The sequence below is a fragment of the Lactuca saligna genome, chromosome 2, assembly GCF_052625555.1.
Source record: "Lactuca saligna cultivar CGN05327 chromosome 2, ASM5262555v1, whole genome shotgun sequence".
In the NCBI taxonomy this organism is placed as follows: domain Eukaryota; kingdom Viridiplantae; phylum Streptophyta; class Magnoliopsida; order Asterales; family Asteraceae; genus Lactuca; species Lactuca saligna.
In genome coordinates, this window is record NC_136418.1 from 131,970,147 (window position 1) to 132,042,235 (window position 72,089).

Sequence of the window (72,089 nt, forward strand, 5' to 3'; positions counted from 1 at the left end):
CCACATATCATGCTCTTAGACTGCTACATCTTCGGAATATCATATTTTTTGCATACGAACTTCGTTTTTGATGTTATTTATATCCATGCGTAGGTATTTCTGAGTACTACAACTTTCTTTTAGATTCTGGTATCTAGTTCTCACTATATTTTAATTTCTTGTTATTCTAGAGATTTATAGTGTTAGGGTTTATCATAACTTCTTCATGCAAAGTTAGATTCAGATTTGTTAAAATCTTTTGGAATTGTACGGACGTATACTTTGATTTATACTATAAAGTATGTATGAAAGTTCATACTTGAATTAGAATTTACTATAAACTACATAGTAATTTTATCACATAACTTGTTTGACATGATCACATGTGATTGTTGTTAACCTATTTTGACTGGTGTTACAGGGCGTGACGCGCCTCCACAATTTTCTCCTTATAGATGCATATCAGTTGCCATTTACTTCTCCACACATCTTCTAAACTCTCTCTCGAATTTCTCTCCTTGGATCCAAAATTTTCCTAGTATTTAGGATTATTTGGCTTAGCTTTGAGATCCTGGAAAGCCTGACAAGTAGAAGCTCTCGGATCGGAGTAATGTCCGCATAATTTTCCCGGTTTTCCTAGAAACTCTATAAGTTAAGCTACACTTATTTTATTTCAATTGTAACTTATATTTATAGTCATAGTCGTTATTATGAACCTATAAATAATATTTATCAGTACTTGAAAGTCATTATACCAATTGATCTACTTATGGGAATGATGTCTAGGCTGGATTTAGTGAGGTATTTAAAGTGAGATTTCCAAACATTATACTTTTAATACCAAACAAACCCTACCTTCGATATAATCTTACTTGGTTTGTAACACCCTTAAAAATACAACCCAAAAATTTCATTTTTAAGTTTAACAATCATAAAATAAACCATATCATTTTTCCCCAAGTCATATAAACATGTAATAGTTTAGTTGTGCAATCCAACGATACATATAAAATCATCATCAGAGTCATAATCCCAAAATCACTAATGCGGAAAATCATGGTGTGATGTGATGCGATGCGATCAAGCCAGCCCTTTCTGCTTCAAGCTGGAAGTACCTAAAACTAAAACTAAAAATTGTGAGCAGGAAGCTTAGCGAGTTTTCCCCACCATACCACATACAAAATCATAAACATATTGCCAGGCATATCTAGGTGCCCAACCTACCCTGCTGAGCATACCTGGGTGCTCAACCTACCCATGTCATACATACCAGGGTGTGCAACCTACCCTTTCCAGGCATATATGGGTGCCCGACCTACCCATCAGTTTTATTCCAACCAATTAAGGGGTCTATAAATCACGTATATCACACATAAGCATCAAACAATTCATACTACCTTAGTAATTATCACTAAGACAATTAGTAAGTCATATCAACACTAGTGGGCCGATATTGGTGCCTTCGACCCACGGTTCCTATGAAGGGAGACTCACCTCATTGTGTATGCGAAATCGTACTCCTCATATGGCTCAGAACTGCTCTCCCTAAAGCACAATAAATTCCCTAATCAGTAATTGGGTCCAAAAAGAGGACTCCCTTATGGCCCAAACTTCAACTTCATGTTCCAAAGCAAGGTTTCCAAATCCTTGGCCTATTGGACCTCTTTCTCCTAAGGTCTGACTCCTAATTAAATTAAGGCCCAAGTTTATTCATTTAAGTTTCAAGGACCAATAAGGCACATTAAGGCAGAATACGATATATCCTAGGTCTAGGCCCAGAAGCCTTACTCCACAGTGAATCATGATGCCCAACTATTTTTAGTCACAACATCCTAAGACCCAAATATCCATTTGACCACTCTGCATGCATACGTGCAGTGTACCTGGCACGTACGCCCAACGTACGCTGGTCTTGACCACTTCGGGGAGATTGACCCGGTACGTGCACTGTACTGGCCAATTTCCTTAGAGGTTCTTTTGTGACTTAATCCATCAAGTCCTAACATCCAAAACATAGATCTAGGTCCTTTAAGATGTCCTAGACCATAAAGTTACAAACTTTATGTCTTTGCATGCATGGATGGGGGTTAAGACAAGTTTAAAGTCCATAAACACACTTTGCGACCATCTAACACTTGCATGGTTGTGGCTTAACCATCAAGGCCCGATTTTTATTCCTCTAAATGCTTCTAAGAGCTCAAAAAGACAACTCTTATAGGTTGGAACTACTAGAACAGAAGAAATCTCAACTATGGAGTCAAAATGTCACATAAAACACCCCAAAACTACAACTAAGCATTCAATGGTCAAGTTTGAAGCTTGATACCTCAAATGAGTCAGAAAAGATGCTAATCTCCTGGATCTACAAGCCCTTCTCACGTTCTTGCTCCTTCTTCTAACTTCTACTTCTTCAAAACCACAAAAAATCACCCAAAAGTGCACCAAATGAGCTCACAAAGCATGCAAGAGGTTTAGGTTTTGATTTCTACTCTTTCATGATAATTAAGGCTAAGGTAATGAGGTTTAGGATGGAGTTAATGTCTTTATATACGGTGTAAACCCTAAAATATAGGGTTTGCTACTGGACAGGTTACGCCCAGCGTATGTGAGGCTCCCCCCCCCCCCCCTCACGCTTCACACCTCAATCATGCACGCTGTGCGTACACTATGTACGCCCAACGTACTACCTTTCACACAATTTCAATATTTAAACACTTAAATAAATTAAGGGAAATACCTAGTGACTCGAATTTACATGGTCGTTCCTTACTTGATAGATCTTGATGTAAACATTGGGATTAATGAGGAATCAAGACTATTGTTAGTCACCGAGAATATAACGTTAAGGCTTAGTGATATGAACCTAGGTCACATCAAAGGAAAAACTAAGTCTTAAAGTGAAGCGCTGCCCGACTTGTCAGTTATCCACTTTAACATGTGAGTGCATAGTTATTAGTTACTTTCTGCTTACAGATAAATACAAGTAACTTAAACGCTTTAATGTTATGTGTGTTGCTTAGCTGTGTTTAATATATATGTGCAACATGATAATATGATATATCTATTACTTGATTAAACTATATATATATATATATATATATATATATATATATATATATATATATATATATATATATATATATATATATATATATATTATCATACTTAAAATATGATTGGGTAGTGAAGGGTTGTGTGAAATATTAGATGATAGGATGTGATATTGTAACATCACAAAATCATAACAAATTTAAACTTTTCAAAACAACCCATTTATTAAAAGAAATTTTTACAAAACCATTGTTTCCAAAACATTATTTAAAATCAGAGTCTCTTAAGATCCAATCAACATAAACCAAGGATGTGTAAGATCACACCTTTGCCTTGCCACGGTCCTCGGAAGTACCTGAAACAAAACTAAAAATGCAAGCCAACGCTTAGTGAGTTCCCCCAAAGTACCACCATATAAACATAACAACCAACAACACACAGAGCCTTCAGCATGACTGGACCTCCTCACTGGTCCTTCAACCTATTTGGACCGCTCTCCGGGCCTTCGGCTTGACTGGACTGCCTCGTAGGCCTTCAATCTATCCGTACCTCCCTGCGTATCTTGGCCTTCAGCACAAAGTAGGACCGCCTCAACCCAACAAACCATAACATATCAACATATACCATAACAATCAATAGCTAGCATATATAGGTAGTCATACAGATCTAACAGATCACCACAACATAACAACATCTGATATACCAAGATACAAATCTAACAGATCACTACAGCATAACAACATTCTATATACCAGGATACAGATCTAACAAATCACTACAACATAACAACATACGGTAAACCAGGATATCAATCCAATAGGTCAGCCTTGGTGCCTTCGACCCGTAAGTACAGTGAGGAAAACTCACCTCATAGTCTGAATGTAGTTTAAAAAAACTCCCAACTCCGAAAATCAGCTACACCCAAATCCTAAATGTCAAGACATTTCCCATTCTAAATTAATAATATTTCCTTAAAATACCCTTGGTCAAAACTGGTCAAAATCAACAAGTCAACTGAGTCAACCCATCCGAGTCAACTCAGGGCTCATACGCGGGGCATACTCCTGAGGTATGCGAGACATACAACCTTTGATCGCAGTCAGGTGATTGACCACACACGCACTGCGTACTCCAAATTACACAAGACGTACTCTTATACTTTCCATTTTCTCAATAAGTGCTTAATGTATTAAGCTCTCACATCCAACTTTCAGATCCAAGGCCAAAATACCACTAAGAGTCATAAAGTTTTCAACTTTATGACTTTGCATGTCCATTAAGTTCTTAATACACAAAATCCTAACTTCTTAATTCCTTAAGACCTTTTAGAGCATGAATGGAGGAAAACTAATCACCAAGACCACATTTTTATGACTTAAGACCCCTCATAAGGTCTTAAAGTACGACTTATTTGGTCAAGAGCATGCCATACTCAAGAATCACCATATTTGGGACCAAAAGTTCCATAAATGAAGATATGGCTAGATCTACATTATGGATTGATCAAACAAGGAGCTTTTTACCTTTAGGGGTAACTAAAAAGTGGAGAATCCTAGATCTTATTTGCTTCCAAGCTTCAAGGTCCTTGCACCAACTTCTTCATCATCAAGAACACCAATAAAGCACACAAATGAGCTCAAAAGCACTCTTCTCACTTACGGTTTTCTAGAGGGTCGAATTCTCAGTTAGAGGCTGATTAGGGTGAAGGTTTTGGGCCATAAAGATGTTTAAACAGGGTGAAAACCCTTAATTTAATGGTTTGGAACCCTCACACGTACATCCAGCGTACTAGGTCCTCCGAATGTACGCCATGCGTACGAAGAGTACACCCAACGTACTAAGTTATGGCCAGAATTTACCAAAATGCCACTATAGGCCACTATGCACCCCTTTCTCATGCACAAGGACTAGATTGAAATTCTTATCTATTTATAGGGATAAAATAGAAAATACCTCGACATAGGGATGTTACAGATATGTTAATAAAGGGATGAGTAAAATAATAAATCTGAGGCTGAGATAAGTTAGGGTTATGCAAAATAACAAGTTGTGACCTATTATGCTATAACCGAAGTACTATTGTACTGTTGTGCCTATTCATATATGAAAATTTTAGTTAGTAAAATAATGTGCAAAATAAAGAGCGATGATCTGTTGTGTTATAAACAATGTACTATAATACTATTGTGTAATGCCTAAAGAACTATTATACTGATGTGCCTGGATTATTTAAAGAAGAATAAATAACAACTGCTACTGATAAAGATCCTTTAGGAAAGATATGTCGAGATTGTTATTTAAGGATTTGAAAATAAGGATAATGGCAATAGGTAACAGGGTTATTTGTTGAAAAATATATAACTAAAGATTATAATATTGTGGGTTGAAAACCCTATGTACTCAGCAAGTTACCCGACCTTACTCACTTAGTTTCTTTTTATCACATGTATCGATATGAAGGTATCTGATGTTGGGAAACGATGAGAGATTCGAGGAAATATAGGTCACTAGATGTTGTAAGGCCAATAATGATTAAATTTCTGCTTTTCTTTCTTGTATAAAATATGACATCCCAAGTTTTAATAATCAATGAAAAACATTTCTTCGTGAATTCCACTTATGAGACAAATTCTATTATTAAAAATAAACTTTGTTTTAAAATAAACATGAATAAAAAAGCCTTTTCAGACCATGAAAATTGGGGATGTCACAACATGTGTCAATCGGAGAGTGACAGATGGTGGAGAAATGACACGTGGAAAAACAACGAACTCTTGTTCACCATGGCGTGAAAACACCTCTTGCCACGACGTGGCTCATCTAGTGGTATAAATAGGAGCCATTTGTGTCATTTTAAGGGTTTGGGCACGTGCGATCGGGGAGCCGCTCGGGAGGTGTTCAAGGAGACTTATAACCGAAGAGGTGTACTCGTGTATAAGATACGAGGGTTAAATTACAGAATTTGAGGATGTATCTTTACTCCCGGTTTTATGTAAATACATTTATGTGATATTTTTGTTGGATTATGTATCTAAGCCCATAAGCATTTTGGTATGTACTTGACCCGATTATGAGCATGGTCCTTTTGGGTTGCCTTCACTCATGCAACTTGATAGGATGACATGAAGAGAGAGAGTAGAATTTATTATATGAATAATAAATTGACACTCAAAATGGTTTTATTAATATATTACAAGATTAATATATTATTTGGAAATCATATTATTTAATTAGTATTGATCAGAAATTAATTTGGTGATCAAAAGAGACTGATTAAATTAAGGGGATTGCTATTGCAAATCACTGATAGTTGAAGTTGGGCTGACGGATCACCTTGGAATTAAGGTTGGACGAATTCTATGGGAAGCCCATAAGGAATTCATCCAAAGCTATTATAGAAGGGGTCCATAGGCTGCCTAAGGCCTAACCAGTCACATTAGGGTTTCCACCTAAAACCCTGGCAACTACAAGTATAAATAGACCCCATTACAAGGGTTTTTCGTTGAAGGCTTTAAGAAACCCTACAGTGGTCAAAATCCTCCTCTCTCCAACATCATCCTTTGCATTGAGTGTTTGTGACTCCATTAGATGTGCAACACTTGGGGAACTAGGCTTTCAGAAGTCAAGATCAAGAAGGATTAAACTTGTTATTGCTACATAACAAGAAAGGTAAAGTGTCTAACCCTAATCATATGTGATTTTCGGATTTGGTATGCCAGAATTAGGGTTTATGCTTTGGTATTCATAGTTGTATGTTCATTATAGAAAAACCTAGATCAAAGTAATTATGGTTGCATGTACACCATAGGAATGATGTTATACTCATAACCCAACAGTGGTATCAGAGCCTAGATCGTTTTTCTAGTTGAATAGATGCAAAAGTAAACTGCCAAAGAATCAAAAAGTCGAAATTTGCTATCTAACTGGCTGACTCGCGGAGTTCATGTATGGACTCGACGAGTTGAATGAACTCAATGAGTTCCATAGTGAACTCGACGAGTCCAGGTCTCTGGTGCTGGAATTTTCGATTTTCTGGCCAGATTTTGATGAAGATAACTACCAAAAATCGTTTTTCTTGCCAAAATTTGATTTTTTTTAGTTTGGTATGGATATCCTTATCAGAATTGATAGATTTGGTTAAATATGGATTATATAGGATTATTATGATTCAAATATTTGAACTAGTAAGTTTGAAAATTTTCAAATTACACCCCTTAGGTTTTATTGTTTAAATTTGAACTTAAAAGTTTTAGTTTTTGAAATTTAAATAGTTAAACCCTAATATTTTGAAAGGTTTCAAAAATTTCCTCAAGTTTTGGAATTTAAAATTTAATTAAAATGTATTAATTTTGAAATATTAAATTCTAAAACCCTAGTGTTTTTGAAAAGTTCAAATTACACCCTTATGGATTTTATTAAATTAATTAAGAGTTTAATTAAAAGAGAGAATTAATAAAACCATAATAATATGGTTTAAGATTAATAAGATTAAAAGTCTAATTTATTAATAGATTAAACCACCTAGTATTTTAAAAGTATAAAATACACCCTTATACTATATAAAATTAAAAGTTTAATATTATATATGTATAAGTAAATGTCAGTCTTACCGTTAGTAGGCCTTATTCACGAAGCTGGTCTATATGGGGTGTTTAAGGAAGCGGCCTATAAAATGACCGCCATTAGGTATCCACTCTTACTCACCACACCCTTGACTAGTGGACGGTCGTTAGTCGAATGGGTAGGATATGACACAACCTTCCATTATAAGTATAATGAAGTACGAAGTAACTAAAAACTTTTATAAATTCCCAAATTTTAGTTACTTTAGGAAAAATGTGAACTTGGTGCTAATCCATGAAATTGCACATTATACCTTGTTCGTCATTAGTGGAGTGTGTGTGGTTAACCAACACACTAATATGGGACCAATGAAGGATGGCAATGGGTAGCTCGTAGATTATCATAGATCAATGGAGCGTGTATGGTTAACCGTCACATTGATTAGGTGATATACGTCTTTGATAGTACCAAGCCAATTTACATGTTTATTCACACGTTGTTTGTGATCCTCGGTATCCTAGTCACAAACTTGAAGGGCATAATCGAGATTAAACATGCTATTGAAAAGTTCAATGAATCTCAAAAGATCTAGGAGTTTTAATTCATTTAAAACCTAATTTTCATTTTCGTTTTTCATGGTGGAAATTGGTAAATCGTCGTTTACCTACCTTCAAATATTCTGCAGCTAGATTACGACATCCCTCTTCCAGGTTGTAGAATATTGTGTTGGGTCCTAGCCTTAATATTTCATTTGGGTGTTATATTAAGGATTGAATCAACTAACTTCAATTTCTCCTGTTTTGTAGATGTCAAAATCTAACGACTATGGTCTTCCCGAATCCTTTGGAAAAGGTTTTCCACATGAAGATGATGTTCCACGATTGAATCGTGGAAACGAAAATCATACTTCACTTCCTCCACCTCCTCCAATAATTCTCCCTGACCTACATATTCGAAGACTTGAAAAGTTCAAGGTCGCTCAAGCCCTTTTGGCAAGCAAACATGAATATCAAAAGTCTATATGTGCTCACGTCCTAGGGATGAAGTTACATATTGACAAGCTTGGAATGTTGGATTTCGTTGTCTCAAGGAAGTTGGTTGTTGACTTGGTTCTCTAGTCACTTCCTGAATCATATAGTGAGTTCATTAAATATTATTATATGATAGGCCATGATGTGACCCTCATTGATCTTACCTATTTACTAATTGCTGCCGAATCAACAATGATTTGGCGCACTCGTAAAGCAAATTTGACTGGTAAGTCAACTTCCCAAACTTCCATGGATATCGTCGATGGAAACATTAGAAGTCCAGAAAAAGTCTTCTCTTCCCAATGGAAAGGGATTGGCCAAGGTCAAATTGTTTTACCAGATGGTAAAGAGAAAGGCTGAATCTAAGATTGTCCTGTGTGCTATTCCGAAAGAGTCCATTTTTTTTCTACTGCCAAGAGAAGGGGCGTTATATGAAAAGTTTTCGTATCTACCTGGAGAATCGTGAAGATGGGAGAGTCAAGATGTATGACTTTGCTTCAGGTAAATCCACTATCTAACTCTATTAAGTTCCTATTTGTAGATTCTCAAAACATGATGTGATAAGATTGCATTTTTATGTTTTGTAGGATCGAAGAAAAGAAAGGAAACTTAAAGGAAGAGTGAGTTGAGTCTGATCACGAATAAATGGATTTCGATCACATGGTTCGAAGATCGGATTTTTGAGCTGCTAGTGAAGAGTTAGGATAGATTGCTTAGAAATTTTTAGTAACATAGTTTTCATTTATAATTGCATTGTAAGGACACGTTTTTCTACAATTTTATAAATAAAATAAATTTTGTTTTGTCTTCTTTATATATCCTTGCAATGGCATTTGTGAAGATTGATGTTTATATGTTTCTATTGATAGCATTATTGAAAAGGATGTGATTCTTTGTTATGTTATTTGTGGTAGTGTCAGAAATTTACAAATAAGGAAGATTCTCATCACCCAAGTTTCAATGGGACAGAAACTTGGAATCATGCGACTTATATTGTATGATGAATGAGAACTTTCGTATTTGGGAAATTAAGACTAATTCCTTGTTCGCATAAGTCTGTGAGTTAAGTGAAGGACTAGGAGATCTAGTACACATTGTTGTGCACTGGTTAGGTCCACCACAAAGAACGATAAGAATATTCGTCATGATTTGCTAAAAGTTTAGTAAATATGGTTATTATTACAAGATTAAGTGTAATTCTGAATCATTGAAAAGTTCCAATGTATGGCAGAACGAATAAGAAGAATCAATTAGGCAGAAAGATAAAAGTTTCTCCAATCTGAAAAGAAGGGAGAGTACTTGAGTATCATGTTTTATGATCATCTTAGTGATTATGAAACCATATCACAATTGATCCTTTAAGGAAACCTTAGTACATTAGCATGGCTAATAAGAGGAATCAGGAATTGTTGAAATGGTTAATCAAGAAGATGAGTCATAATTCGTTCCAATATCCAGTCTTAAAGTCGTAACTCCAAGATTGTGACTTGAGTGACACATCTTAAAGAAGGTTTATAACACACTCATCAAATGTGGAGTAGAAAATGTCTTCTTATTCCTGCACATTTGAAATTAGTAAGTTGTGATGTCTTGGATAAGACAAAGACCAACTAAGACCAATTGTGTGAAGTGTTTATCTTCATAAGAATCTGCACTAACTCTTAAATATTTGTTTGTCAAGAAATGTTTCTTGACAAGAGAATCTTATATGTAAAGAGTTTAGTGGGAGTCTAAATGATCTTGAAAAGTTTCAAGAACTAATCGAGAGTAAACCTATTGTTAAACACTAGCACACGACTTGAGGTTTATAACCTATCGTGTTGACATATTCTTGTTTTCTTGTGCCATTCCAGTTGAGCTGACTGTGCATGTGAGTTCTATGAGTTCTCATTTGAATGCATAAAGGCAAAGCACCTTAATCAATGAAAGTTTATTGATCTGTATGGGTGAGCTGCTTAAGTACTTGGAAGACATGGTAGACCTTTGTGCTGCCAGATGGCAAGAAATAAAGATTGAACAAATTCAGTCCATATGAGTTTGGATTTGTCACAAACATTGTCTTGTGATAATGGTTCTAACAAATTCACATGGATAGGAACGCATACACCATAAAATCTAAGTGGTAAGGTTTCTCTTCGCTTCATGAAAATGATTGTGAGGAAACGCTTTCACTAGGAAGATTTTAAAGAGATAGAGATTGTGTAAATTGCATTCTCAAATTCGATTATGATTACGACATCCCGCTTCATAATTCGAATTGTGAGATTTGGATATTAGTTTGACATTTAAGACTATTTTTGTAAGCTCTGAAATGTTAGACACACATATGAGCTTTCTAATAAAACGTGTATGAGCTTAGATAAAATCTTATCGAAGCATCACGTATCAGAAATATGAACTTTGGTAAGAAAGTCAATAAGTATTGATTTCTAGAAGTCCAATTATTTTTTAGTACATGTCAAAGGTAGTGGGAGCATAAGTGTTATGCTGGTAAGGATATAATTACCATGTTGGTGGGAGCATTATTATTATGTTAAGCGTTGCAAGTTAGCAATATTAATTATAGAAAACAAAAGTTTCAATTTGCAAAGTTGGAGAGGTTTAAAAGTTGTTTTGCTATAATTAAGGGAGATAAATTTATACTTCGTTTAAAATCTAAAAGCTTAGATCGAGAAATTTTAATCAAATTTAGTCAAAGGACATATATGAATGTTATGTTGAAAAGGTTCAACATAAGGAATTCTATATATGACAATATTATAGCAAGAGACTGGTAAAGTATCATGTCTTTATGTAAGACATTATGTAACATATCCCATACGCTTCGGGTATAGGATCAATTACATATGTTGTATTATTTGACCGTTTTGTCTTTTCCAAATACCTAGGGCATCAAGAGGGAAAAGGAATAGAACCATATATGACTAAATTAAGTTAAACAACTGTCAAGGACAATCTAAGGTTTGTTGATGATTTGTCGTTTGTGAGCAGTTGGAAGTATAGTAATGGATGGACCATATTGGAGTTATTATTAGTAGATAGGACTCTATTAAGAATGAGTTGTCATATGGGAAATATGGAAATGTTTCCATAATGGGAGTTGGATATTAAGAATCTATGTGTAGGTTAGAAACTTTTATGCAAGAAGGATGTTCAAAGGAATGTACTTTGAATTTGAGACTTCATATCTATGGAATTGTCTTGTAACAATCTCCAATAGAGCGCTTTGTAATCTCATTGGAAAAGTCTTTGTCACTTTGGTGCTATGTCATTACTAAAGGATCATTGCATAAAATGTTAGAATCTAACATATTCTAATATTGCTAAGAATTTGGTATTCGTACACTTGTGGTAAGGGTTGGGAATTGTGAAATGAGCATTAATTGGAAATGTGTTCAATTGATCTATTTCACAAAGTGAGGACCATAGGTAAACATAGTGCTTGGAGCATGGGATAACTAATGTTATAATTCAAGTATTAATTTGATTATCCGAAACATTATACAATGAATAATGTGTAATCAATATGGAGATTAAATAATAAGTGTTTTATTTATACTCAAAGTGTTGAGGCCATATTGGATTCGATTATTCTTGTGTTTCACTTTACATGTTTTGACTTCCAGAATAACTAGGTTATTCAAACATCCACAATCAATCATACTTTGGAAGTAGGTAATGAGGTAAGAGTGTCATGAATCCAACTGTAGATTGTCTTAAGCATTTAGACATAGCAAAAGTCTGCTATAATGTTCATGAGTACTCCTAAAATAAGATTTGAGTATTGGATCAAACCCACACTCACGTGAATCACTTCATGGATTTTATCACGGATGATTGTGAGACAATAATATCTTATATTCTTGAAACGGAGATACGTGAGTTGTAGTTTGCAATTCGGTTGCACATTAACATATGTAAAAGCACCAATAACTTGGTGTTATAAAACATATTATTGTGTGTGATTTGATGAGTAAGCACAAGCAAGCATTTGAGTTGAAGTTTATCTGTTCCTTTTACCCTAAGAGGGTTAAAAGCGATATTTGTGGGCCCCTCGATGATTTAGTGATGACACCCTAAGAGCTTGGCCAATCCTGGACTAAGTTGATGTGTTCAACTGAAGTCTATTGTCAGTCATCTTAAATCAGAAATCGGGAAACATCAAATGAATAGAGAGAATGATTATAATCCATGTCTCTGTTCATACGATATCTAGAATGGAGGAATATATGATCCCTTATCTAAAGGACGCGTTGCTAAAAAGATTAGAGTTCAACAACGGCTTTTGAAAGCTATGATTGCTAATCAGGATCTGAAGTCGTACTTGCAAAATAGTTATTTGACTTATCCAAGTGGAAGACTGTTGGATTAGGTGTCTAAGCCCATAACTATTTTGGTATGTACTTGAACTTATTATGAGCATGGTCCTTTTGGGTTGCCTTCACTCATGCAACTTGATAGGATGACAAGAGGAGAGAGAGTAGAATTTATTATACAAATAATAAATTCATACTCCAAATGGTTTTATTAATATATTACAAGATTAATATATTATTTGGAAATCATATTATTTAATTAGTATTGATCAGAAATTAATTTGGTGATCAAAAGAGATTGATTAAATTAAAGGGACTGATATTGCAAATCACTGATAGTTGCAGTTGGCTGATGTATCACCTTGGAATTAAGGTTGGACGAATTCTATGGGAAGCCCATAAGGAATTCGTCCAAGGGTAGTTCTAGAAGGGGCCCATGGGCTGCTGTAAGGCCTAAGCAGTCACATTAGGGTTTCCACCTAAAACCCTAGCAGCCACAAGTATAAACAGATCCCATTACAAGGGTTTTTCGTCGAAGGCTTTAAGAAACCCTAGAGTGGTCGAAATCCTCCTCTCTCCAACATCATCCTTTGCATTGAGTGTTTGCGACTCCATTAGAGGTGCAACACTTGGTGCACTAGGCTTTAAGAAGTCAAGATCAAGAAGGATTAAACTTGTTATTGCTACATAACTAGAGAGGTAAATTTTCTAACCCTAATCATATGTGATTCTTGGATTTGGTATGCTAGAATTAGGGTTTATGCTTTGGTATTCATAGTTGTATGTTAATTATAGAAAAACCTAGATCAAAGCAATTAGTGTTGCATGTACACCATAGGAATGATGTTATGCTCATAACCCAACAATTTTGTTATGGGTTATTAGACTCGAGTATATGTTACATGATTTCGTGATATGCTACTATTACAAATTTTGGGATCAGTTAAATGTTTAAGTTTAGCGGTAAAGGTTATACACCCTAATTTGTCGAGAATTTTTGACTGGGCTAAGGACTTACGAGGTTAAGTTGTTAAGTGATTGTAATTAGAAATTTGATTAGTTTAGTAACAAATGAGTGATCAGGTAATTGATCATTGTGGTTGATATAGTTGTGAGTTTAGACAAGTTCTAATGAACTTGATATGTATTCCAACTTGGCTTGGACAAGTAATGGATTGGAAAGCGGTAAAGAGCTTGATGTTGGAATTATAGTTAGCCTTTACTAACTAACCCAGTAAGTAACTCTACTCTAACACCGGATGTTTATTGATGTGTATTGTTACATGAATATTAGAATTTAATATATTGTGATATTGTTATATTATGTATCGTTAAAATGATAAAATGTTGTAGTCTGATGAAATGAATTCAGGTGATAGTTGGTTTATGGAACGAAAAATGAATGTTAGATACTTACTCTGGATAGAGAATCCCTAAAGGTGTGGTATTGAAAATGGTGAAATATTGGTTAGTTTGAAAATATTGTTATGTGATTGCTTTTATAGTAAGTGAAAACAATAGATAATTAGTACAAACTTAAATAACATATCAATTCTGATGTATATATTGGTTGATAAGTTCAATTACTAAATAGTGCTACATGTTATTATATTATTGTAGTTGTTATTGCGGAGATTTGGAAGTTTGATTGTGTCCAGTTGTAAGAGTTTGTAATATTTAGCATCTTTTCTTAGGTTTCGATTTAGTCGTTGTAATTCTAATTTCAGAATATTATTTAATCTTAGGTATGCAATTTTGAACTGTCGACTTAGGATTCCTTTCTAGTGCTTCTTCGATACCTATATATAGGAGTACTAGTAAGTAGAGAGGCAAGAGTTTTTGGGTCATAGAATAGTTATGCACAAGCTTTGTACAAACTGTTCTCTCAAACCTCTAATGAAATAAGATCTTATTTACAACTTTGTGTTCATCCAAATCTTTTACATTTTCATATGATATTTTCATCTTAGAATCTATCGTTCCTTTAAATTCTATAAAGTGGTATCAAAGCAGGAAATTTTGTAAGCAATTTTCAGATCTAAAATTTTTTCAAGTTCTTTGTGTTCTTATTTTTGTTATTTTGAATTTTTCGATTGTTCCGCATTTTGCAATATTTCATTGAATTTTAATCAAAAACTTTTAGTTCAAATAGTTTGATTTTTGGTTTGAAATTTGTTTTAGCTTACAAATCTGATTCTAATCTCCATTTCTGTTGAATTCTCTTGAAAATGTCAAAAGAAGATTCTCACCCAATTTCATTCGATCTTCATGGTGGAATTGTTCTAAAAATTGTATATCGGTTCTCTTTCTAGAAGACTATGAAGTCTGGGCTTTTCATTTTGAGGACTATGTTCTTGGTATTGAAAATCATGGCTTAAGAATCTAGCAGGTGATTGAAGATGAACCATACAAAGTAACAAAAACTCAAGAAGTTGTTACTTCTCAAAAGATATTTGATGAATTGGTTGGAGATAAGGTTATTGTTACTCAAGAAAAGAAATTGGTATTGTGTAATCTGAAGGCATTCAAAATTTTGAGGTTTTCTCTTCCTCCAGATACCTTTCGTTTGGTAAGTTCTTGTGAAACTGCTCATGAAATTCAGATTTGATTGAAAGAATTATACTCATGTGATGAGGATTTACTTCATCCAAATCAAACAACACTTTTATTTTAATTTGTCTCATTTGAACAAAAATTAGACGAATCTATTGAAAAAACTATTACTCATTTTAACCATTTATTAAGTAGAATGATGAATCATTAGTTGAAGAGAACATATATTGAACATAAGGTTACTTTCCTGAATGAATTGAGATCTGAGTGGAAACATATTGTTTTTACTATTAAAGCTCATGAACACTTTAAGAGCTACTCTCTTGCCAAACTGGTGGAATTCTCAAATCTCATGAAAAGGAAGTTTTGAAAGAAGCAAAAAGTATTCCTAATGCAGGTCCATTAGCTTTTGTTGCTAATTCTAAAGGATCTAAAGCCAAACCATCCAAGGTGAATCAAGAAGATTATGATTCTGAAAGTCTTGATGATGAACAAGGTTGTAAAACTCATTACTCGGTACCTGTCCGGCCGACTATCGAGTAACGAGTACGCAGGAGTACTCGAGGAGTACTCGGATTTGGTAATTCATGTAGAAATATTTTTAGAGAAATTATATATGTTAAAATCAAAAGTTTATTGAAATATAAAAAAAATAGATACATGTGAATACACAAAAACAAAAAAACATATAATGGTTTCACTTCGTGAATAATTGTTGAAATTTACGATATATATGTAGTAATAATCACATGTGTGTGTTAAATAATAAATCATTAAGTATATTGTTGAATGGGTTTTACAATACCACTCAGTTTAGTAAGGAGCCAATCTGAGAGTACTGAGGATTCTGCAACTCGCCTCGGCAAGGGGCCGAGTAGCGAGTACTCGGAGGAGTAATCGAACAACTCGACAAGTTTTACAACAATGATGATGAATTTATAAGTGAAATCAGAGCACTCATGGTCAACAATCCCAAAAAAAAATTCAAGAAAAAAATAATCAAAATACAAAGGCAACAAGTTTAATGGAACCTTTAAAACTTAGAACTATATATCTGAGAAAGAAAAAGGGGAAGGTTACAGGAAGTTTCAAAAAGATGAAGAGAATGTTGAGAAGAAGTTGCTTGGAGTCTCTGGTTACGACTGTAATTACTGTCATGGAAAAAATCATTTTTCTAAGGAGTGTATGCTGAGAAAGATGCATGAGAAGAATGAGGATATTAAAGATGAAGCTTACTATACTCATAAAATAGAAGAGCTTCAAAAGTCAAATGGTATTGGAAAGGCACTAATAGTTGAAGAAGATGCATATGATAGTGATGAAAGAGTTGAGGTATGGTCAACAAATTTCGAAGATGAAGAAGTCTAGAAGCCTACTCATGGAAAGGGATTTGTTGTGAAAGAAGATAAGAGTTGTGTTGGTCGAAAGTGTCTGATGGTCAGAAGTACTAATTCCGAAAGCCGAGAATACTTCACTGACGAGGGTGCTAAATCGAAAGCGTGTTACGCAACCAAAAGTGTCAAAGAGAATGCAAGTGAATGTGAAAAGGTGATAAACAAGGTACATTCTATTCATAAGTCTCTTAATACTCCTGTTACTCGTTATGATTCTGAACTAACTTAATTGTGTGCTACAGTTTCCAATTTAAGTGAATGTATAAAGCAATCTTGTATTAAGAATTCTGATCATGATGATAGCTTTAGCAGGGAAACTTTCAGAAGTGAAGAGAAAATGATGAAAATAGAATCCCTTAACATAGAAATCACTAGGCTTCAAGATAATGTTATAATTTTGAAAAGAGACAATAGGTTATTGACTCAGCAACTTAATATTTTTTATAGCAAAATGTTTATACAATAATGTTACTCAATTCTATCTTAATCGTGATATCGGTGAAAAATTGCATAAGATGATTCTTCCATTTCTTGAATTTAAAGAAGATGAAATTGATTCTGATTGTTGTAAATGTGAATATGTGATTTCATCAGATGAATTTTTGCATGATTCTTACAGGATTGGACTTGAAAAAGTTGAGGAATTTATCAAATCCAAAGAAGATAAATTGATGAACAATATTTAAACTAAAGAAGATAATAAAAAACCATTTCAAACAAAATTCAATTGAGAAATATAACTTGTTATGCCAAAAATTGAAATCGGAAGAAAATCTTTTTAATGAAAATACTTCTGATTTTGATGAAAGCGAAATGAGTGAAATTTCTGTTGAAGATGAAGTTGAATATTCTTCTTTTGTGAAAGATATTAATGAACTGAGTTTTTTTTTCTCAATTATGCCATTACATTTACAATTTTGTTGCAATATCAACCAATTGACCAATTTAGGAGATGTTATTATAGTTTAGAAGTCAACGAAAAGGGCAATAGTTCAAGCCCACTTACAACTCAACGAAAAGGGCATAGTCACCCTTTCAGGAGATATTATTGTGGTTTAGAAGATAGATTTATACAACAAATAAATAAAAAGACATACAAGGTCGATTTAGTGGTTCAAACTCACTAAACATCTCCCGCATCGACGTTGTATGGGTCTGCATTTACTTGTTGTACACATCGAGCTTCTAAATCACAATAATATCTCCTAAGTACGCCCTTTTCACTGACTTTTAAGTGAGTTTGAATCACTAGATTGACCTTCAGACACCATTTGTGAAGAAATAATCTTACGATAATTAAACATTAAACATTATAATAAAAAGTGTCACCTAAATGGGTGAGTACACATTTTTGCTGACTTTTAAGTGAGTTTGAACCATTTGATCGGCCTAAAAAGATATGTGGAATTGGGTTCAATGCAACACCTATATTTGAAACTCATTCCTACATCATAAGATTCTACATAGCTTCCACATCACAACATTGTCTTGTCATGTATTTGGTAATTTGTTGTATTGATGGTAATTAGCCAATTGGTTAACATTGCAACAATTTTTGGTTGATATTGCAACAAATTTTTAAATATTGCGACAATTTTGTTGATATTAAAACAATTTTTGTTGATATTGCAATGTCAACCAATTGACTAGTTACCATCAATCTAGCATGTTACGAAATAAATGATATGACAATATTGTGATGTAGAAGCCATGTCAAATCTTATGTGGTAGTATTGAGTTTTAAATATAGGTTTTGCATTGAGCCCAATTTTACATATATTTTTAGATCGATCCAGTGGTTCAAAATCACTTAAAAATCAGAGAAAATGGTGTACTTATCCTTTTAGGTGATACTTTTTATTCTAATGTTTAATGTTTAATTCTCATCGGATTATTTCTTCACAAATGACGTATAAAGGTCAATCTAGTGATTCAAACTTACTTAAAAGTCAGTGAAAATGTCGTACTTACCTTTCAGGAGATGCTATTGTGGTTTAGAAGCTCGATTTATATAACTATATGAAGACCTCTACAAGGTCAATACATGAGATGCTTATTGAGTTTGAACCACTACATCGACCTTGTTGGGGTCTTCATTTATTTGTTGTACAAACCAAGCTTCTAAACTACAATAACATTTCCTGAAAGGATGATTATGTCATTTTCGTTGACTTGTAAGTGAGTTTGAATCATTGATCTGAATTTCATTTACTTGTTGTACAAATCGAGCTTCTACTTCTAAACCATAATAATATCTCTTGAATCGGTGAGTTGGTTGATGTTGAACAAAATTGTAAATGTAACAACATAATTTAGAAAAAAAAAAACTGGTGTTACAATCGAAATTTTATAGTAATATAGTGACTTTTTACAATTTGAAACTTAGTGTCAAAATCAAAATTTTAGTAAACTTAGCGATTTTATTGTAATTCGGGAAACCTGGTTACCGAGAGAACAGAGAATACCGGTCATTTGGTTGATATTGCAACAAAATTATATATATAGCGACATAATTGAGAAAAAAATAACTCGTAAAAATCAAAATTTTACGGTAATATAGTGACTTTTTTACAATTTATCTAAACTGAGTATTATTGTATTTATTAATATTTACATAAACTAAGTAACAAAAAAACAAATAAAGTGGTTGAAGATTTGGGTGTATTCATTAAAGTGAAGGCATTCTACATTTCTACTCTATAAAATGCAACTCCCCTTCCAAATCCCCCAATCCAGAAAACATAGAAGATGTCGAGGGTAACAGATTTCATCAATCTCAACCTCAACCCCTCCACCATCATTGCAGAGTACATTTGGTCAGTTATTTTTATTTTTTTTTATTGCAAATTGTTAGCTTTCAAATCGCAGTATTAATTTATTTTCTGTTTATTTCTTGTAAATTATAGTAGTAAAGTTATGATTTTGTTTGACAAGGAAACGAATGTGTTTGACATGTTTTATGTCAGCGAGCATCAATATAATACTACTATTATAATCTTTTAATGAGTGTTTTGCTAGGAAATTACGATCAGTAGATAAGATAATCAATCATCAATGTATAAATGATCAAATACATAATACTTATAACATATGTGTATAAATTTTATAATCAAAATGCATTGTTCATACAAATATACATTTTTATTTATGTTTTAAAGTAGAAAGAGTTATACCACTCATTATATTTTATTTTTACAACTTAAAAATAGAAAATTGTTTATATAGTTTTTTTTTTTTTTTTTTTTACAACTTTGATACAAAACTCTTATTGTAACCCATATCGTTGCGATAATGCGATATAGTTTAATAAGTGTTTATGTATATTGTAGTCCAATTTCTCTTCTCCATAAAGACTTTTTAAGAAACAATCTTGGACTTTACCTTCATCTTATAAAAACATCAAATACAACGTCATCAAAAACAATTTCTTATTTAACAAGACTATAAACTATTATTATTTTTTCATAAATTTGCTTAATGAGCATATTGACTATATAAATTATTGTTTTAACAAACTTGTTTAATGATAACATTCACTATAAAATGATATTTTCACAAAATTTGTTTCGTAATACTAATAGTATTGTTTGCAATACTTTATCTGGAAATGTATACGTGGAGACGATAAAGTTATTCATTACATGGCAACTTACCAATGACACATGTTAACTTAGTACAAAAGTGGTTGCCAAGTGTTTCTTCGGTGCACGCATGTGTAAAAATAAATATGACAAAATAGTGAATATTTATTTTAGAAAATATAGTAGTAAAATCATTTTTTTGAGATTTTTATTACAATTTTATAATGAAGTCATCAGAATTCAAAAGACTCATTTATCACAAGAAAAGTTAATTAAAAATACAACTTTTCATATATATTCAAAAAAAAAAAAATATGTTTAATTTATCTAAAAAGTTATTACGATTCTTTTTAAAAGCCACTCATAATTCTATATATTTTTTTTTCATAAAAAACTGTTTATATTAATTTTTTTCGAACAACATCATTTTGTTTTCCAAGATACAATGTAACTTCTGACCAAACACTACAACCAAAGAATTTTGATTTTATATAATTTGAAAATACCAAATCAATCCACTTTTTCATTTTTAATTGCTTTTTTTATTGGTTTGTTCATTAACATTTAAAATTTAACAAAAACATGCGAATTCTTAAAATCTAATTCTAGACAAGGCTGCATGCTTAATATTTTAGTTTCATAGAAATAAATATTATTTTAATTTATAACATATTTACTTAATTAAACATATAATAAAATGACATAATTTTTGTATTTTGGTTCTGTTCAATTTTTTGTTTCTTACATAAAAAACCAAAATGAACGAAAAGAATATGTTTTTATTAAACAAAAAACCAAACTGTTGGTTTTTCGATTTCATTTTTTTTTTCTATTTTTTTCTGTATATTCCTATTAACCACCATCATATATTTATTTTCAATCACAAGATATCCAACATATCTAATAAAGTAGAATCATGATTTGAAAACATATACAAAAGTATCCTCAAAAATAATATTTTCTATAATTTTTTGTCAATCACAAGATGTCAAGACATCCAACATACTTGAAATTAGAGAAATAAAAGTTGGTGGTTAATATGGATGTAAAAAAAAATCAAAATCAAAACTGTAATTAAAGGTACCAAAAAAAAAAAAAACAAGAAAATTCAAAACCAAAAAGACCAAACTATTTTAAAAAACTGATTATTTTTTTCGATTCAGTTTTATTTCTTATATATAAAAACTAAGAAAAAAAATGAACATAACAAAAGTACCAAAAACTGTCATTTTATGTTTTACCAAAAGCATATGTTTGTCTCGTCTTGTATTATATTTTAGAAAATTACATGTTTTTATTAAATTTTAGCAACATTGTTGGTAACAAACAAATAAAAAGAACCCAGATAACAAAAAAAAACTAATGGTTCGATATTTCCAAAGTAAAAAACTTTTTGTGATCCAGTTTTTGTTTTTAAAAAAAAAAATGAAACCATTCTCATCATAATGGCTATGTGGACGGATTCAATTTGCTTGATACAAAACTTTTGATGCGGTGTAACGGTGTTAATTACTTCTTTTTGGAGTTCATGAAATTTGTGGAGTTCGTTAATTCTTTTGTTTTTACGTAGGTTGATATATTAACATTAATTCTCTAACATGTTATTCTGCTTTTTTTTTTTCTATTGTTTTTAAGTTTCGCATTATTAAATGTTCTTTCATAATACAAATTAACTTTTCTTTAATTTTTTTCATCATAGGATTGGTGGATCTGGCCTCGACCTCAGAAGTAAAGCTAGAGTAAGCTCTCACGTTCAAGGAAAATCACGCAAAAGAAAATTTGTTATATCCTCTAATAAAATTATTTTACAAAAATATATAAAATTATCTTGAATCATTATGTAAATAATTTTTTTTTTAATGCTTTAAGACACTTTCTACACCGATCGACGATCCACAAAAGCTTCCAAAATGGAACTACGATGGAAGTAGCACCGGTCAAGCCCATGGCAACGATACCGAAGTGATCTTACAGTGAGTGCACTAACATAACCCTATATTTTCCAAATTAAACCAACAATTTAATTTTAATTTAATTCTAATTTTTTTTTTTTTTTTTTTATTTTTATTTTTTTATATAAATATATATAAATAAATTTCGGCATCTAACCAGATTTATGATTAATTTGAAATGAGTGAACAGCCCACAAGCAGTTTTCAAGGATCCTTTCAGGAGGGGCAACAATATTTTGGTAAGTAGTTTGTGATTTTGTGAATATTTTCGTAACAATTATCAGTATCATCAATATTACATATAGAAAAATAGAAAAAGAAAATGTTATTTTATCTTTTGTTGTTGTCTAATTTTCCATCTTAATTCTTTTTCTTGTTTTTGATACATTTATTTTTTGATATTTGTCTGATCTACTGAATATAAGAATGGATAAGAACAAAAAGGATATTTGATTTTTTGAAAAAAAAACATTATACTCGACAACATTACCTTGAAGAACACAAAAATAGATAATTATGATAGTCATTTTTGTACATGTCATCAATTACAAGGTACAAGAATTTTGTATGTTTATCAATAAACATTATAATTCTATAAAATATAAGGCAATGGAAAATAAAAGATCTTCCTATTTTATCATATTATTATATCTTCTTGCCTAGTAAATGATTGAAATGTGTAATGCAATTGAAATGTGTAATGCATTATTTTTTTCCTCGTCTCATCATTTGATTTTAACACTTCAAGATTTGGTGAATATGAAAATAAATATGAATATTTAGTAGAAGGATATTGAACCTCTCTTAGGCAATATACAACCAGATTTTGGTATTTTTATGGTTTAACTGTTTTTTTTTATTTAATTAATAAAAAACGGATTTTTTTTTAAACTGAAATTTCAACTATGGATAGAATCCCCCTGTCTGCATGACATCTTATGTAGTTCCTAAAATAAAACTTAATTTCTGATTGAGAAATTAAATTGATTTTTACTTTTTATGCCTATAAATGTTTCTACCCAATAAAAATGTTATAATTTTATATTTTATTTAACTAACTCATTAAGAGTATATTAAGAATATATCAAATAAAATAAAATTGAATTGTGATTTTTCATAATTTTACTGGGTAGGAATAATAATAAAAATAATTGTAGGCATAAAAGGTAAAATGTTATATAATTTCTCTTTTTGAAATGAATTCTCATTTACTAAATCCTATATGTACAAAATGTTTAACCGGTAAATGAGAAAGTCATTTTAGGAAACAAGATGATATTTTATAGAATACACATGATGCCATATAGTTAAGAGATAAGACATATTAGTTAAGAGGTATGTTGGAATTTTTAAAAGACAAATAATTTTCATTGATCGAAATAAAATATATGGGTTGAATTAAAATCTAGTGACTTTTTATATATATTACCATATATAAAATATACTGTTATTTTAATACATGTTACCATAAAATATATTCTTATTTATTATATCGTGAAGGTCTTGTGCGATGCATACAACCCACTTGGGGATCCAATCTATACAAACAAAAGATTCGATGCAGCCAAAATTTTTGGCCATCCAGATGTCGTAGCAGAAGCTCCATGGTAGTTCTTATATTATTTAAATTCATATCATCTTTTTCCAACATACTTTGATATAATTACTTTATGTAATGCTTCAAAAACTATTATTAATTAAGATGTTATACAAATAATGTCCTCAATATCTACAAATAACCTTATTTGCTTTATAGGTTTGGACTTGAACAAGAGTACACCTTGTTGCAAAAAGATACCAAATGGCCTTTGGGCTGGCCTATAGGAGGTTTCCCAAGACCTCAAGTAAACACCAATAGTTTTTATTTAATTTTTCCTCGATCTTTTAACATAATTTTTATTCTATTATACTTTTTAGCTTTTGATTCTTCAAACATTCATTTACTATGTTGCAATTAGGGTCCATATTATTGTGGGGTTGGTGCTGAAAAAACGTTTGGACGTGACATTGTTGATGCTCACTACAAGGCATGTCTTTATGCTGGTATTACTATAGGTGGAGTCAATGCTGAAGTTATGCCTGGTCAGGTAAATTAATTATATATTCTTTAAGTTTGAATAAAATCGTAAACTTTAGAATTTCATTTTGATTCAAGAAATTATATCTAATATGTATATTTTTTCCAAATGTGAAAGTGGGAGTTTCAAGTGGGGCCTTCAGCCGGAATAACTGCTGCTGATGAGCTATGGGTTGCTCGTTATATTCTAGAGGTGATTCAATCATTTCTTCAAGATTTACGTTTACATCTTTTGAAAACTCTAGATTAGTTTGTAAGTTTTTGATCAAAGAATGTTTATGATTATGATTTAACAGCGGGTTGCTGAAATTGCTGGAGTGATTGTCTCGTTTAATCCAAAACCAGTTCCGGTTAGATTTATGTTTTGAAAACCCTACTTCATATATTGTTTTTTAAACATAGGTAATCATTTTTCATCTATGGTTTTTAAATAATTGCAATAGGGTGATTGGAATGGAGCAGGAGCTCATACTAACTATAGGTATATATATCATATACCAATTGTTACTTTTATATAGATAATAGTTTAGCTAGGCTAATATTATTATGTGTAAAAAATATTAGCACAAAATCAATGAGGAAAGAGGGTGGATATGAGGCTATCCAAAAGGCTATTGAAAAGCTCGGGCTTAGGCATGAAGAACACATTGCTAGTTATGGCGAAGGCAATGAACATCGTCTCACTGGTCTTCATGAAACCGCTGACATCAACACATTTTCTTGGGTACGAGAAATAAAAAAATCTTTGCCTTTTAACTTTTTAGTAAGATATAAAAGGTTATACCATAAAATTTATCGATAAATGTAAGAAGAACTATTACCAAGAACTCATCTGCAAGTCATTTTTGTTGTCACAACAAGTATAATCGAGATAGTTTGATCGTTAACATATTTGTGAGATATATTTTGTGTTTCACAGGGAGTTGCAAAGCGTGGTGTGTCTATTCGGGTAGGGAGAGAAACTGAGAAAGAAGGAAAAGGGTATTTTGAGGACCGAAGGCCCGGGTCGAATATGGATCCGTATGTGGTTACCTCTATGATTGCTGAAACCACCATCTTGTGGAAGCCTTGAGTTTGTTCTTTGGTTTGGAGTTGAACTAATAATGTTTGTCGTTTCTAGTCTTAAATAAAGTGGGCTTTGTCCCATATGTCACCTTTTTTAAAGATTGATTTGTGGTGCAAACAAATAATAAATGGAATATCATACATGTATTTTTCTATTATGACGGAAGCTAGGTCAAAAGGGAAAGTTTTCAATAATTTAAGAAATCATATTTTATTTCTTACATTGCATTGACCAATATACAATACGGCCTTTTGGCTATTCCATTAAAAAACTTAAGTGTTTAACATTCAAAAGGCTTTATATTCCTTATACTTACCACTTTGTCTAATCTTATAAGGAATATCAAATTCAAATCTGAACACACATATTAGATGCATACATAAATTAAATAATTAAACATTAAAATAAATTAAAGAAAAGATAAGATGAATATTAAAGGAGTCATTTCAAATTAAATAAGGATAAAAACCGGTTTGAATAGGCCGGTCGACCCGGTTGGATCGGGAACAGGGGGACAGAACGATTCAACTATCACCAATTTTGTGTTGATTTCTAAACGTTGATTGAATCGTTCGGTTTTTAGAAAATTCCAGTTGAACTGATTAAAATAAATTGGTTAAACCGAATAAAAACATATAGAAAAGAACCATTTGTATAATAAACTTTGGTGATTTTTTTTTTTCAAATATATTTAGTTTTTTCTAAATAAAAACACATAGTAAATGTTATAAAGTTTTTTAAAATGTTTAATTGTATTCATCTAAAACTATATTTTTGTTTCGGTATTATACTTTTTTTTTTTAACGTATATAGATTGACATTAAATAATAAAACTTATGGTTATGTGTTATTTTAATGTATTTGGATTAATATAAAACTTATTTTTATGAGTATTTTTAATGTTTTAACTTTTAAATGTCAATTTCCTAATATATATATATATATATATATATATATATATATATATATATATATATATATATATATATATATATATATATATATATATATATAAAAGTTATAGAAACTGGTTGATCCAACGTTCAAACCGGTTAAATCGAAAACCAAACACCATATTGGTTCAATTAAAAAACCAATTTTTAAAACATTGGTCAAATCCACAACCAAATATGTCCATAAAAACATTCTTTGTATATCGTTTTTTAAAAGGACTAAAAAGGCATTCTTTGTATATGGTTTTTTAAAAGGACTAAATTCACACATGTGTGTTAAATAGAAGAATTATTTTTGCGGTCTACTCTAAACGTTAGGATGAAAGATAGAGAAAAGTAGTAGAAATATAGCCGTCATTTCCATTTTCCCATATACATTAATAATCCCTTCATTAGGTTCAAGTGCGCAAGTTTGGTCTCTTAAAATTTAAAATATATTATAGATTGTTGTTTTATAACAAATCAACAACCAACTATTTCAGATTTCCAATTAAACCATGATTTTTCTTGTTCACTCCTGCCCCTTTAAAATGACACTTTTAAGTAGTTTTAACCATAACTAGGCAAGAGTAAGTTCCTTAACTAGAAGACACTTTTCATGAAGGACTAAAAACTGAAATGTTTTATAAGGCGATGAAAATTTACATATTCAAGCATAATCCAGGGACTATTATTTTAATTGTGAAAGTTTTGTTCCATCTCGTCACTTTCCTGTGTGTAATCTATCCAACGTCACCATTCAAGATTCTAAGAATTAGCATTTACGTGTTAAATTACAGTATCTATTATAAACAAATCAACACTCGCGCTTTTACATATGAACGCGTCATGAATGATGAATGGAAGATTTCAATGTCAAATGCAAGAAACATCCACGTTTATTCAGGGTGTCGTATCACTGAAGGCTAGATTATATATATACATATAATTCAGTAGTAATACCTTCATCGATATCAATTCTATTTCTTCCATCTCAGATTTCTCTTCACATAAAATCTTAATCAGGGTTTCCATTCTTTTTGTAATTATCGATGGCTGTAGTATTTGAGACTGCATTACAACTTGTATTGGGTGAATTAAAGGAAACAGTACATGTTGTAGGGCAGATTATACAAACTCACAGATTCAAAAGCATTCTCAAACGCCTTGAAAAAACCCTACAAAGAATCGAGCAGGTATTTTATGAAAGCTGGAGGTTAAGCAAGGTGTTGGATCGTCCTGAGAAAGAGACGATAAAGTTCATCTCTTTTCTGTGGAATGCCATTGAGATCGTTGTCAAATGCTCCAGCATCAAGTATCAGACCATGAACAAAAAAGTTCTTCATTCAAATAAGCTGACGCGTTTGAACAACGAGCTCTTGAGGTTCTTCCAGATTCATGTGCAGGCGAAAACGATGAGGAATTCAATTAGGATTTACGGTTTGGCAGACAATTCAGTTGTTAACTTTTCTTCTGCCGGTGGATATTCGAGTACATGTAGTGTTTATCCTGGTCAACTACTCAATCTTCCATTGACAGATTCTTTCGCTAACCTAACAAGTATCAGATTCGAACATGTTTCATTTTCTTCCTCTATTCAACCACTCTTCATTTTGCCATCTCTTCAAAAACTTTCCTTTGTTATGTGTGAGATAGGTGATGCTTTGATGAACGGCGTCACAGAATCAAATCTCACAGATCTGGAATTTGATTGTTGTTATGATCTGAGGGAACTACCTTTAGGAGTATGTAATCTTGTTCATCTCCAGAATCTCAGCATCACCAATTGCCATGAGCTGGATGCTCTTCCTAAAAATTTGGGTAATCTTTCCAAGCTTCAGATTCTGAACCTCCATTGTTGCACAAAACTACAAGAATTACCAGAATCAATTGGACGTCTTCATAATCTGAGCTTCCTTGATCTATCTGATTGTTTGAGTATAAGTCTATTACCAGATGAAATTGGGGAACTATGTAGCCTGAGAGTGGTTAAGATGAGCGGTGTCCATGGGTTACCGGAGTTGCCGGAGTCCATGAGCAAATTGTTGCAGTTGGAAGAAGTGATATGTGATGAAGAGACGTCGTATTTGTGGATGGATTATGAAAGTGATCTGAATAATTTGAAGATAAACGTTGTTGAAGATGACAGGCTTGAAAGCTTTATGAAAATTGTTCACTGATCAGTTCTCTTGATCCTTCATTGTCATTCAAACTGTAAATTGTGGGATTGTTCTTTAATTAACTTGAAGACTACTGTAAGTTTAAAAACTAATTAACTAAAGAATCTATATATACGTATATTCATCAATCAAAGATATATTAGATGTTTATGTTTAATGCTCTTGAGAGCCATAGCCATATCTACAATCCTTCATGTTATGAGTGTAATCTTTTTAGAGATGTCATTTTGTTGGTTTAATCTATGGCATATAAATTATATCAAGTATCGTATTTGCACTCTCATAATTATATTAGTTATACGATAAATCAAATTAACTAATCTAAACTTATATAGGGCTATTTTGTTCCTTTTATTTGGAATGCTACTCAAAACATAGCATGCATTAACATGCCCTCTCCTAAAAGTCCTCATTACCAATCTTGTAAAAAACATTCGACGTTAGTTAGTCGGTAGACTGCGGTTAAGGGATTAATCGGTTAGACGATAATTAACGGAGACCATAAATTGCTAATCCGTTGAATTTTAAAAAATTTAATATCTTTAATATCATAAAAAAGTTTGTAAATACTACTAATATCATAACAAAACATGTTAAACTTCACGATTGATATTTTCTTTCAAAATTCAAAATTTTCATTCGATATTCCATTTCACTATGTTATGTATGGAGTTCGTAGTCTTATGAATAATACCAACTAATGAGTCGTTCCAATTCACTTCTCTCCTCTGTTACAACATAAGTCGTTCAAATCCCCGATGAAAATATTCCAAAACTTAAGTCATTAATAAATTGATGTTTTGTAACTTTTGTAAACATTCAAGTACTATATTTTTTTAGTATTGATGTCAAATGTTAGAATTAATCTATCTTTTGACATTTCATGCATTCTTCAATCGTTTAACATCACCCAATCTAGCTAGCATGTCAAAGCATGAAGTCACCGATTTTAGAAGAAAAAGAAGACATAAAAAAATAATTATCAACATTCTATTGCAGAAATAACCAATCAAGTAAAACACACCTTATCGAGATAAGATATAGTGATATACCAATCCGATTTATAAACGTGTTTATATCCTACACTTTTCAAACACCAACCATATACAAATTTCTTTTGAATTCTTGGTGAAAACAATACATTGGATAAATTAATTGTTTTTCGAGAGGTAACTTCCATACAAACCATACATTGGTGAACTCGACCTATTTACGGTATTTAGCAAAAAATCATCTTCAATAGGTTTCAATTTCTCGACTTGTTGCCACAAATCCGATCCACCATACACAATCGTGTATATAAAAAGACTCGAGAACAAGTGAAACATAATTCTGGACATATTTGTCAAAATTAAATAAAATATGGACTCGTTTTGGTGGAACTTGGTCCTTAGACTCTTATCGACTTCAACTTGTTCTAGTAGGATTATTATTAAATTTAACATGCCACTCATTCTTAAAATGGCCCCTTTTTGGCATCTCTAACAAAACAAAACCTTTGGATTTTTGTCGGAATTTCCATGGACATCAAATTTATGTTTCCTGCCAATTCCTTTGGTGTTTGAGTTAGTTTTCTTGTCTGAAACCCGATACGGAGTAGGATGGACCGGTAACTCCAGTTTGGAATGCACAATTTTCAAATAATAATAATAATAATAATAATAATAATAATAATAATAATAATAATAATAATAATAATAATAACAAAATTGGTTAGTTTACTTAATTTCTCCTTATATTTATGCATAATGTTTATATGTATATTTGTGTGTTCATATATAAATGGGTTATATTTAAACCCAAATCAAAGAAGGCCTTATTACAAAAAAAATTAATAACCATTACCTATTTACCTTTAATTTAATATTTGTCTTGACCAAACCTTATATCATTTTCAACAATCATCCTTATGTTACTGGAAATTTTCTCAAGATCCCCTTGTCCCTTGTCTTCAGTTAAACGTTATACGGTTAAGAAAATATAAAGTATCCATCAAAATGAGTGAAGGTTAAAATTTGAACTTAGCCCCCATTTGTCTTTGTTGTTATGGGATTTAAATTCTCCAAATAGGTGCCAGTTAAAATGATATGTGAAGTGATAGAAAACTTAATATTCTATCTTTTAATATAAATAAATACCCTTTTCAAATGGAATGTGCTTTTAAATTGACATGTTTAACCCCAAATAGGTGTGAGTTAGGTAGTGACGAATAAGAGGACTCAATTAGGAGAAACAACAGCATAAAGGACTAAAAAGTAAAATGAGATGTAAAGTGATGAAAATTTAAATATTCTATCATAATCCAAGGACCTTCCTTGTAGTTGTTTAAATTTTCGTTCCATCCTGTTTCTTTCCTCAATTTCCGACAGAAAACAAACCCTCGCACATTTACGTACCTTATATGAACGCGTCGATGGAAGGTTCAATCTCAACCTGCAAGAAACATCCTCGTTGATTTCGAATCAACTGCAGGCTAGATTACATATATATATACATGTTATTCAGTAGTAACACCTTCATCGAACTCAAATCTATTTCTTCAATCTCAGATTTCCCTTCACAGTTCACAAAAATTCTTAATCAGGCTTTCGACTTTTTTGTGTAATTATCGATGGCTGTAGTATTCCAGACTGCATTACAACTTGTATTGGGTGAATTACAGAAAGCAGTAGATGTTATTGGGCAGATTATACAAGCTGCCAGATTTAAACGGCTTCTCAAACGCCTTGAAAATACCCTTAAAAGCATCGAGCTTGTATTTTATGAAAGCTGGAGATTAAGCAAGGTGTTGGATCGCTCTGAGAAAGAGACGATAAAGTTCATCTGTTATCTGAGGAATGCCACAGAGATTGTTCTCAAGTGCTCGAGCATCAAGTATCGGACCATGAATAAAAAAATTCTTCATTCAAGTAAGCTGATTCGATTGAACAACGAGCTCTTGAGGTTCTTCCAGATTGATGCGCAGGAGAAAACGATGAACACTAATATGACGTATTCAATCGCGATTTCCGGATTGGAAGACAATTCATCAGTTGTTGCATTTTCTGCAGATGGATATTCGAGTACGTGCAGTGTTTATGCTGGCCAACTACTCAATCTTCCATTGACAGATTCTTTCGCTAACCTAACAAGTATCAGATTCGAACATGTTTCATTTTCTTCCTCTATTCAACCACTCTTCAGTTTGCCATTTCTTCAAAAACTTTCCTTTGTTATGTGTGAGATAGGTGACGCTTTTAAGAACAGTGTCACAGATCAGTCTCCTTATATTCCATCAAATCTCATTGATCTGGAATTTGATTGTTGTTATGATCTGAGGGAACTACCTTCAGGAGTATGTAATCTTGTTCATCTCCAGAATCTCAGCATCACCAATTGCCATGAGCTGGATGCTCTTCCTAAAAATTTGGGGAATCTTTCCAAGCTTCAGATCCTGAACCTCCATTGTTGCACAAAACTACAAGAATTACCAGAATCCATTGGAAGTCTTCCTAATCTGAGCTTCCTTGATATATCTGATTGTTTGAGTATAAGTCTATTACCAGATGAAATTGGGGAACTACGCAGCCTGAGAGTGGTTAAGATGAGCGGTGTCCATGGCTTACCGGAGTTGCCGGAGTCCATGAGCAAATTGTTGCAGTTGGAAGAAGTGATATGTGATGAAGAGACGTCGTATTTGTGGATGGATTATGAAAGTGATTTGAATAATTTGACGATAAATGTTGTTGAAGATGACAGGATTGAAAGCTTTATGAAAATTGTTGAGTAAGTTGTAGGACTCTTGATCCTTCATAGTTATTCAAAGTGTAAATTGTGGGATTATTCTTTAATTAAATATCTTGAAGAGTCAGAATTTTTATTCTCATGTGTTTTCATATTATAAAATCACTGTACGTATATTGTAAATTTAGAAACTAATAAAGAATCCATATATACATCCGATCAAAGATATATTAGATGGCTATGTTCCGTGTAATGCTCTTGAGAGCCATAGCCATATCTACAATCCTTCATGTTAAGAGTTTTAGAGATGCCATTTTGTTTATTTAAACTATAGATTATAAGAGATTTATCAAGTATCATATTTGTTCTCTCATAATTACAATAATTAAGGGTAAATTAAATTAACTAATCTAAGCTTATACCGGGCTATTTTGGTCTTGTTATTTGAAATGCTATTCAAAACATAGCACCCATTAACATGACCTCTACCTAAAAACTCACTCAATTCTTAGTAAGAAAACATTGAGTTAACCACTGCTATCAAAAATCGATTTCATACACGGTCACTAGTCGAAACGGTGTACATGCAATCGCCCGGTTTTCACGACCCTGACAAACATGATTATGTTTTCAATGATTCGCCTCCTTCCGGTAACAGCAGAGTGTGTGTGTGTGTGTGTGTTTGTGTGTTCTCCCTATCCTTAGGAGTTGTCTTAATTATTGATTAAATTGTGTATGTAGGATGCTAGTTGTCATTGTGACTCTTGCATGTTTGTATGGACCTGTATAGTGTTGTAGAAAACAGACAGTGGTGAGGCTACTCTTATACAAGGTGGGTCACTTGATCCACCTAAAATTTTCTTATTTATAAATCTTATATATAAAATTTATTTGGGAATTACATTTAATGCTTAAGTTATTCTATTTAAACTAACTATTGTATTATTGTATGCATAAATATGGACCAATTATTTTATTTAATTTAAGAAAATGATTAATATGTATTATTAAATTAAAGATAATTAAGAAGTACTATCTAATTTCATTCTAAGGGTATTTTAGACAATTGAGATAAATTTAAAAAAGAAAATTTCCATATTTTTTGGGATAGTTAACTCTATTGATTTTCAAAATTCTAATTTTTTCAGGATACATATTTCTATTAAAATGATATTCTATGAGAATGCCAACATTCTTAAAAAAGTAAAAACTTTATATAATAGTTTATGACAATGAAATACTCACTAATAACAAATAACAATATGTATATTATTCGATCTGAATATTCTAGCAGAATATATTATTACATATATTCCTATCATTCTATTGTAGGTTATTCTATCAGAAGAATAGCTTTTTTCTTGATCATCCATAAAATTAGACATTTAACGAAAATGACTGCCATTAATCAAATCATGTAAGAATAATATTCTCTGAGAATGCTTAGAATCACTTTCAAATTTACGGTATGTTCTTCAAGCATCAAATTCTATCAAAATAAAACCAAATTGTAGTTTAGATCCAACAGAATTGGAATTCATGATTCCATTCCAATAGAATTGGAATTCATGATTATACCACATTTATGTTTTCTTTCCCTTAGAGCACAATGTACTTCATAACTATCAAAATCACAATTATACATATTCTAATAGAATATATTGTTAATCCATTCTAAACGAATTACATCTAATAAAAATAGCCTTATGCTTGGAGTTGCATAATGAGCTGAACTCAAGTCTGGCAAATCCGTAAGAAACGCTTGAAAATCTGAAAACATGAAAAACAAATACATATTAGATCCAACGAAATCTCGCATATCAATAAATATACTTGGAGCTATAATCAAGATCTTGAAGGAAAAAAAAATTGTATCATATCGTGGATTCCAGCCCATCAACAATAATTCACTAATAACAACTCAAAGCATCCAAATCAAAACATTCTTAACGAATTATTAAACAAAAATACGATTACGAATTCAAATTCTGACAATGTTTGTACAATTAATTAATAAACCAAAAGTGCAATTATAACATCCTAATATTTAAATTATTTAATAGATACGTATTCTTAAAGAACACATTATATTGTATGTTTCATTTGTCAGAAAGTTAGAATTCAGTCATTATACGTTTGTGCATCGTTCCATAAATCTTCAATAGATAAATCTTTTAGATACATCTCCAAGGATTTGTATCATTCCATGTATCTTCATCTTACCTTCTAGTTTTGGTTCCATATGTTTGCAATTTTGCATCGTTCCATTCACATTCATTTTAATTTGTATATAATAAATTGTAATTGTAAGCCATTCTATTAGAGCTTTTGAATTCTGTTATAAAATTTTTGAATTCTGTTATAAAATCGAGAAAGAAAGCATAAAGTCATTTTCTAAGTTTTGAAGTAAATCTATTTACTTAACCAACATAAAATTAATATACTATAATATTCAATAAAACTTCCGGCATATCCCCGATTTTCAACCAAAAACATCACCCTAATTCGCCAATCCTTTAACAATAGCTAAATAATCATCGATTACTAACAATTATTGAATTAATCATGAAATCAATTAAATGAAGAATGAATCTGTGGGCTCGATGAAAAAAAAAACGTTGTGAGAAGGATTTTGTATAAGTCAGATCCAGTCATAATACATGAATCAATTCAGAAATTGAAGGAAACAAATGAATCTCATCAAAATAATCGATTATGAGATAATCAAGCTTCTACAAGAACGATCCAAAATATGGATGTAGCGAACAAAAGATGTGAAAAAGCAAATGACGCAAACGAAAACTCTGTGATATGATATTAGATTACTAGGGCTCAAAAATAAAAAGATCATGATCAGATTGAGGGGGGTGTTTAACTTAGCTTTTCAGGAGGCAAAAGTTCTTTTTGGAAAAGTCACAAAAAGTCAGGTTTCCTGATTTTTCCAAAAAGTTCATTTTTTACTTGTATCCAAATCCAAAAGTAGCTTTTAAAGTGCACTTGCCAAACAACTTTTGTTTTTTATCTTTTTCTAAAAGATCTTTTGGCTTCTAAAAAGCTAAGCCAAACACCCCCTGAGTAGAAAAATGTTTGCGCTTGTATATTTATAAGTTATCGAACCGCTTATCGGTGATTGAAGGTGTTGGCGATTGCTGGTGCAAACGTGATTGATAGAGAGATGTGTACTGTAGGCGAGAGACGAGAGCGAGACAAATTTCTGTGTGCAAGAGGAGTACAAGAGCGAGACAAATTATGTTTGTGAATTGTTTACTTTAGATATAAACCTGGAGAATTAGGTTAAAAGTCAATAATTATAGGATTATTTTTGGAAGTTATTAATCAAATTATTAAATTACTTTTATTTATTTATTTAATTATTTAATTATTTATTTAATTTTGATTGGTCCACATTTATGCATACAATAACACAATAATTACTTTAAACACTTGAACCTATCTCCTACATTTAATATTTAAAATGACCCACCTTGACACCTTGTCTTTAATATGTTTAGCAATAATATAGATCTAGATATCTAAAGCCCATGTTTTATTTCAATAGCCCAATAAAACATATAACTAAATAAAAGAAAAAAGAAAAACAATATGGGTTTATTTGCAATTGGTTAGTTGTGGTTAGTAGATTAATAGTTCTTAATCTTAATTCTTTATTTATTTGCAATTATTATTTGCAATCGGTTATCCGATCCGATCCGCTAGTACTATTTTTTAACTCTTTCATTCATATCGGTTTTTACTTAAATAGTGAACAGCGTGGTTTTATGTTCTAGACTCGCCACTGTAAACAGACCAATCCTTATTCGTTATTCAACATGGCTTAGATATAGCATACGTGTTACTATATATCAAGGACATTATCCTTACTACAACACGAGATAGTTGAGAGTGCAAAGATGTCAACCTGTGACACAATAAAAAACTGTTGAAATATACTTAAAGCTCTAGGTCAATGGTGAGTATGTGGTCGACCTTACACTATATCATATCCTTATGTGATCAATTTAGTACCTCTCATTCATCTAACCTAACCTATCATTTGCGGTGCAATAGATGTGTATCTTCATACACAACCATAGAGATCAATATCTTATACATTGAATCATATCTTGCGTTATGTTAATAGCACTCTCAATCATTGACTCTATTTGCATGCATCCTTCTCGTTGACTCTTACAGCTTTTTTAGACATCGATTGGAATGGGAGCCCTGTTACACACCAATCCATTTCAAGTTAATGCATATTTCTAGGTGACAACCTTCTGTCATAGTCATCCAAACGATCACATATAGTTTCCCTTCCATTGTAAAGGAAGAATATAGGAAGGTTGCTAATATCATAGCCGAAATCATATAGATCCACCATATCCTGTAGGAATTTCACTCATATCTCCATACAACCATTGTCACTTACTATGACAATGTAAGTATTATTAACACGACCACCAACCCTAGGAAACACCTGTTGGATTAGTGTCTAAGTCCATAACTATTTTGGTATGTACTTGACCCGATTATGAACATGGTCCTTTTGGGTTGCCTTCACCATAGCAATATGTAGGATGATTTAAGGAGAGAAAGGTTTAAATATGATTTATTAATATATTATGAGAATAATATATTAAAAGAGAAATCATATTGTTTAATTAATATTAGTCAAGAATTAATTAAGAATTAATTTTGTGGCTAAAAGAGATTGATTAAATTAAGGGGACTGGATTGCAATTATTGGATAATTGAGTTATTGGGCTAAGGAATGCTAAAGGAATAAGGGGTGAACGAAATTATGATGGAAGCCCATCATATTTTCGTCCATGGCCTTATCCAGAAGGTTCTATGGGTTGCTTAGAGTTTAAGCTGTCCATTAGGGTTTTGACTGAGACCCTAGCAGCCCACACAAGTATATAAAGGACCCCTTAGGCCCCAAAAACGGGGATAATTGATTCTCTAGGGTTTATAGTCGTTTTTTGGGCAGCCTCCTTTCTTCTCCTCTTCATCCAAGTTGCATATGGTGTTTGTGACTCCATTAGAGGTGCAACACTTGAGGCACTAAGCTTTTGAAGCCAATTCAAGCAAGGAATTGATCGTTATTGCTATATAACAATCAAAGGTAATTCTATAAACCCTAATTCAGTTTATAATATGTTAGATCTAAGTTTATTAGTCTTGGATTCAAAGCATGTACAATAGAGAAACCTAGATCCAAGCATTAGGGTTTGTATGAGCACATAGGAGTGTTCTTATGCTTAAAACCCATAAGTGGTATCAGAGCCTTGATTGGTTTCAGTTGTATGTGATGCTTAACTGTTTTGTTTGCTGAAAAACGAGTTTTTTGCCTCTGCCCGACTCAACTCGGTGAGTCAGTGCATCAGGCAGAGGGTATTTCGGGATTTAGCTGCTGTTTTGACTTGGATTTGATGCTTAAATTGTTTTATGAAGTTAAAATCCGAATTTTATCTTAATTATATGTTTATCCTTGCCAAAACAATAGATAATTTCAAATCTTTTAAGTATTGGTTGTTTATGTGATAAATATGGATTATTTAAAGTTATTTGGTAATTATCTAATGACTAAAATAAGATTAGGTCAAATATAGATAATTATGAAATTAATTGTTTAATTTGAATTATTTGTTGTTTGATCCCTGATGTTTTGAAATGTTTCAAAACTTGCCCTCAAGTTTTGGAATTTAAAAGTTGATTAAAAGTTTAATTTTGAAATGTTGAATTCTAAAACCCTAGTAATTTGAAAATTTCAAATCACGCCCTTATGGTTTTATTAATTAATTAAAGTGTATAATTAAAAGTGATTTAATAGGCCCATAAAGTTTTGGTTTACATTTAATTAAATTAAAAGTATAATTTTACTAAATTAAGCCACCTAGTATTTTAAAAGTATAAAATACACCCTATACTATATATAACATTAAAAGTCTAATATTGTATATGTATGAGTAAACAGTCAGTCTTACCATTAGTAGGCCTCATTCACGTAGTTGGTCTATAAGGGGTGTTTAAGGAAATTGCCTATAAAATGGCGATTGAATGGGTATCTGCTCTTACCCACCGCACTCTTGACTAGTGGAGGGTCGTTAGCCGAACGGGTAGGATAGGACAGAAACCTTCCATTACAAGTATAATGAAGTACAAAGTAACTAAATGCTAATACAAATTCCCAAATCATAGTTACTTTAGGCAAAATGTGAAATTGTATGCTAACCCATGGAATTACACTTCGTACCCTTGTCAAACGTTAGTGGAGCGTGTGTGGTTAACCGGCACACTAATTTGGGGATGACATTGGTGGCGAAGGGTGGTTTGATGCTTATCATAGATCAATGGAGCGTGTGTGGCTAACCGGCACATTGATTAGGTAATAGTATCATTGGGTGCACCACGTGATTTGTATGGTTATTCACACCTTGTTTGTGATCCTCGGCATCCCAGTCACAAATAGTAGGGCATAACCGAGATTAAACATGCCATTGAAAAGTTCAATGAATCTCAAAAGATCTAGGAGTTTCAATTCCTTTAAAACTTAAGCTTCTTTTTCGTTTTTCATGGTGGAAATTGGTAAATCGTCATTTACCTACCTTCAAATATTTTGCAACTAGATTACGGCATCCTTTTTCTAGGTTGTAGAATATTGTGTTGGATCCTAGCCTTAATAACTCATTTGGGTGTTTTATTAAGGACTCAATCAACTTAACTTGAATTTTCTCCCGTTTTGTAGATGTCTGACTCTAACCGTGGTATTCCCGAATCCCAAGGAAAAAGTGTTCCTAATGAAAGTGAAAGCTTGATTCAAAGTGAAGGATTACTTTGGACTAGCTTGATTTCACTTCCTCCTCTTCCTCCCGTTGTTCTCACTAACCCTCAAGATCGAAGGTATGAAAGGTTCAAGATCACTGAATCCATATTGGCAATGGAACATCAAGATGGTAAACCCGTGTGTGCTCACATCCTAGGGATGAAATCACACATTTATAGGTTGATTATGTTGGGTGCGTCTATCTCCAATAAGTTGGCTATGGACTGGATTCTTCAGTCACTCCCTGAATCATATGATGAGTTCGTAAGAGAGTATTATTTGATGAAGCTTGACGCAACCCTCATTGACTTGACTTACATTCTTATTGCTGCTGAATCAGAAATGATTTGGCGAAGTAATGGAGCATATTTGTCTGGTAATTCAACCAACCATTCTTCCGTGGACAATCTAGGAGAATCCACCTGTTCCTACTGCCAAGGAAAGGGAAAATGGATACGAAGCTGCCCGAAGGACCTGAAGAATCTAAGAGATGGGAGAGTCAATAAGTATGACTCTACTTCAGGTATAAAATCCACTATCTAACTCCATTTAAATTCCTATTCTTTATTCATAATGTGATAAGATTACATTTGCATGTTTTGTAGGATTAGAGAAAAGAGAGGAAGTTTGATGGAAGAGCAAGATGAGTCTGATCACGAAGAAATGGATTTCGGTCGCATGAATTCGAAGATCAGATTTTGAGCTTAGGAAGTTATGATAGATTTGTTAGGAGTATATGATTACGTAGTTTTTCATTTGAATTTTACATTGTAAGAACATGTTTTCCGCTGTTTTTAATGAATAAAATAAATTTTGGTTTTTATCTTATTTGTTTATCCTTGCAACGAAATATATGAAAAATTGATGTTTGTGTACTTCTATTATTATCAAAATGGATTTGATTCTTAATTATGTTATTTGTGGAAATGTCAAAAGTTCACCAAATAGGGAGGGTTTCTCATCACCCAAGTTTCAATTGGACAGAAACTTGGAATTATGCAATGTGTATTATATGATGAATGAAAAAACCTTCACATTTGGGAAGCTTAGACTAATTCTTTGGCAAAGTGTCAATTGAAGGACAAGGAGATCAAGTACACAAGGTTGTGCATTGATCAAGTCCACCACAAGAGTGACAAAGATATTCACCATGATTTACTAAAGTCTAGTAAATATGATCATACTTATAAGATTAAGTGTAATTCTGAGTTGATTGAAAGAGTTTCAATGAATAGTAGAACGAATAAAGAAGAATCAAGTAGGCAGAAAGATAAAAGTTTTTCCTTTCTAAGAAGAAGGGAGAGTACCTTTTATTGTGTTTTATGATAAGTATTAAAGATTAAGAACCATGTCTCAATAGATCCTTGATATGTGTATTTTTATATATATTTATGTATAACATATCTTAATATTTTAGCATTTATTATTATTATTTAGAACTAAAATAAACTTAATATGCTTTGAAATATTTAATTACAGTTAAAATGGGAGATGGAATGCAAAAGAAAGAGAATGGAGCTGAAAAGATGCAAAAAGGATATTGCTGGCAGATTGACCCCTCTTCAGTGTTTCAGGTATATTTGATGACTCATAAGTCCAATTGACGAGGTTCAAAATGTTATGAAAATTAGACAAAATTTCCTACGACTTATGTGATAGGGACTTTTGGCTAATTCGACACTCATCTTATCCAAAATCGGCCTTGAAGATGAAGCATAAAAGCTGGACGGAAATTCCCTCCAAGTTACTTATTCCCCAAGCTCCACTTATCTTTTTTTTATTTGCTTAATCCCTAAGCCACCATTAGTTTCCTTATTCCAATACAACTCTAATATTCCATATAAATTCCATCTCCATCAACTATAAATACCCCATATCATTCCACTAATTTGAATAATCTATGATATTCCACTTCGACTTGTGCAACAAGAAAACTTCATAGTTGCCGTTTTGAGGGTCTAGGAGGCGGCCGGAAGGCCATTAAGCTAATGGGAGCGGAGACCGGAAGGATTGGAGAGCGGATACGTCTCGGTAATCATATGGGTTGCTAACGTGACCATGTTTAGCATTCCATTGTGTTACTATTATGTATTTAGTTTCTGATTTGGGTGTAAAAACCTTTTACTTTGTGTTTATGATTGAATGAAGCTTTGATTATTAGACTAATTGCTATATTGAATTGTTTGTTTATGTTTAATTTATCTTGCCAAGCTTGTTAAAAGATCCTTACGTATTAAAGATGATCATTTGCTGTTAATTGTTAAGTGAATTGAGTTGTGTGAACACCTGCTTGATTGCTTGTCTCTTATGATTTTGATGACCATCGAGATTATAAGTCTAGGAATAACAAATGTGAAACTAGTATTAACTTGAGAATAAGTAAGTTAATGTGTGAGCCTTGTTTGATGACCATCAACAAGAGGTTAAATTGAATTAGTAATTCGATTAACTATATTTACAAGTCTTGCTTGATACGAACTAAACACTAGGAAGCATGTTAGTTTAATCAACTGATCACTGTTTAAATTGACTTGTTTGCTAAAGGATTAGTTATAGTGAACGCGAATCTAATCATTTTAGGAATCGGTGAACATGAATAAATGAATTTGTGTATGCAATTGTCTATGTTTTAAGGTTTAATTTATCTAAACCAAAGTACCTGAAGAGATTTGCTTTCTTGTTAGTTTATCGAGAGTTGTTAATTGCTAGTTTGAGATTTATTAAACCATTTTCTTTATTATTTTCGTGTGACCTGTAACCTATAATCAAATATATTAAATTAATTCACCACCGTTCCCTGTGATCGACACCCTTGCTTATCAAAGCTATATTATACTCGATCAGGTTCACTGCCTGTAAGGTGTGGTTTAGATGCGATAAATTAGGACTTATAAATAAAAAACTAGTGCATTAAAAATACACATCAATCCTCTAAGTGAGTCTTAGTGCAATTTCATGTCTAAGAAGAGGAATCAAGTATTGTAGAAATGGTTAAATCAATAAGTCAATCATACTTCGTTCCAATATCAAGTCTTAGAGTCAAGATTGTGACACTGAGTGAAAAGTTTAAGTAGGTTTATAACACTAATCAAATGTGGAACTTGGAAAAGTTTTCTTATTCTTACACATTTGAAATTGGTAAGTTGTGCTGTCTTGGGTAAGACAAAGACCAACTAGGACCAATTATGTGAAGTGTTTTTGTCTTGATAAGAACTACACTAACTCTTGAGTATTTTCTTTGTCAAGAAATGTTTCTTGATAAGAGAATCTTATATGTCAAGGAGTCAGTGGGAGTCTAAATGGTCTTGAAAGGTTTCAAGAACAAATCAAGAATAAACCTTATCGATCATCACTAGCACACGACTTGAGGTTGACAACCTATCGTGCTGACATTATTTTGTTTCTGTGCCATTCCAATTGAATTAATTATGTATGTGAGTTCTATGAGTTCTCATTTGAATGCATACTAAATCCTTAGTCGATGGAAAGTACATTGATATGTAAGGACAAGTTACTAAACTACTTGGAAGACATGGTGGGCACTCGTGTTACCATAGGGCAAGAAATCAAGATTAAGAAAGTTCAGTCCATATGAGTTTGGATTTGTCGCAAACCTTTGTTTTGGCAAATTCACATGGATAGGAACTCATACACCATAAAATCTAAGTGTCATAAGATTCCCTCATTTATGAAAATGACTGTGAGGAAATGCTTTCACTAAGAGAGATTTTAAGAAGATAGCGATTGTGAAAATTGTATTCTTAAATTCGATTATGGTTACAGCATCCCTTTCCATAGTTCGAATTGTGAGATTTGGCAATTAGTTTGAACATTTGGAACTTAGTAACATAAGTGCTAATTTGTTTAAGCACACATATGAGCTATCTAAGGCAAAGGTGTATAAGTTTAAGAAGCTTAGATAAAGGCTTATCGAAGCATCTGGTATTAAAAATATGAATTTCAGAAGTTCAATAGGCATTGTTTTTATGGAAGCTCATTTGTTTTCTGAATACATGTCAAAGCTAGTGGGAGCATAAGTGTGATGATTGTATGATAATAATCATCATGATAGTGGGAGCATAAGTGTTACGATTGTATGATTATTATGGCGAGTATTGCAAGTTAGCAATATTAATTATAGAAAAACAAAGATTCAAATTTGCATAGTTGCATGGGTTGAAAAAAAATTGTTTTTTCTATAATTAAGGTAGAGATATTATACTTTGTTTCAAAATCTAAAGCTTAGATTGAGAAATTTTAATATTTGCAGTCGAAGGATACATTGTGTGTTCTTAAAATTCGATTATGATTACGGCATCCCTCTTCATAGTTCGAATTATAAGAACATGACACATAAAATATTATGGCAAAAGATTGGTAAAGTATCATATCTTTATGTAATACATTATGCATCGTGTTCCATACGCTTCGGGTATAGGATCGTTGCAAATACTATAATATTTACCATTCTAAATTTTTTCCAAATGTCTAGCGCATTAAGAGGGAAAAAGGACTAGAATTGGTTTTGACTAAAATAATTAAACAACTATCAAAGGACGATCCAAAGTTCGCTGAGGATTGGTTGCTTATGAGTAGTTGGGAGTATGGTATTGGATGCACCATATCGACATTATTATGAATAAATAAGATTCTATTAAGAATGAGTTGTCATATGGAAAATGTGGAAATGTTTCCATATTGGGAGTTAGATATTGAGAATCTATGTCTAGATTAGAAACTTTATGCAAGAAGGATGTTCAAAGGAATGTACTTTGAATATGAGACTTCATGTCTATGGAATTGTCTTGTAACAATTTCTAAGAAAGTACTTTGTAATTTCATTAGCCAAGTCTTGGTGACTTTTGTGCTATGACTTTACGAAAGGATTGTTGCGTAAAATGTTAGAATCTAGCATATTCTAGTAGTGGCAAGAACCTTGTGTTCTTACACTAATAATTAGGATTAGGGAATTGTGAAATGCGCATCATTGGAAAAGTTTTCAGGTGATCTATTTCACAAAGCATGGACCATAGGAAACAAAGTGTGCATGTTTAGATCATGGGACAATTGTTGTTATAATTCAAGTAATAAGTTGATTATCCAAAACATTAAATGATAAATAATGAGTAATCAATATGGTGGATAAATAGAAGTGTTTTATTTACTCTCACAAGTTTGGGGCCATATAGGATTAAGTATTATTGTTATGTTTCAGTTTGCATGTTTTGACTTCCAGAATAACTAGGTTATTCAAACATCCACAGTCGGTCATACGTTGGGAGTAGGTATGAATAAAGACTGTCATGAATCTGTCTGTAGATTGTTTGAAGTGTTTAGACATGGCACAAGTTTGCTGCAGAATTCATGAATGCTTTGATAAGATTAGAGTATTGGATTAAACCCACGCTCACTTGGATCACTTCATGGTTTTATCACGAATGATTAGTGAGACGATAATATTGTATATTCTTGAAACCGAGACATGTGAGTTGTCATTTGTTGGTTGGTTGCACATTGATAATAAGTAAACGCACTAGTAACTTGGTGTTATAAAACTTATTGTTGTGTATGATTCGAGCAGTAAATGCAAGCGAGCTTTTGAGTCGAAGTTTATCCATTCCTTTTACCCAAAGTGGGATAAAAGCGATATCTGTGGGCCTCTCGATGATTTAGTGATGAAACCTAAGCGCTTGGCCAAGCCAGGACTAAGTTGATGTGTTCAATTGTAGTCTGTTATCTGTCGTCATAAATCGGAAGTCGGGAAACAGTATAGAGAGAATGATTGAAATTCATATCTTTTGTCGATACGATATCTTGAGAATGGAGGAATATATAATCCCTTATCTAGAGGACACGCTATCTGATAAGATCAGAGTTGATAGCAGCTTTTGAAAGCTATGATTGCTGATCAGGTTATGAAGTCATACGGAAAATAGTTATTAGACATATCCAAGTGGGAGACTGTTGGATTAGTGTTTAAGTCCATAACTATTTTGGTATGTACTTGACCCGATTATGAACATGGTCCTTTTGGGTTGCCTTCACCATAGCAATATGTAGGATGATTTAAGGAGAGAAAGGTTTAAATATGATTTATTAATATATTATGAGAATAATATATTAAAGGAGAAATCATATTGTTTAATTAATATTAGTCAAGAATTAATTTTGTGGCTAAAAGAGATTGATTAAATTAAGGGGACTGGACTGCAATTATTGGATAATTGAGTTATTGGGCTAAGGAATGCTAAAGGAATAAGGGGTGAATGAAATTATGATGGAAGCCCATCATATTTTCGTCCATGGCCTTATCCAGAAGGTTCTATGGGCTGCTTAGAGTTTAAGCTGTCCATTAGGGTTTTAACTGAGACCCTAGCAGCCCACACAAGTATATAAAGGACCCCTTAGGCCCTAAAAACGGGGATAACTGATTCTCTAGGGTTTCTAGTCATTTTTTGGGCAGCCTCCTTTCTTCTCCTCTTCATCCAAGTTGCATATGGTGTTTGTGACTCCATTAGAGGTGCAACACTTGAGGCACTAAGCTTTTGAAGCCAATTCAAGCAAGGAATTGATTGTTATTGCTATATAACAATCAAAGATAATTCTATAAACCCTAATTCAGTTTATAATATGTTAGATCTAAGTTAATTAGTCATGGATTCAAAGCATGTACAATAGAGAAACCTAGATCCAAACATTAGGGTTTGTATGAGCACATAGGATTGTTATTATGCTTAAAACCCATCAACACCAACTATCAAATCATATTAAACTTGGCATTCACTTTGTTCGTGATGTCGACATTGGATAAGTTTGTGTTTTCCATGCCCCTTCCTGCTATTTGTATGTAGATATTTTCATCAAGGAGTTATTGTCATCTCTATGTACCAAGTTTCACTATAGTTTTAGTGTTCAAAAGTCTCTCGCTCAAACTATGGGGGCTTATTAGTAAATGTATTATAGCTTTATTTGTACATTTATATTATGTATGTTTGTGTATACTTGCCTAAGGCCTTATTCTTTTATGTACTTGTATATATTTTGAATAATGAGAACACATACATGGGAATGATCATCTCTCTCTCTCTCTCTCTCTCTCTCTCTCTCCACCATTTCACCACTTTCACTTGAAACATGCCATAACTAGATTAATATATTAGTGAAAATATTTTTTGATAAAAACAAGAAAGATACTCAATGATCACTATAATATTTTTATGAGGTGCGTGGTTGATGATTTTAGTCAAAATACTAAGATACAACGTCACTACCTTATAAACAAGACCGATTTGTTTGTTGAAATATATCATTTTTTCATGCTTTTAGACCACTTTCTACAACAATATAAAGTTGATAAATATCAAGAAACAAAGAAGTAAAGAAATATTTTGCTTGGTACTTTCATAGCTAGTTGCCATTGCGGAGTAGTGTACGACAACATGCCATGTTGAGTAATCATATTCTCCCAAGTGAAGTTTGAGAGACATACTGGGTGAAAACCTCTCATATTGAACTATAAGTCCTTTAGGTTGTTTAATTGTGCCTTTAAACAACATCGTGAGATAGGATTAAGTCTATGCGTCTATTACCATTGCTTCCTCTTTAATTATAGACTCTTCTTCTTTAGGCAAGTTTTGCTTGTGAAATAATCTCCATCTCCCACTTGTTTTAGTTTCCTTCCTTTATGGTGATTGACTTATGCCGATTCCTTAGTTGTTGGAATGCTAGTTCAAAGAGAACAATTATAAATATCCTATGCACTTCTACAATGACTACACGAGTTATACCATGTGTCTATGACATCTATGCCTATGACACAAGTCGTCACTACAAATGCAGCTATGCCTACGACAAGTCGTTGTGGGTTGACCAATTTTTGTTTAACCACGATATCTATGCCGATGAGTTTTCATCGCAATAGCTTCAGTGGGAACGAAAAGTATTTATGCGGTTTTCTCAAAACCTATGTCGACGACATGTCGTTGGTATAGGTTGTGCAAATTATAATTTTCATTTATTTGTATTCAATGGTGTAGAAAAGAGAACCGATGTCGTTTTTGGGAAAACAATCCCGACGACAATTCATTGGCATAAAATGTGGCGATCCATGTGAACTCTATCCCGATGATAAGTCATCAGCACATATATTTTTGTTTAACTATATACTTATTTGCGAGAAATACAATAAGCTGTAGTTTTCTTAAACCCTATATTGATGACTTGTCGTAACATGAACAAAATGGATCAATCGAGTTGATTTGCAGTGCTGCACCCAACATGCTTTCTCTCTCGATCTCTCAATGACGATCGACGTTGATGACACCCCTTTGGCTACTCTCCTTCACCAACGATCACAAGTAAGTTCTATACCACTCGTCATTTTTTATTTTTCTCTTTTTTAGGTTGAATTTGAGATATTGGTGAATGGTTTTCTATTAAGGAAAAACGATATCTTTTGCCCCTTGGTAATTTAATGTTGACATTATACTGTTGGGCCTATCCTAGACTAAATTAATGTGTTCAATTCATAGTCTAATGATGTTATCATAAATTGGAAACCGAGAAACAAAATCTTAACCATGAGATTGATTTGTATACATGTCTCGTGTCCATACGATATCTTACAGAACGAAGGAATAACCGATCGCTTATCATAGGGTTGAATTTTGATTTAATCAGAGTTTAGCAATGAATTTGGAAAGCAATCTTTGTTGGTTATCAAAGACTATATTTGCAATTGTATTTGAAGACTTATCTAAGTGGGAGACCATTGGATTAAGGTGTTCGAGGTCTTAACTAAATTACTATAATATTAGTAAATAAATGTAAAGTTCTTTTTATGTTGCCATCATAACTAGAAAATAGAAATGACTGATATTGAGAGAGAAAGAAAGACAAAATGATATGTTAATATATTATATGATTAATTTATTAATTAGAAATAGTTAATAATTAATTAAGAATTTATCAAAATTAACTAGAAATTAATTTTGGATTAATTAGAATTAATTATAGGTTCAAGGTTTGAATTGTAATTGTTCAATAATTGAGCAAATGAGGAAATTATAGATACTCCCTTGAGATTCTAGAAGCCTAATGTATCAGATAAGGAAACTAATTTGAATCAAATTAAAATCCTATGATTTTAATATTCAAATCTAGGGTTTCTAGGTTATCTGACAGTTATATATAGGGATCACATCCCTTGCAAAACCGACCCCCTACACATATAAATAGAGAATTTGGATTTCTCCTACCGCCTTCCTCTATATTTTGATCCTATGGTTTTGCCTAGGGTTTGGGTGTAAACCATTAGAGGCTTCCACATTATTGGAGTTAGATTTCCAATAAGGTTTTCAAGAGAGTTGTTAGCATCTTTAGATTGTTGCAAAAGGTATGTGTTCAAGCCTTATGTTTTTCGATTTTCATAGGTTAGTTTCTGTTTTATAAAGTATGTTGTTATAATTAGATAAAATGTCATAGAGTTCTAGGTTGCATGTACCCATAAGTGTTTATGTGGAAACCCGTTATGCAAATAATTTTGTAACCTAAAAAACCCATTATCTTCTTCGAGCTTAAGTATTGGTATTCCCTTGACCTAAAACACAATATAGATGTTATTCATGTAGAGAAAAATGTGAGTGAGAGTGTGTTGAATACCGCACAGATGAACGAAGAAACCAGAGCCACAAAAGGAGCAAGAGATGACTTGAAAAAAATGGGTATTCGACCAGATCAATGGCCAAAAGAGAAAGTTAAGAGGAAGAAGAAAGACAACAAAAATAAGAAAGAAATACTACCACATGGTTCTTACTCTTTCAAAACAATTGATCGACCTCTTTTCTGCAGATTTATTAAATGAGTGAGACTACCTGATGGTTTTGGATTGAATTTTAAGAAGAAAGTTATTGATACTGAATCAAATTTGGTTGGGCTAAAGTCTCGTGATCATCACATCCTCATGCATCAATTTCTAACTACAAGGGTTCGAGTAGGTATGCCAACAAATGTTTCAACAAAAATCATTGACATGTGTACATTCTTTCAGAAAAATTGTCTATGGTCATTGGATGGTAATGACATGAGAAATGCCCAACAAGAAGTGGTGAAGTTGTTATGCAATTTTGAGTTGATATATCCTCTAACAATGATCGACATAATGATTCACCTTGTTCTTCATTTACTTGAAGAATCAATTCTTGGAGTGCATGTACACATGAGATGGGTGTATCCTTTTGAAAGATATTTGAAAAACTCAAAAATTATGTCAGAAACAAAGCCAAGCCGGAAGTTCAATAGCAGAGGGTTACTTTGCAGACGAAACTTTTGACATTATGATCATGAAAACTAAATTCAACCATCTTGATAGAAATCAGGATCCTGACCTTCCAAAAAGGAAATTTTATGTGTTCTCATGACAATGTCGAGCAATGTCCACTAAGAAAATTTCCGAACTTTTTAAAGAGACCAAAATATCATTGCATTGGTTTGTATTAAACAACTATGACGAGGAAGATATGAAAGGCTACAAATCGTAAGCTTTGTTATCTATGAACTACATTTTCAATAGTGTTATAATATGTTTAAACTATTGGTTGTTCCACATCCAACGAATTTGGATTAGAATCGCCAGAAAATGATTTCAAAACGAAATTTTCTTCATGGTTCGAAAGAAAGGTATATACCTTATATATTTATAATGTAAAACTAATTTACATTATTACTTAAATGTAAAATCTTATATTTCCTTAAAAAATTATAGTCTCCAAAAACATATGCATTCGGACTGTACTGTCGAATTAATGGCATTGGCACATGGTCCGTTGAATGCATATTCTTACATTGCGTGCATAGTAAATGGTGTTCGATTTGTCGTGCATGACTGTGATCTCCGACACACTACTAAAAATAGTGGTGTTGTTACATTAGGAGAAGACGATACACCATTCTATGGCCAATTGGAGGAGATGATAGATATATAGTATTTAAATGGTTACTCAGTTGTACTCTTTCGTGATAAATGGTTTGATGTGTCATTGTGTAAGGGAAGTTTAATTACTAACAAGAATATGGTTTTTATCGATACCAGTCATGAATGGTATTTCGGTAAAACATGTTATGATGATCAACAATACATCTTAGCCATACAAGCTAAGCAAGTGTTTTATCTCCAGGATCTTACTTGAAAAAATAACAATAACTGGAGAGTTGTGGAAGATATTCATCATCGAAAACTTTGGGATCATCCAATTATCCAATTAGTGATGATTCTGATTGACAATATGTTATGGTTATTCTATATCATGATTGCTTTTAATATTTGTTAAATTTTAAAATGTTAAACAGATGGCAGCACATATCGTGAGGGGATATGGAGGAGATTGTCACAACTAGCATTTATAGCTAGGAAATTATGTTTTCATGTAAACATCAACTATTGTAAGACTTGTAATTTCAGTGGATATCATACTCTATGCTCAATTAAAATCATCCATTTGAATCAAAACTCCAGAGTGAAGTTCAAACCTAATACAATACATCTCATATACTTAACTATGGGTCTGAAACCCTAAATATCTCGGTTCAAATTTATTAAGGACTAGGATCGTTTTATTGAGCCTTATGGGCCAGTAAACCTTCTATTTGATGATTTTGGGCCAATGAAACCCATTTGGGCTCTAGTTGAGCCCATATTCGTCAAACCATATCAATTAGGCCATGTTGGGTCTAAAACAACTCACTTATTTACCATGGGCCATGATGGGTCGTGAACCACCCTATTGAACCATGATGGGCTGTGAACCCATCCTCTCATTGTATTTGGGCCGTAAACCCCATCCCTTACCACTTTTGGGTCGTGAACCCTCATAATGGCCCAATAGGCCGAAAACCATCAACTTGGGCCTCATAATATCGAAATCAAGCAAGTAACGCCCAAACTATTTCTCCTTTCTTTTTCTTCTCCCTTATTCTCGACCCAACTATAAAAAAGGATGGGTAAGGATTAAACATATGCTTAACAACACATGTTTAACCCTCATGTATCCATGATAAATCTCATGTTTCTAGGAGGGAGATTATCCCAAAAATAATAAGGCGTAGTCCTTCTCTCTCTTCTTTTCTAACTCTCGGCCATAAGAGCCTCCATCATCACCATTATTCTTCATTTCAAACTCAAAAATCTCTTATCCTTTCCTCTCAAACACAAGAAGATTTCATCCATTCTCCTAAATTTTGTGTGTGATTGTGTGTGTGTTCTAGAACACCTCATCAAAGATCATCAATCTTGGTAAGTTCTTGTTTAACTTCAAGTTTACACTAAAAATCTCTCCTTAAACCACTCTTATTTGATGATCATGCTCTTAAAACTTCTTAAAATTCGAAGATCTCTTGAAAGGGGGCTTGTAAAGCCAAAAACTCCTCTAATCTTCATCAAAAACCGAAATCTTCAAAGAAAAGTGAGTTTATACCCCTATTTTCGATTTTTACTTTGTTTTGGGGGAGAGTACAAGTTGTTTTGTGTAGATCTATGTGTGTATACATGGTTTTGTGTGTTTTTCTAGTTATATATGTGTTTATGTGTTGTAAAACTTCATGAACTTAAAGATCTACTGAAAGATGGTGATATTGGTATAACATAACACTTAAATTCAACTTATCTTACATGAAAAAGGTTTTAAAATACATACAAGTTACTTAAAACTAAGAAAAACTTCATAAAAGGGGCTAAAAGTGACAAAATGACAAAAAAAATAGGTTATTTATGTAACTCGCGGTTAGTAGGGGTTCAAAAAGGATTTTTTTTTTGCTAAACATGGTTAATTTCGACATTTGAGACCTTACAAGGACTAAAAATGTAAACATTTTCATAAATAGGCCTTATATGGGCTTCTCACGGCTTTGGGCCAAAATTCGTAATTTTTGATCTTTTGTGGGCTTAAATGTCATTTTCAACAAAGTTGTGCCAAAAATATAAATTTTTGATAAGAAGGGTTGAAGATGTGAAATTATAAAAAATTAGGGCATATGAAATTATCTATAATGGGCCGAAAATACACATTTTTATAAAAAATCAAGCCAAAAATGATATTTTTGACAAAAGTGAGTTAAAAATATTATTTTTACAAAAACTAGCCTTAAATGCAAGTTTTGTTCTAAAAAGGGGCCTAAAATGTTAATTTTACCAAAATTAGGCCTTAACTGTAAATTTTTGGCTTAATGGGCCAAGAATGTCATTTTTACAAAAAGTGGGCATTTTATGTCGTTCATGTAAATAATTGAGCTAAAACTAGCAATACATTAACAAACGTGCTAATTATGTAATTCTCATGTTTATTGGTCTTAGTGACCCATTTATATGCTTGATAAGTCTTGAATACTCTTTATATGTTTATTGAGCCTTATTGACCCACTAACATGCTTGACAGACATAGGATACTCTTTGCGTGCTATTTAGGTCTGTAAATAACACACATGTGAGATGGACATTAGTGTCCTTTTACATATATTTTGGACCCATGTTATATAATCTCATTCCTTTCGAGGCTTCAAATGACTTACATGTTTAGTGAGCCTTAGTTGTTCACTTACATGATTCATTGGGCCTGGAGTGTGCTTTATATGTTTCTCTTCGCGTAAATTTCGATTAAGGATCTAGTGAGACGTGTCGATTGATACCTATTGAGTGTACGATCATAGCATGTAGTTATAACCAAAGTCACTTGGAGGGAGAGTGAGGATTTGTGTGTAGATCTATGCGTTGATGACACCACACATCCGAGCTGTTCACTACAGTTAGACTAAACCAGTCTAGGGTGACGAAAACCTTATTCTATTCCACCGGCGTCCAACAACGCCATGACAGACGATATTGTCATTATCTAGTATGGTTATAGCGATTCACTTAGAGGAAGTAACATTTTAAATTTACAGGAGACCATTCTCTTTTCTAATTGGATTACTCGGGAACCTACTCGTGTTGGTACTTAATCTCGAGAGTTGGTATACCAACATTCTCTTTTACAGACAACATAGGGTTGTCTGGGGGCATTCTCTGTACATTCTCTTTCATTTCTTCATTCTCTTTTGCATACTAGTAAACAATAACACACATGCATTAATACAAGATCAAATACAAACAAACTGAACTATTTTAAAAAAATATAGGATTTTCTGGTGTTTACAAAATTATACAAATGATTTTCTCAAACATGCTTATGAACTCACCAACATTTTATGTTAACCTTTTAAATTAACTTGTATTATCAGGAAACCGTTGAAGCAGGTTAGGCAGAACAAATTAATGGATATTTTCTTATATTTTGTTTCATCATACTTTAATTATTTTGGCATGTAATATTCAAACACAATACTCGAGGTAATCAATGTATGTTGTTATATTACATGTGTGATGATGATGATGATGTTATGTTTCAATTATATACCATGTGATGATACTACAAGAATGAAGTCACAAACGAGTCCCCAAACGTTTCCGCCGTCTGGTTCGGGGGTGTGATAGAGATGGCGGTGACAATCCTCCACACGAGGGCGCATATATGATAACATCGGGTTGCATATCTTGTAAGTTACATGAAATTCTTAAGTATTGGATATATTTTTAAAGTTCTAAATTTCTAAATTTTTAATTCTATGTGTGAATGTAGCAAACTCAAAGAATGTGAGTGACCTAGGAAGGAACTAAAATCTGTATGAAGCGCATGACGATAACAGTAAGAAGCCTTTAGTCGTGCAACTTGATACCTCCAACGAGACATGTCGATTCATAAGGGATTATGGGAAAATGTTAGTTAGATTGATCTAAAATCAAGTGGCATCAAATGTACCGCTACATTATCCATCTTAACGTTGTGTTCCTATCAACTACAAAGAAGTTATTTATCTTGAGTTCGAAATCAGTATACAATACTTTTTATATTTATTGGATATAAAATTATTAAATATTTCTTTTACTAATCAACTATGTTTTCTTTGTAAACTATTTTGATCCTAATAGGTTTCGAGGTACATATTTGTGAAATCCATTCGAGCGGGTATCCAAGCCGACAGCCAAAGAGCGTATAGAGAACACAAACATGATGTGAAATGTTATTTTGATAGGATCGACATATGGCGGAAAGATTAGGCCGCCAATACTTGGAATTGATTGATTAATTTGTTGTTTTTGACATAAAAGCACTCATGGTTTTAAGTCACATACTCAAATATGTCATATAGAGGTAATAAAATTTATTTGTATCATATAAATTTTTTATTAACATTTGTATAAATATATTTAATATTCGTGGCTTATTAATGGGTGAAGAAGGATTTGGTACAACGATACCTCGGGTTGGTTTACACATCGAGTACAAGAAGATTGGGTAAGTAATAAACAAAATTAATACATTGTTTAAAAATTTTATTATTATTATTATTATTATTATTATTATTATTATTATTATTATTATTATTATTATAGGTTTTTGTTTAATGTACATTATTATATTTTAGTGTTTAAATTAAGTTGTTTGTTTTAGTTAATGTATGTTTATTCTTTTCTTTAATTTCAAGAAAAGATTCAAGATGAGTATATATGAAAATGCAAGAAGACAGGGAGGGTGAAAATGTAAATGAGCTTAAATGTCTCAATCGTGCCCTTGGGATGAGACACAGACATACTTGCGGAGTGGGAATGAAACCAACCACCAACATAGACTTATTTTCAAATTAACGGACTTTCACATCTTCCCAATCTCAATCCCAACTATGAGTGATTCCCAATTTTTTATATTAACCCAGCAAATGCAAAAATAGTTGAAACAAATGCAAAATGGGTATAATGACTTATTGATGGCTGTAATTCTTAACTTCCAACCACCACTAATACCACAATTTTGATTCAATCCAAAAAATACCCCCAAAGTAACCGATGAGATTGGGGAGACGAAAGAAGATCATGAGGATTGATTTTTTGTGTTATTTTGATATGTACTATACTTGAATTTGAACAATGTTTGTTGAATTTTTGTAATATTTATTGAATGTTTGTTGATTATGAATATCTACGTTGCAAATTGACTAGACTAGATTTGTTAAACAAATAGGAATGATAAATAACAGAATCTGTAAAAAAACAAAAAACAAACAAATATACATATAGTGGTTGTACTAATGACATGTCGTCGATATAGGTCTTAACTGTAAAAACGGTTTTGACCTATACCGACGACAATTCGTCGCTATAGCTTAGTCTGTAAAATGGTTTTAAACTTGTGCCGACGACTTGTCATCGCTATAAAGTTAACATGTCCCAACGACTTGTCGTCAATATAGATTTGACATATGCAGACAACTTGTCGTCGTTAAAACTAAATAATAAAACTTTTTTTTTCGAAAGCCGGTTCCGACGGGCGCTGTGAAGATGGCAAGTCATGGTGATACCCATCCTTGCAACTTTTTTCACCTATGCCGACAATTTGTTATTGGTACAGGCTATCCTGACAACATGTCGTCGGAAATAGGGTTAAAAAATGTCGTCGTCTACAGTAGGTAGATTATTATATAAAATATCAAAAGAGAAATGACACATTCGAAAGAGAAATGACTCATAAAAAACTAATCATCGACAAGAATCACAAATAAAAACGAGTAAAACTTGGGAAAACCTCGATTGTATAAATTTATTATTTATTACCTTACTTTTCTTTTCAAATCCCCCCCCCCCCCCCCCCCCCCCCCCTCCCTCCCCCAAAGCATAATAATAATAAATAAATAAATAAATAAATAAATAAAAGATAATACAGAAATTTAGGACGAGAAAGATAACTTTTAGACCATCGTTACACACATATGAGATTCACAACCGATGCAAATTCATAAGAAAAATATATACCCTTACGAGTTGTCTTTCTTATGTTTAAATAATTAAACACTAAAATAAAAGGATGAAATGATATAAAGAATATTACACGGGTAAATTAGTCATTTTAGTTTGAATATAGGCCATACTTTAATATTGATCATAAGGACATTTTTGCAAATCATTTTTGAAGGGACTAAATTCAGAAATGCTTGTTAAATAGAAGGATTATTTTTGCACTTTATTGTAAAAGTTAGGAAGAAAGAATGAAAGATATAGAAAAGTAGTAGAAATATAGCCGATCATTTCCACTTTCCCATATATATTAATAGTCGCTTCGTTAGGTTCAAATATGCAAGTTTGGACTTCTAAGGCTGGAGGGTATCGTGCCACCGAAACCGCACTTCTTTCATTGCCACGTAAGCGCCATGTTATTTTTACCACAAAAGTGCGGTTTCCTGCCACACCCAAGGAGTGGTGCCACACTTCATTTAAAAAAAAAAAAATTAAATAAAAACTTTAATTTCTCCCCACCCAATCAAAAAACAGTCAAATTATCTCAGCCAATCACAAGTCGCGGCCATTTTTTGCCGCACTGCGGTTTGAACCGCACGAAACCGCACCCAGGGGGCGGTGTTCCCTGCTGAGGTGGCGGCCAAGTGCGGTCCCAAACTGCACCACACCGTGCAGCCTAAAAAATATTATAGATTGTTGTTTTATAGCAACCAACTATTTTAGATTTCCGATTGTATCTATGATTTTTCGTCTTTACCTAAATTCCATGAACTAAAATTTTAAGCTTCATCAATTTATGATCCATAACCATTTGTTTTAAAAAAGTTAATATAATAATTTTAATTGTGTATGTATGTTTCCATATACATACACTACATTTTTTAAACTCAAATTGAAGAAGACCTAGCATCAAAAATTAAGAATCATGATATTTAATTTAGCATCTACATGTCAACACCCACACCATTCTCATTAACCTCTATGTTTTATTGAAAATTTCCTCAATATTCAACCTTGGAACTTGTCTTCATCATAATTAAAAATAAAAAATAATGAAGGTTCAAGTCGAGCTGTAATCCCCTATCTTTTTCGTGTTCTAGAATTTGAAATTACCAAAGAAAAACCATATATGAAAATTTAATTAGATTTATATTTAAACAATAGTACCCTTTTTGAAAGTCAAGCGCCTTCAAAATCACACCTTTAACCCTATATATGTGAGACCGAGTTACTTAATTAGGAGACACTTATCATGATTTATGAACGAGTAAAAACTGAAATGTTTTATAAGACGATGAAAAATTATAAATTCGAGCATAATCCAGGGACTATTATTGTAATTGTGCAACTGTAAACGATCCTTCTTCCGTCGTTCTTCTTCGTTAAATTACGGCATCTATTTCAGCGCTATAAACAAATTAACCCTCGCTTAGTCGCTCTTTTACACGTACCTAATATGAACGCGTCAATGAAGCTTCAATGTCAACTGCAAGAAACATCCTCGTTTATTCAGGAATACTTATCAACTGAAGGCTAGATTGTATATATATATATACATATTATTCACAAGTAATACCTTCATCGAGATCAATTCTATGTCTTCAATTTCATATTTGATATTTCCCTTCACATAAAGTCTTTATCAGGGTTTCAAAGTTTTTTGTGTAATTATCAATGGCGGTAGTATTTGAGACTGCATTACAATTTGTATTGGGTGAGTTACAGAAAGCAGTACATGTTGTATGGCAGATTATACAAACTCACAGATTCAAAAGTCTTCTCAAACGCCTTGAAAAAACCCTAAAAAGCATCGAGCAGGTGTTTTATGACAGCTGGAGATTAAGCAAGGTGTTGGATCGTCCTGAGAAAGAGATGATAATGCTCATCTGTTATCTGAGCAATGCCACAGAGATCGTTCTCAAGTGCTCGAGCATCAAGTATCGAACCATGAACAAGAAAATTCTTCATTCAAAAAAGCTGATTCGATTGAACAACGAGCTCTTGAGGTTCTTCCAGATTGATGTGCAGGAGAAAACGATAAACACTAGTATGACGGATTCAATTGCGATTTCCGGATTGGAAGACAATTCATCAGTTGTTGCCTTTTCTGCAGATGGATATTCGAGTACGTGCAGTGTTTATGCTGGCCAACTACTCAATCTTCCATTGACAGATTCTTTCGCTAACCTAACAAGTATCAGATTCGAACATGTTTCATTTTCTTCCTCTATTCAACCACTCTTCAGTTTGCCATTTCTTCAGAAACTTTCCTTTGTTATGTGTGAGATAGGTGATGCTTTTAAGAACAGCGTCACAGATCAGTCTCCTTATGTTCCATCAAATCTCATGGATCTCGAATTTGATTGTTGTTATGATTTGATGGAACTACCTTCAGGATTATGTAATCTTGTTCATCTCCAGAATCTCAGCATCACCAATTGCCATGAGCTGGATGCGCTTCCTAAAAAGTTGGGAAATCTTTCCAATCTTCAGAACCTGAACCTCCATTGTTGCACAAAACTACAAGAAATACCGGCATCGATTGGAAGTCTTCCTAACTTGAGCTTCCTTGATCTATCTGATTGTTTGAGTATAAATCTACTACCTGATGAAATTGGAGAACTATGCAGCCTGAGGGTTCTAAAGATGAGTGGTGTTCATGGATTACGAGAGTTGCCAGTGCCCATGAGCAAATTGTTACAGTTGGAAAAAGTGATATGTGATGAAGAGACGTCGTATTTGTGGATGGATTATGAAAGTGATATGAATAATTTGAAGATAAACGTTGTTGAAGATGACAGGCTTGAAAGCTTTATGAAAATCGTTCAGTAAGTTCTCTTGATCCTTTGGTGTCGTTCTATTAACTATTAAGCATGTGGCTTAATATGTAAAATGTAAGCTGTAAATTGTTGGATTATTCTTTAAATATCTTTTCCGAGTCAAAATAATTATTCTCATTTGTTTTCATATCATAACATAGTTGTATTGTCAATTTAAAAACTTAATAAAGAATCACTAGTATTTCTACAATCCTTTATTTTATGAGTGTAGTCTTTCTAGAGATGTAATTAATTAGGTTGGGACAGTAGTACAGGATAGTATAATAGGTTTGATATTCACTGAAATACTGATACAGAAGAACCATGAACGTAAAGGCTTGATCCTATATATTGCATTAGGGTTCGTATTGCATGTAACTCTAGATTATATGTAATGAGCCTTGCATGGTAGTCATGCATATTATTTTTCACCAACAATTTTTCATTTTAAGCATTATTTTTGGATTTTATCAAGATATTCGGTTTCTATAGAGTAGGGGGCCATATTTTCTATGGAAGGGACAATCTTGAAGCTTAAGAACTTCATCTAGTTTACTTTTGTAAGTCATTTGTATTGCGTTTTATTAGTTTAATCTTGACTATATCGATGAATTAGGTTTCATGCATGTGTGGATAAATTGCTTTGATTTTCCAACATTCGGGTTTTTGTTTGAAACTTTGGTTGATCTATATTGAAACTCTTATGCTAGATTGCTTTTGAATCCTTTGTTTATATGAAATCTTGTGTTTAATTAATTCCATATTAAATTCATATATAAATTAGTTTATTGATAATCTTGATTAGTTTGTTAGATTTCTTATAGAGGTAGATTTAGAACTTCGTCGTAATTCTAAGTTTTAGTATTCGAACAAATAATGGTATTATAGATTCATATGATGCAGCCTAAACATTTTGAACGACATGAATTGTTGGTGGTATTGACATTTCTATCAGAGTCAATGTGGAATTATCATTAAATTCTAAATTGCTAGAATTTAAAGTAGAATATTAGGTGTAATTAACTAACAACATTTTGTAAAATTACATAAATGGTATAGTTATCAGCTCGATAACTAGCATCGATACAATTCATTCTTAAAGTTGTTTTGCATCGTATTTGTGAATGATCATAACTTGAACCATATGTAAGAACGCACTCAATGTTGAATTGTATCATTAGTCTTGATATTGGTTCACTTGATTGAATTTAAATTACTATTACATGAGGATCTTGATCGTGTCTTGATGAACTTGGGCTTTGTTGTGTTATTTAAAACTTGGGCCTGGGCTTGAGCTAATCGTTGGTGTAGACTATGGAATGATGTATAATTGTATATTCCTCAACAACCTAAAGGAAAAAAAAGAGGTTAATACGTAATTATACTTATATAAATTACTATTATGTGATCTCCATGTTGCTAATTTCCAATTTTTAATTACAAACTTCTCTTCTCTGGTCGGCATGCCTCCAAGATTACAAGATAACTTCATTCCCATTTATTTTATTTTTTTTCATTTTTTCAAGAAAAAACGGTTATGGGATCATTTTTCAGGCTAAAAGGTTATGGGGATGTTTGGTTCAGATACCACCATGTCTTCACAAATTGGGCAATGTATAAACTTACTTCTGTTAATGTTTAGATGTTAATTGTAACACCCCGAGATTCACGTACATTTCTTTTACCCTTATTCTTTGTCATTATTCATGGTTAACCCTTGTGTGGAGAAAAGTTAGCATGTGAGTACGCTGGGTGTACCACGGGGGTACGCTGCGCATACTCGTGTGATTAGTTTGGACGCGAATCGCCAAGGTACGTTGGGCGTACCAAGAGTTACGTCGGGCGTACCCGACCCATGTGCAAAACCCTAATCTGTCTTGTGCACTATTTAAAGGGTGCTAAGGCTCATTTCTCAGCCTCCATATCAGTGAGAGAAACCCTAAAAGAGAGCCCCCATCGTCCTTAGTGTGTGAGAGTGTTGATTGGAGCTTTTTGTGCTTTGGTGACTTAGTGAAGAAGAAGGAAAGGAGTTCTTGGAAGCTAAAGCTTGAGGTGCCATTTTGGATCTGAGATCTACAGAGCAAGGAACTACACTTAGAGGTATAAAGTTCAAAACTTTCCTCTTCTTTTGATTTGTTGTTGCATGTGCTTTTGCTATGGCTAAAAACCCCAAAGGTGGAGACTTTATGAGTGTAAAGTGCTCCATGGTCCGAGATCTGTCCCCATTCAGTGCTATTAGTGATTTAGAGCCATAAAGCTTCCATCTTTAGTGATTAGTTTGAGGTCATGCTTGAGTATAAGCCTTCTAGAGTTAAAGGATGGAACATTGTGAGAGTTGGTGACTTATCCAGCCATGCAAAGGCATAAAGTCATCAACTTTATGGATCAAGAGGCTTAGATGTGGTCGGATCTAGAATTTGGATATGAGTATTAACTGTTTAAGACCTAAAGAGTTAGGGCTGAAGCTGGGAGTACGCCGGGCGTAATCCCAGTACGCGCCGCGTACTGGGTGGCGTTCCCCGATCCTGAGATGCAGCCAGGTACGCGCAGCGTACACATCTGGTACGTGCAGCGTAACCCAGAAAGTTGACTTTTGGGTTGGCTTTTAGGGTATGGTCTATTGTGGGGCCTTTTGAGTTGTGAGAGGGGTAAAATGGTCTTTTACCCTTCTGAGAGTGTCATAAGAGGACATAGTCTAGCCTTTGAGAGTTATAATAATTAGGGTATTTATTTTATATGATTAGGCGGAGGTTAGACTAGCGTTACCGAGTCAGAGATTACCGAGATACTCGAAGTGAGTCTTCTCACTATACTTTACCTAGTGTAGTAACAGAATTATGTGATAGAGTATTTTAGAGTTATATGCCAGTGTAATTACATGTTATTTATATGCTATGATTTATTCTAATATGTGCTATGCATGATTCAGAGTTACAGAGTTAGGACCTTCGGGTCCACAGAGTTAGGACTTTCGGGTCCACAGAGTTAGGGCCAGAGGGCCCATAGAGAGTTGGGGCTGGAGGGCCCCACTGAGACACATAGACCTGAGGGTCAACAGAGTTACAGCCTTGAGTGTCTATTATGTGTTAGAGTGGTATTTTGGGGAACTCACTAAGAATTTATGCTTACAGTGTTATGTGTTATGTGTTTCAGGTACCAGTGATGATCGCGGGAAGGCGCCGGCATGATTCGTACACACGCACACCGGAGTTTATGTATTTTGATCTTGGGTTTTGTACTGATACAATGTTTTTATTTATGATTACAAATGATATTTTATGGTTTTCAAAAGTGAAAAATTGTTCAAATTTTTATGGTGTTACAGTTAATTAAGACGCATGTATGATTTTTAGAGTTTAGTTTTACATTGAATGAATTTGTTTATGTTTTGTACTTGTTCAACAGGTAAAGAAGATGCGTGTACTCAAAAGAGAGACGGAAAAAGTGAGTTAAGGGCAGCAAAAGGCGACAATAGAGGGAGAAAAGCAACTACTCGGCTCAATACTAGCCGATAACCACCATATATAAACTTATCGTTGGATAATTCAGAATCTGGGACAAAAAGAGTTCCAGGGGTATTTTGGGAAGTTTTTTATTTTTATTGTTAACAGGGAAAGAGCATTTGATTAAAAAAGTTACAATTAATATTTCAAATGATTTGAAGAAATTTTGCATGAAAATAGAAAACCTGGAAAGTTATTCTGTGATGTAGTTGAAAAACAGTTCCAGGGGCATTTTGGGAGAAATTTAGATTTATAGGGCTTATGCATCCTTTCCAGGGGTATTTTGGGAAGTTATTATTTGTATTGTTAACAGGAGGCAGAGCATTGGATTAAAAAACTTACAATTAATATTTCAAATGATTTGAAGAAATTTTGCATGAAAATAGAGAACCTGGAAATTTTTTCTGTGATTTAGTTGAAAAACATTTCCATGGGCATTTTGGGAGAAATTTAGATTTACAGGGCTTATGCATCCTTCATAACATGTAAGGCCCCTAAAATTAACAGGAGGGTTTCACACCTGGATCTATTTTCTTTCTGTTTAATACTTGATTTATTTCCTTCTTTACAATAAAAATATACATTAGAATCATTTGACATTTTCCTGAGGGTAACTATATTCTTCTAATGGACACAAGAAAACTAAAATTATGGACTCAGAAATTTGATCGACGAATATATACATTAGTATTGGAATTACAATTATGTTCATGTTAAAGTTTTTTTTGTTGCTAATACAAATCAACATGAAAATAATAATTTGCCATAATCATTCAGGGAAAAAGTTTAAAAAAACCTAATTGATTAAAAGTCGACAAAAAACTGAAAGAAGAGCAACATAGAAAATCAATATCGATTTCAAAAAATATATGACATACCGTAATTCCAATCAACAACAGAGAACACAAGCGATTGGTGGCGATAATTGAGCGCAGAGGTCTTTGGCGAGAGAAATGGAAGAAATCGAAATCCTGATTTCTTGGGCGGTAAATCGTCGATCGTCAAACCCAAAATTTTTAAGACATCGCTCAAAAAGATGAAAGGATTAGAAAGAAGTGTAATTGAATGAAAATCATAATAAAATTCAAACAGCCAACAACATACCGAAATTTCTTACACAACAGGGTACAATCGCTTGTTTGCAAGTATTCGATGACGACAATAGATTGCAGGAGGTTTTTAGTGAGACAAATTGAATTCCTATATTCTTGGACGATAAGACGTGATGGTGGTGTAGACGGTGGTGGAAAGACACTGTAATTTAGTGGCGGCGGACGAAACTTATCTTAAATATGTCAACAGATTCTCGAGTTATCGGAACTCTTCTGGAATCAAAACGATGTAAGGGTTCAAGGAACGACACTTTTTAGGGTAAATAGGGACCAAATCTTTAATATTAAGGGAATGGTGTGGCTGAAATCTAAATTGCATAAAACATACTTCGTAAACACGATGCCTTTCAATATATAAGTATAATTTTCTTTAATTTCACTTCATGTTATTAGTAACAATCACATACACAACCATCCTTATTTTATTTGCCTTAACTAGTTATATTCGTACCGATGTTTGAATGTTTTAGCATATATTGCTAGCTATGGATCCTTATGGATTGATAAAACTGCAAAAATGATCTCCGTGGTATGTATTTTTTTTCGAGTTTTGGTCGGAAGACTAAATTTTTTTGGATTTGTGGTCCTTTTGACCATGTTTATATGTGGAAAATGCCCCCCCCCCCCCCCCCCCCCGACTTAATATGAAATGTTTAATTTTCAAAACAAAAAATTTTCATTTTTATTATAGTAAAACTTCCCAATTATAAATCCATTATGAAGAAAACGCGTATTTCAGATAAATTTATAAAAAATCAGAGTAATAGTAAAGCGCGAACAGATGATCCTACTCTAGAGAAACAACCAAACAAGGAACATGCAAGAAAACCTAGATCAAGAGTTCTCAAGCTATCATACATGGCCAAAGACAGTCTTTAGGGCACTCCACTAATTGATAACCACCAAGTATAGATAACATACAGATCCAATAGTGCACTATAGCATTGCAACATCCTATATATCGAGATACCGATCTAACAGATCACTACAACATACAAACATCCTATATAATAGGATACCGATCTAACAGATCACTACAACATAACAACATTGTATAGTATCAACAATCCAAGGAATGCATGACCCTATATATTCAAGGGTAAGATAACTACCCGGATAGGTGGTCCTACTCTACAACCACAACCAAATAAGGAACATGTAAGAGAGCCGAGACCAAGAATCCTTAGTCTATCCTACATGACTATATACAGTCCCTAAAGCATCCTTCTACTGATAGAAACCAAAACTAGTGGGTCGGCATTGGTGCCTTCGACTCACGATACAATGAGGTGAAACTCACCTGAATCGAAGAACTCTACACACTACGATATGACCCCTTTTCAGCATTGCTTGCTCCCACGACTCCAATAACACCAAAACCAGATAGAATCTGATCAATAGCCCAAAATCCTCAATGTTTACCCAATGTCAAACTTAGTAAAAAAGTCAACAGTCAACGGTCAACAAAAGTCAAAGGTCAACAGACCATCACGACGTGACCATCTATGGCTCACATTGTGAGCCACTACTGGACAAAATTATCAAGTCTGACCACCCTCATAATGTGACACGCACCTTCTCACGTCGTGAGATCCGTCTGAATGCCATATTGATTCAAAAACCCCTTAATCCATTTAGCCACTAATCCATATGTTCTAGGAGGCTTCCTAACACTCCAAGGATCATAAAAATCGATGCTTTAAGTTCTTGTATGTCCAATACAATACTAGGGATCAAACTAGGTCATTCATGGAGAAAAGAGGATAAATTCTCATGCACTAACTCCAACATGATTCAAACTTCAGATCCATGACATATAATCATCTAGGGACCCTAAGGACCCATAAAGTTGCCAAGTTTATGGAGTCCCAACACTCTAACTCTTAAGATCTTGGATAAATATGCATAAAACCTTAGATCTATCAATAAGGAAACACAAAGCTTGGATCTTGATTAATCACATTGGTCCAAAAGTGTGGCTAAAGGTTGCAAATGAAGCTTCCAAACTGCAACTATGCTTCCATGGTGATCTCTTCTTCTTCAAACATCTAAAACTCCACCAAAAGCTCAAGAAACATACGGAGAGGCTAGGGTTAGGGTTTTATTGAGTTTAGGGATGAAGGAGGCTGGTTTGGAACCCTAAAATGAAGCTTATGGGGTTTAAATACAATGGAAACCCTATAAGATTGTGGGCTTGGGCTGTAGCATACCTCACGTCGTGAGCTCTAAAGGCTCACGTCGTGAGCTCATTTAAATCAGAATATTCATTAAATCCCTTCTCACGTTGTGACCCTTTAATGGTCATGTCGCGACCCTTGTTTTTTTTTTCCGAAAAACCATTCCTTGAGTCCTTGAAACCTTAAATCGACCCGATCCGGAAACCAGGTATTACATAACACCCGTTAGATTGTTGATGTTAACTCCTTCATGTGCTCCCCATGTGAGGACAAATCCATCTTTTTGCATTTGGGGGACCATTTTTGCAAATAAAAAAAATTTATATATCCCTTCTAAATTCTTTCCCCCACCGGTCATGACTTTCCCTAACGTCTCTCTTCTTCCCTGTCTTCTTCTTGAGCAAAATTTTGAATAAGAACTATAGCTATAGACCACCAAATCACATTCCACCTACCCTGTATGCCCAAATGCCTCCTAAAAAATGCCAAGCTTAATTACCACTAATTCTAAACTGAATCACATATTTCTGCCTAATTGAGCTAAGGGTATTTATTCACAAGTATGATTTTCACTTCATTAACATGTTTTTCTAATAATCTAGCACCAACGATGATGTGAAAAACAAGGATTAAAGTAGATGAAGAAATTGGGAAAACCTGATTGAGAAGGTATCCCAGAAAAAGGATAATTGTATGAAACCAACATTTGTGGAATTCCAATGGAACTTTAATGGCATTTAGAGAATAAAAATGCTCATATTCACCTGTAGTTGATAAAATCTGACTCAAATACCAATATCATACATTCTGATTCTTCAAACATGGAAACTATAAAACTTTATCATTAGTTGAAAATTGGGCTTACATAAGGAATTAAGGGTTCCATCATTTGGTTCATGAATAGATTGGTAAAAAATTACAATTCTTAGTTGTTGATTATATTCGCAGGCCCTATGAGAACCATAATTAATAGCCAAAATTTGGACACCTTATATAATTTAGAAAAGAAGATGAATATATTGCAAAAAAATGCGTTAATTTGCCATGATTAAATAGCTCGCTATAGCTATCAATCAATAATTAGAGGACTAATGAAATGTAATTTAGCATCATAAGCCTTCCCAGGAGCATTTAACACGTTAGAAAATAAGTAAATATTATATAAACCTTAATTTCTGTTAACGATCCTAAGATTGAAAATATAGAACCTAATGTCAAGTTTCAAGTTTACTACTTTTACTGATGAGATAACATAAGACTTCCCAATAACATTTATCATGTTAATATTCAAGCAGTTTCTACAGTAGATAACATCAACAAGCAGAATTTAAGTCATATAGCTAGTGAAACACAAACAAAAAACACTACAAGATGTTAATAAGTAGGTTTGATGAAGAATTACTTTAAACTTCTTGTAACATCCTGGGCTTTCAAGAATTTTCAAATCCTCCCATAATTATTATCTTTGTCATTTTTAGTCCTTGGGAATAGAAGGTTGTAGCCATGAGATGCCCTAATGGCTATTTTTATAATTTTGGGTCCGGAGGAGCATGCTAAGCGTACATAAGGGTACGCTGAGCATACTAGGTCACACCGTAGTACGCTGGGCGTACACTTATCTATGTTGGGCGTACTCACATCAGATGAAAACCCTAATATTTAGGGTTTGGGTGGTATAGAAGCGTCCTTATAGCCCATTTCCCCCAACATTTTTAGCCTTGTGTGTGTGAGTTTGAGTGTGTGAGGGTTCTTTGGGTTGAGGAGAAGAAGAAAATTAGATTCCTTGAAGAGCCTTGGTGTGAATTCAAGCTTTGGATCTGTGATCTTCATCCCTCGTGGAAGCTACAAAAAGGTTAAAAAAAAAACCTTTACCTTTACTTGTATTTCCCCATAGATCTTGCATGGAAGTTTTATGTGTAAATAAGTCTCCTGAAGTCTACTCAACGAGTTGGAGGCCCTAAACTCATCGAGTAGGAACAGATGTTGGACGCGAGACTTGAAGTCTACTCGATGAGTTGAGAAGCCTCAACTCGGCAAGTAGGGATGCCAGAGTGAAATCTAATTTTCAGGTTTTGCACCCTATTTAAGCACCTTAACACTTTATTGTGGCCTCCTTTTGAAACATCCCAAAAATCATGACCAAAAATTTCTTTTTAAAACATTAATAAAACCATAAGTATTAAGTCATTTCAACCATAACTAAAGGATTATATATCACAACAGGGTATCATTTCAAAACAATTGTTTGTTTTATCAAAGTAAACATCCTAGGCTAAAACTCCTTTGGTGTGTGTGCAATGCGATCACCCGGAGCTCTTCCCTCCGCTACCAGAAGTACCTGAAACCAAAACTGAAAACCGTAATCATGAAGGTTAGTGAGTTACCCAACCTACCACATACCACACATATAACCAAGAACACGTAACCACATATTGGGCTCCCACCCGCTGCATCGGGCCTTGCCTCGTATCGGGCCCCGCCCAGCATTAGGCCCCGCCTGGCATCAGGTCCCACATGGAATTGATCCCCGCTCGGTATACAAATTTGTCTCCCTTAGGCCCCGCCTGCCTCCGGGCCTCACCCGCTACACACATGCATATAATCAAATAACATACTAATAATTAGACAATTACTAACTGTTCCCTGATCTAAGGCCTCGCATAACTAGGGCCTCGCCCCTATCCTGCTACTGAAGTTGTGGAACCCCGCCCATACTCCTGTTAGTAGTGAGATAAGAACCCCCCGCCCATGGTCACTCCCTTCCTATCACGGGCCTCGCCCCTACTCTGCTAATGTTGAGATATGGAACCCCATCCATACTCATCTAGTGATACGGGACCTCACCCACACTCACCTCCCTACCATGGCACATAAAAATATCAGAGACAACATGTATAATCTAACATACAACATAAGAATCTTCCTCGGGATTTCCCCGACATCGAACCCTCAGCCTGAAGACATACTATCATCTAACATACTACGGGCTTACCCCAACATCGGACCCTCGGTCCTAAACCTATCATACCTACTTATGCAAGAATCAAAAAGACCTCTAGCATTCTAACCTTCCTCGGGCCTCACCCAGCATCAGTTCGAAACCTGAAACCTAAACAATTAGTGCCTAGGGCTAACCCCCAGGTCTTCCTACTATACATAAACATAAACATAATGGGCTGCCATTGGTGCCTTAGACCCATACAAACAGTGAGGAGACTCACCTTGCACTACTGAAGACTAGCTGAACACTTCTGACTAATATCAGACGACTCCTGAACTGCTGATCCTTCAGCTCCCCAAACTATTAATATCCAAAATAACACTTAGACCACAATACCCTCAAAATTCAAGCCAGGTCAATCTTGGTCAAAGTCAACGCTCCGAGTTGACTTGACTCATCAACTCGTCAAGTCCCACAATTCCCAGGTTACTTCTGGACTTCTATCCTACTCGTCGAGTACGCCTTCAACACTTTGGGACCCTTCTTCATCTGGATCGCCGAGTTCTCCTTTGAACTTGTCGAGTTCACCTTCATAAATTAGGGAGATTGCCTTGGACTCGTCGAGTTCCTCCTTGAACTCATTGAGTATGATGATCTTCAGGTCCACTATGAACCCAGACTGACTGAGTCCCTTACTAACCCAACTCATACATGCTAGCAGAAGGGTTTTGGGTAAAGAAATGGCCTGACTCACCGAGTCCTATGAGTGACTCGCCGAGTCACTCTATGTCCACATCTATTCAGACGATTTCAGTCGAGCACAAAGCGTCCAGGACCCATATCTAACCTTCTAGGGTCGGAATAACATGCAAAGCTACTGCCTTTACATCCATGCATGGCCCTTTTTGGTTAAAAGGCCATAACAACCTCTTAAACTTTGCATGGGGAGTTCTAATGGCATAAAGCTTCCACCTTTATACCTTAACTATCCACAATACTCTCAGATCTGAAAGGATCTTGCTGGGGGACGTCCAAATCCCACAAGCACCCATTCATGGACCAAAACTTTCATAAAAGGGACAACAAAGAGATCTATTAAATCAAAAGCCAAAATGAAGACTTGATTACCAAGAAATGTAGCCACTGGAGTGTATCTTCTGGATCTACTTCCTCCTTCTTGAACCTCCGACTTCCTTCTTCTCCTCCTTTTTCTTCAAGAGTACACAAATCACACAAAGGTGGCTCAAACACTCACAAGGTGCACTAGGGTTTCGTGGGTGAGGGTTTGGGGTCTGGAGGCTGAAGATGAGGCTGAGGGAATGAGAATATGATGCTTAAATATGGCACAAAGTCCAGAAATTAGGGTTTCCCAACCTAAGCCAGACTCACCGAGTCAGTCTCCCGACTCGCCGAGTCGGCCACTTAATCCACGACACAGAACTCGCTTCTACTCGTCGAGTTCCTCCCTGAACTCGATGAGTATACCTCTTTGACTTAGGGTTTTTCTTTTCCTTTCTTGACCTTCTAAATTTGGGGTGTTACACCCTCAGTCCAGCAAAACCCTAATTTGTGATATTGAGCCTTTTGAGTGTGTGTGAGTGAAAAGAGAGTGACTCTTTGGTATTTCCTTGAAGGAGTGGAAGCTTGAAGTGCTTGATGAAGAAATGAGGGAAATCTATTCTTAAAGGGGGAAGGTCACGGCCAGAAGAGAGTTCACGGCCGTGAACCTCAAGTGTTGGGTTCTCTGGTTTGGGTGCAGCCATATGATCTCGTGCTAATACTTCCTAACACTCAATCCTTAACTATACTAGGCTTAGAACTCCTTAGAATGACCCTTAACAAGGCTAGAAGGCAATAGAATTAAGTGTGACTTTTGGTTGATTAAACTGACTTTACAAGATAAAAAATTTCGGGTTGTCACAGTTTTGCAGGGTATGTCGCATACGTTATGGATACCCGGGACACGGGTTAGGCAACTGTGAATGATGTGCTAGTGGTGAGAGAGTATCTAGATGTATTTCTAGATGAGCTTCCTGAGATACCTTAGGAGAGACAGGTGGAGTTCAGGATTGACCTAGTCCCAGGTGTGGCTCTGATAGCCAAAGCACCATATTGGTTGGCTCCTCCCGAGACGCAGGATTTGTCTACACAACTGCAGGAGCTGTTAGACAAGGGATTCATTAGGCCGAGCAGTTCGCTTTGGGGAGCCCCTGTCTTGTTAGTGATGAAGAAGGACAGGTCACATTGGATGTGTATAGACCACTGGGAGTTGAACAAGGTAACGGTGAAGAATCATTATCCACTCCTGAGGATTGATGATCTCTTCGACCAGCTACATTGGACATATTTGTTTTACAAGATAGATTTGCGTCCAGGCTACCACCTTATGCGAGTCAAAGACGAGGATGTATAGAAGACTGCTTTCCGGACTCACTATGGCTACTATGAGTTTGTGGTGATGCCCTTTAAGCTCACCAATGACCCTGCCACGTTCATGGACCTCATAAACTGCGTATGCAGACTGATACTGGATCGATCTGTGAGAGTTTTTATCGATGACTTCTTGGTTTACTCTAAGACGTAGGAGCATCACGAGTAGCACTTACGGGAGGCGTTGAATACCTTAAGGAGGGAGAGCTTGTATGCCAAGTTTTCCAAGTGCGAGTTATGGTTGTTCGAGGTGCGGATTCTGGGGAACCTTGTCAACTAGAATGGGATTTTGGTTGACCTGACCAAAGTAGAGGCCGTGATGAGATGGGAGGTTCCGAAGTCTCCATTTGAGATTTGGAGTTTCCTCGGGTTAGTAGGAAACTATCGGAGAATCATACAGGATTTCTCTAAGATAGCAGTACCCTTGACATGGCTGACGAAGAAGGCCGTCGTATTTCGTTGGGGGTCTGAGCAGTAGGCAACGTTGAAGACATTGAGGTAGAGGTTGTACGAGGCGCCGATCTTCGCCCTGCCAGAGGGCGTGGAGGACTTTTTAGTGTACTGCGATGCATCTATTTCAGGTTTGGGCGCAGTGTTGATGCAGAGAGGGCACGTCATCGCTTACGCCTCGAGGCAGCTGAAGCCTCACGAGGCGAATTACCTGACGCATAATCCGGAGTTGGGGTCGGTTGTTTTCTCCCTCAATATTTGGTGACATTACCTCTGTGGGGTCCGTTATACCATTTACACGGACCACAAGAGTTTGAGGTACCTCATGGATCAGCCAAATCTGAACATGATGTAGCATCGGTGGCTAGATGTGGTGAAGTATTATGACTGTGAGATCCTCTACCACCCGTGGAAGGCCAATGTTGTGGCCGATGCGCTTAGCCGAAAGGCAGCCCCGATTAGAGACATTTTCTTGAGGATGACGGTGGTGACTCCACTTTTGGAATGAACTCGAGAGGCGTGGGTTGAGGGTATGAAGGAGGAGCAATGGAAGTGTG

The 72,089-nt window shown here is 33.8% G+C and overlaps 2 protein-coding genes across 2 annotated transcripts; both read left to right on the top strand.

The window, feature by feature from the left end:
• Positions 1-15,168: 15,168 nt before the first annotated feature.
• On the top strand, positions 15,169-25,628 carry LOC145030093 (glutamine synthetase cytosolic isozyme 1-like). Its single transcript, XM_078978519.1, has 17 exons — positions 15,169-15,231; positions 15,330-15,509; positions 15,809-16,009; positions 16,538-16,825; positions 16,922-17,053; positions 17,171-17,301; positions 22,168-22,207; positions 22,338-22,441; positions 22,611-22,659; positions 23,921-24,027; positions 24,177-24,264; positions 24,379-24,507; positions 24,616-24,690; positions 24,794-24,847; positions 24,941-24,978; positions 25,062-25,221; positions 25,417-25,628. Exons 1-17 carry the CDS (start codon positions 15,169-15,171, stop codon positions 25,567-25,569), a joined length of 1,992 nt encoding a protein of 663 aa, XP_078834645.1. The 3' UTR covers positions 25,570-25,628.
• A 5,548-nt stretch (positions 25,629-31,176) lies between these two features.
• LOC145031650 (uncharacterized) lies at positions 31,177-32,534 on the top strand. Its single transcript, XM_078980250.1, has one exon. The coding sequence runs from the start codon at positions 31,287-31,289 to the stop codon at positions 32,442-32,444; it is 1,158 nt and encodes a 385-aa protein (XP_078836376.1). The 5' UTR covers positions 31,177-31,286; the 3' UTR covers positions 32,445-32,534.
• The last annotated feature ends 39,555 nt before the right edge of the window (positions 32,535-72,089 follow it).

Bases quoted from the DNA above. Each gene is read 5' to 3' on its own strand.
- LOC145030093 (XM_078978519.1), top strand. From the start codon at position 15,169: ATGTCAAAAGAAGATTCTCACCCAATTTCATTCGATCTTCATGGTGGA. The intron at 16,010-16,537 runs GTACCTGTCCGG...TTTAAAACTTAG, and splicing joins GTTGTAAAACTCATTACTCG to AACTATATATCTGAGAAAGA. The intron at 24,265-24,378 runs GTAAACACCAAT...TGTTGCAATTAG, and splicing joins GAGGTTTCCCAAGACCTCAA to GGTCCATATTATTGTGGGGT.
- LOC145031650 (XM_078980250.1), top strand. From the start codon at position 31,287: ATGGCTGTAGTATTCCAGACTGCATTACAACTTGTATTGGGTGAATTA.